At 37.6% G+C, this 60,884-nt stretch overlaps 2 protein-coding genes and 1 long non-coding RNA gene across 3 annotated transcripts; 2 read left to right on the forward strand and 1 right to left on the reverse strand.

Annotated features, from left to right (window-relative positions):
- Nucleotides 1-3,030: 3,030 nt before the first annotated feature.
- On the reverse strand, nucleotides 3,031-23,068 carry LOC140138467 (uncharacterized). The gene is made up of 3 exons (XR_011857009.1): nucleotides 22,860-23,068; nucleotides 5,624-5,764; nucleotides 3,031-3,139 (listed from the first exon to the last, which is right to left on the reverse strand). It is a non-coding gene; the product is annotated as an uncharacterized lncRNA (long non-coding RNA).
- A 19,778-nt stretch (nucleotides 23,069-42,846) lies between these two features.
- Nucleotides 42,847-53,513, forward strand: LOC140137289 (solute carrier family 23 member 2-like). Its single transcript, XM_072158933.1, has 7 exons — nucleotides 42,847-42,918; nucleotides 44,426-44,487; nucleotides 47,017-47,198; nucleotides 49,839-49,959; nucleotides 51,597-51,753; nucleotides 52,886-53,139; nucleotides 53,349-53,513. Exons 2-7 carry the CDS (start codon nucleotides 44,446-44,448, stop codon nucleotides 53,511-53,513), a joined length of 921 nt encoding a protein of 306 aa, XP_072015034.1. The 5' UTR covers nucleotides 42,847-42,918; nucleotides 44,426-44,445.
- Nucleotides 53,514-55,090: 1,577 nt separating this feature from the next.
- Nucleotides 55,091-58,211, forward strand: LOC140137953 (solute carrier family 23 member 1-like). Its single transcript, XM_072159764.1, has 3 exons — nucleotides 55,091-55,211; nucleotides 56,382-56,477; nucleotides 57,734-58,211. The coding sequence occupies exons 1-3, from the start codon at nucleotides 55,157-55,159 to the stop codon at nucleotides 57,964-57,966; spliced, it is 384 nt and encodes a 127-aa protein (XP_072015865.1). The 5' UTR covers nucleotides 55,091-55,156; the 3' UTR covers nucleotides 57,967-58,211.
- Nucleotides 58,212-60,884: the final 2,673 nt, after the last annotated feature.

Here is a 60,884-nt window from a genome sequence, read left to right on the forward strand (position 1 = left end):
TTTATTTCGTGTTTAGAAAATATATATCATAAGCTTTAAAATGGTATATCATTAGACTTCAAACGATATCCATTGAATGAATGAATGAATGAATGAATGAATGAATGAATGAATGAATGAATGAATGAATGAATGAATGAATGAATGAATGAATGAATGAATGAATGAATGAACGAATGAATGAATGAATGAATGAATGAATGAATCTTTATTTCCATAATAGAAAACAACAAAATACAAAGAAATTCAACATCGAAAAATTAAAATAAAACAAGACAATTATGGAGGAGATGATCGAAAGGCCAATAAGTCCAGCATTGACCATCCTCTTACAGAACTAAATTAATACAACAACAAACAAACAGAGTATATAAAGCCTATCACACAAGAACAAAAACGGGGCCCCAAGAACTAGTTATAAATGAGATTAGCTGTGTTTTAAACACAGGCGGGGTTATGGTTTGTTGAACTCTGCTCCTTCAACAAAATGATATTTTTTAGGTTCTACATGTGTCTCTTTTTCCACATTTCTGGTAATAAATATCAAACAGTCATAATTGGGCGGCCATTTCAAATCATCAACAAGTCAACGAGGCTGACAAATGTTCTCTCATTGTTAATTGTTGGTTATACATACCTAGACAAAATGCAATGCTGTGTAACCCACAACTTGATCAGGATTTAGCCAAAGCAAACAAAGGCCAGGGCTATTGAAGGATTCTATAGAAATAGGTAGAAGCGTATTATCCTCTTCAGCAATAGGATTATTGATTGCGCTATCAAATGAGATACATGTCGTACCATATTGAGGTACCTATGAATACGACCTTCACGCACATTTTACCCTGTAACTCAGAATAAAATTTGCCGACTTTACGGCTCATTCGTAGTGTACGGCCAGTCGGCCACATTTGAGGATAGCTGGATCAACCTCCTCTTTCTTACATCTTCTCTGTTATATACAAGGTACATAACGACTAATAAAGCCTGCTATCATGGCGTCAGGTCAATGGTTCATTATATCTTAAAATTCTTTATTATTTGAGACAAATTCCTGTACCCATTTTACACTTGCACAGGGGATCCGTGTTTTTTGTTTTTGCTGTTTTTTTTTTCTTTTTCTTTATTTTCATTTCGTTTACATTAAAGAGTTAAGGTTGGTCCGGAGCACGGGGTCCACTGGGGTGATACTAATTTAATGTTATTTTTTAAATGAATGCGTGTTCCCGGTTGGCTCTTTTTTTTTCAAAATATGACCTGTGCTAGACTCCAGCACATGTTAATAGACAGTTGCGGATAAAGCCATGATCACCGACGTGCAAAACGATAAAGCAATGCAACCGGTTTCTATTTTTCTTGCTCTAGCGATTTCACAGAAAAGGTATTTATAGTACAATGCAGCGTCGGACTCTAGCTGAAGGCGTAGCATAAGTCTTACGGACTCCAAGAATGGCTCTCCACACACAAATGAACAAACACAAAGGAGGGTGGTCTCCTCCGTGGCCAGTTTGATTTCGATGGAGCGGAACCAAATTGGTCTTTTTGCCATGCAAATTATTTAGTGTCAGGTGCTTGATTATAGTCTGGTGATCATCTATAGTATGATCAGATTATTTATTTTCGAAAATTAAAAGAACCACTTAGCGGGAATTTTTGTAAGTTACAAAGCTGAAGTTGTGAAAGGTTGAAAGACTACAATATTATGGCATTAACAAGAATATGTATTTATTTTATATATCTACAAACATGGATTGAAAACTAGGCCATTAGAATAATCCACACCATCTAAAAAGATGTATATTGGTTTCTTCTCCTCCTAGCATAACATATTGTCACTATGCTGATGATGCCATATAATACTCCTAGTCCAACAAACGCGGCAGTGAAGTCTCCGGTAACTTGTTTTAGACCTCCTATTGATAAAAGTAAAAGAAAGGAACAAAACAAAATGTTCGATATAATATTCAATATAAGTCAATTCTTTCACGTCAATTTTAGATTTTAAATAATTTGAGGGTTGTGTCTTTGCTTCGGTATACTTTCCTAATCAAAATTACCGCAAATCCTGGACGGAATAGGGAAACAGACCCCTTACACCACCCCAACATATTTGTTAGCAAAATTAGCCCTTTTTGTTCTTTTTTTTGCTACTGCAGAAATATACAGCATTAATATTTACCAAATATCAAGAATGTTATTTAACGCGAAAAGTGAGAGAGGTGACTCATAATCCAGTTTTCTAGCATTGTCACGGTGCGTTGTTATAAACACTAAAAACTAACATCTCGGATATTCGTTTTCATGAGTATACGGAAAGCATATGAGGCCCAGTTCTCAAACTCACCTGTAACCGGTCCTGCTAATACATTTCCTATACCCACGAATTGACATGTCCAGGCAATTGCTGACAATGCAAATTGGTTTTCAACAACCATTGCTTTAGCAAGAGTCATTGATAATGGAAACTGGGCACCGACACATATTCCAACGACGACCGCAAATATCGCGAGAAGCCAAAATGTTTTTGCGACTAAATCTAAAATGAAACACGCCGCCAATGAAACCATTAACACAATAAAGAGATGAATATCAGAAATCACTTTCAGATCAACTAGAATTCCACTTCCAAGTCGGCCTAATAAAAGCCCTATGCCCCCAATAGTAGAAAGATATACGGCTTTATTTAGAGAAAGACCTTTTGTCATTGCGTGAGGTACAAGGAAAATCACCCATGTTGTATAAATCATGCCAAACAGCAAGAATATGACTTGAAATATGGCAAACGCTGGATATCTTGCGAACAGCTCCAACTTTAATTTACTTCTCAACAACGTTAGACAATTTCGAAACCAATTTTCGTGTTTTACATGCAACGTTTCGGCTGTTTGTTCGTCACACACCCATGAAGGTTTTCTAAAAATAGCGCTGGCAGGAACTGCGTTGAGGGAAAAAGCCGCTATAAGTGCAAAAGTACTGCGCCATCCATATTCCCGAATTAGCCATTCAGATAATGGTGGTAATATCGTCATTCCTATCGCACCTCCGGTCAAAGATATACCATTTACGGTAGCAAACAATTGTGGGAAATACCAGTTGAGAGGCTCAATACTTTGGACTTGTGTAAAAGCTTGTCCTACACCTGCAATACATTAAAAATAGCTTGGTGAATGTCATATCAATCAAAATCATAGTAATTGAAATGGCCGCTTTGCCACACATTTTGCCTATCATTTGGTTTAATTTACATAACGAAAGAAAATGCACATTGAACAGAAATTAGTGACATTGTGTTTTAAAGTGTAGGAGATTTTGGGGACACATTGACTTGTTTCAAATCTGTTGCAGAACATATGGTATGAATACACCAGTAGAAATTCTAGTTGTCAACTTTCAAAATCTGCATTCAAAAGTTTTAAGTATATGTCCACCCAATGATGAGAAGCCCATACTGTATGAATTATGTGAGAAACGTTCAGCTTTCACGGGGTCCGCCATTTTGTCAAGTGATGTCATTTTCAAGTAAAGTGTATATAGCCACAACCGTAATCACTAACTCTGCCCGGGTAACTCTATTCAGGCTCCTCTCCAGCAGCAGTGTCATTTTTTTGACATTTGACCTGTAAGATTAGCCCTGTGTAATACACAGCTACGTTTGCAAGGGCCTGATACTAACTTTTGGTTTAATTTACCCAGATTTGATACGCGTTTCAGTTCGTCAGGCCATAAAATGTAAACAAAATGAAAAAATACTGAATATTTTTAAAGCTTATTTCATCTTCGCCGATAACTGTCTTCCCCCCGGTTAATTTGTACTAATTTGGTTTATTCACTCGATAAAACGGTTTTATCTTTCATATTTGTGATTTTTAAGATTGTGTTATTTCAATTACAAACGAAATGGTATATAATAATGATGTTTTTTCCCCGACTTTTACATTGGGTAGTTCAAAACATACGCTATTTTTTTCATCCAAAAAGGATTCGATCTACTTCATTTTTGAAGCAGCGCCCGCAGGCGATGCTTCCCTATTTAATTTCACCGAAATGGCTTGCATACGATAGGTGATATGCCTCAACTTTTGTTGATACACCTTTCAAAATACATACGATAATCGAGCTCAAATGTTAAGCGCATGCACATTCTGTATTTACTATTTTAGGTTACCGTACCTTTTCAGCGATTTTGGTATATGATTATGGGTGGGTTTTAAGTTCATTGCACCAATATTTAAATGATAAATCCTTGGAGCTGCTTAACCCTTTAAAAGGTTTTTTTTATTTACAATATACATGTGCACTGGTTTAGTATGATAACAGGAGAGTGTCATATAATTTCCTGTTAAAATATAAAGAAATTAGATCGGTGCAAACAGGGATATGTCATGAACTAATTATTAGTATGCATAATTGGCCATACACGCCCTGGCTGTGATGCATATTTACACGTACAGGGTGTCCCAGAAAAAAATACCGAGTGAATAAAATTGAAAGTGAGTCGAGAAGTAGATATCAAAATCAAAAATTTTAAAATGTAGCGCATAGCCTATTTTATTGTGCATCACGTACGAAAATTTGGTTTGATTCGGTAAACTGGTTGCGAAGAAATTAACGAATATATAATGCGCGCATTAATGCAGTTCATTCAAGTTTGATCACATGCGCTTTTTTCATACTCGCTCACCGCTTCTAAAGTTCGTGTATCTCATCAAATTTAGTCCACATTATCTATTTTATAATCAGACGGTGTTATATTATTCATGCTTTTACTGAAGATGAATAACAGTTTGTCCAAGAAAACTTCGATATCTGTAATTGGAAGCTTTCCAACTTTAATTCTTTAGGTTGTGCAAATATGTTATATTTCAACTTTCCAAAGAACATTTAAGCCAAGAATGACAATGATCAAGTGCTTACAGTTTACGTGTGATTTTGTGATACTATGCAACATTAATGTTGAAGTTTTAAAAGATTTAAACTTTGTATTACAATTTCTACGAAATATTGTGTGTAAAAATTCTTTAAACCAGCTGGAATTCTTTAATGTAATAATTCTTTATGCAACATTTATATCAACATTAACGAAAAAGATATTTACAAGTACCGAGTATCATCTTACATGTAAGCTTTCATTTTCAATATTGTGCAGGTTTTCAAATTTGAACAAAACCTAATTAAATGTTTTGCAAGAAATAGATTGTTTAAAAGAACGAAAAGGATTTCACAGAACAAAACATGAAGCCCGTTGACAGTTAACCACTATAGTGCGCATTGCGTTGAATGATCTTTCTTTTAAAGTTGGAATGAAGTCAATTGACTCATGTGTTATATAATCGCTCATTTCTTCGCAATCAGTCAACCTATTCCAGTCAAATTGACGTATAGGATACAGAATAAGATGGGCTATAAGCTGAAGGTTAGGTTTTTGGATTCTGGTGTCTATTTCTCGACTTACGTTCAAATTCATTTGCCCGGTAACTTTTTTCTGGGACACCCTGTACACACACAACAGCGTTGGAGCGTGTTCACGACTGGCATACATGTCAGAATGTATACGTCCGAATTCCTTTATAAAAAAATACGTAAATACACCTAAATAAAAATTGCATTAGATATCTTTACCAACCTGCCATTGTCATTCCTAATGCCAGGCCCGATACGTTTGGAGTAACACAACAAATGCCGAGTCCTACAGCTGACAATAGTCCACCTACTGCTACCATTTGTCTGACATTCAAAGTCCCTTCCAAAATCATTGTAAATGGACCTGCACGTAAATAATTAAATGCGTAATCTGGCCATGAAAACATAGTACATCTTATGTTTAGTCCCTGTTTGTACTAAAGCATTATTCATTCATTCATTCATTCATTCATATTTTATTTCCATAAAAATCAAAGACATTACAAAAAAATATATAAATATAAACACAGTACATATGGAGGAAAAGGGTGGAAGACCAAAAAGGTCTGAAAGTTAGCCTTTCCCTGAAATCAAATGAAATTAACAAAATAAATCAACATTACATAACCAGGGGGGTGCTCATGGAAAAGATTAACTATATTTAGAGATCAGTTTTGTTTTGTATTGATTACGGAAACGTTTAACAGATTTTGAAGCTTTCAGATTTTTATCTAAAGTATTCCAAAGAATGGGACCTCTTGTACGTATGGCATGATCAGAAAAGACTTTCATTATATATTACATAAAGCCCCAAATACATTTTGGTCACGTGGTTTCCTATTATCCTGCCTAAGCTCTTGAGTGACGTCATTATCGATATCTTTGTCTGTACCCTTTGTAAACTTAACATTTGTAGCAAGCCGTTTCGGTTTTTAATTAAGTTTGTTATGTAATCGGAAATCAGGTTTGAATTTACCATGATCAATATTATACAAAAGACGCTTTTAAATTTCGTAATGCAATATGAGAAGTCGCCCAAAAGGCTAGAGCAAATATTATACACATTTTACCGTCCAAAAAGGATTGTCAAGATGCAAGTCTTACAAAATGGCATTTCCTGAAAGACGTAAAAGTTTGTCGAAATTGGCCTACTTGGGCCAGGTTGGCGTAGACCGGGGATGGAGGTAGTTAACTCTCTCCTATTATGGGTCGTTGTCGAGTTCCTACGGGAAGATCATTTAAAACAAAACAAAACAAAACAAAGCACAAGTCAATCTATCTTTGACAGCGTGATTTAGTTTTGGAAAAGCCAAGGCTAAGTTTCACTGAGAAAAAAAGGCCATCGAAATATTTCCACCGATATAACAAAATAATAGCCTGAGATTTGACACTTGAATGATATACACTATTATACACTTTACTATTTATATATATAAGTTCACCCGTAACTGTGAGCGTAACAGTAACAGGGGCTGTGGAAGAATTCCTCCTGCGTAATCTCTGCGTGGCGTAAAAGCCGACTAAAAGAGGACCATGAAATCTTAGGGGCCAGTTGATGTTGGATGGCACCAACAGGATCGGCAGGATCAATAACAGGCTCAACCCTGATACATGGTTAGCCCTGCATCGAGCAGCAGCGATGTAGTACGAGTTCTTGGCGCTCCTAAATATATTCAAGGATATCGGCAGTACTCGATTTAGTGATGGGCGTTTTGGCAACCCCAAACACGGCTGTCAATGCTGCAGTGAAGAAGGCAACGGGATACCACTTCACTTATTGTTTCCCAAGAATAATCATGGAAGGTCACAATTTGATGTTAGAGACTAACGGCGTGAAGGGGGCTGTGGAACCCAATGTGGACGGCTCCTCGCCCGGTAGGGTGTCCCATGGAGAGCAGGTGGGCCCAGACCGTCAGCTAGCTACTGTTCAAAACAATAAGGTCATCTTGCGAAAAAGTAAGATCATCAGAGTTGGAACTTGGAATGTGCGAACTCTTAACCAGAGTGGGAAGCTGGAAAATGTTAAGCAAGAGATGACGCGACTTAAAATCAACATACTAGGAATAAATGAAACCAGGTGGACAAATAATGGAGACTTCAAAATCGATGACTTCAAGATGATTTATGCAGGTGGTGACAAGCATGAGAAAGGAGTTGGGCTAATGCTAGATGCAGATATGGCTAAATGTGTGCTGGGCTATTGGACTGTAAGTGAGAGAGTTTTGCTGGTCAAACTACAAGGACAACCTTTCAATATCTCTGTTATTGTAGTATATGCTCCCACAGCAGAGAGCACAGAAGAGGAGATTGATGCTTTTTATGATAAACTGGAGGAAGCAAAGTCCCAGTGCAAATCAGATGAAATACAACTGATCATGGGAGATTTGAATGCAAAGGTGGGCAAGGACAAGATGGCAAAACAGTAGGCGAGTTTGGACTTGGAGAAAGAAATGAGCGTGGTGATAGATGGGTGCAGTGGTGTGAAGCAAACAACATGGTAATCACAAACACTTGGTTTAAGGAGCACCCCAGAAGAATATATACATGGAAGAGCCCTGGGGATCGCACAAGGAACCAGATAGATTACATAACCATTAATGACAGATTTAGAAGAGCAGTGAAACATGCGAAGACACATCCAGGGGCAGACTGCGGAAGTGATCATATTCCAGTAGTATGCACACTTCGTTGTAAGCTGAGAAAGTTGAAGAGAGCGAAGATCACGAAGAAGGTAGATTTTGAACAGCTGAAGAAACCAGAGATCCGAATGGAGTATTCCATCAAAGTGGAGAACAGGTTTGAGCAACTTAAAGACGAAGGAGAAGAGATGACATGGGAATCAATGAGGGATATCTTGGTTGAAACAGCAAAGGAATGCCTGCCAAAGAAGAAGAGAGAAAGTAAAAGCAAGTGGATGACAGAAGAAATTCTATCAATGATGAGAGACAGGCAAAAGATCGTGGACAGGGATTCGAAAGAATATAGAGAGTTGGACAGGCAAATAAAGAAACGTTGCAAGGAGGCCAAAGAGACCTGGCTGAATAGTGAATGTGCCAAAATTGAGAGTCAATTTGGAGAGAATCGGAATGTGTACCAGAGGATAAATGAGATCACACGCAGGAAATGCGGCTGTTCAAGCTCTGGGTGCATCAAGGCAAAGAATGGTAATATGCTGGTAGGGAAAGATGATGTAATGAAAAGATGGATTGAATATGTTGGGGAGTTATTTCACGATGTAAGGGACGGTTTGCCAAGCTTTCCCGATTCTATTGAGGGTCCAAAGATATTGCAGTCAGAGGTTCGATCAGCTATAAAAATGATGAGCAGAAATAAGGCTGCTGGGCCAGATGGAATAGTTGTTGAAATGATTGAAGCATTAGAGGATTATGGAATTGAGAAACTGGCAGGAGTCATCAACAGAATGTATGATATTAATTTCGTGCAATTGTAGGCACCTGTGTGCATTTTTGCAGAGTTTGTATTCATTTTGCATATCAATACCATCAATACCATAAACTTAATGACATTAATGATCATAGCGTGTACTTTCATGGAACTGTAGGTAGTTAAAAATAATGACAAGTCAATTAAATGAATTAGTGAAATACATTAGTGAACCAGACATGTACATGTATCAATTTTCAACTTTAAGTGCATATCATTAGATTGATAAGCTTTACTTCGATGACTGTTAAATGTCAAAAATATTGTATTATATCGCAAATTTCAAAAATTCAAAATTACATGTATTTGATATCAGTGAAAGCCATATTATAACATTTGCTGAGGAGAACCCCTACATTTTTTTTCAAATTCTGGTTTTTACACGATTGTTTTGTCAAAATCCGAGATTTTGAATAAAACGCAGGAACCTCGTTTTATTATTACGATGGAAATATTAGTCGAACACGTATGCGATGTTCATAACACATAGTACGTATACAGCGTTGTACCATATTACAACTGCTGGAGTAACATGAATTGGCGCTAGTAGTAAATTCCAATTTTCTTTGCTTTACCTCACTTGTTCGGCTCAAATTAAAAGGGGCATATCTGAGAGTAAAAGCTTACATTATTTTTATGGAAAATAAATACTAATCTATTTTGCAGAAATGTTATAATATGGCTTTAAGGCTATTCCTCGTATTCAGAATGCAATTTGGTATGTCTGAGCAGGGAAGTGCAAACCCTGGTCTGAGTGATGTACTCTCAGCTCTTAGCCCTCAACGTCAAAATGAATCAGTAAAATGCGTGATTTAACGCGTGATTGTTAAAGTTTACAGAACTCGAGGGGAGAATCCCCTCTGCCAGCAACCCCTTCCCCTTATGCTTGTCTGCGCTAGCTGATCTTTTAGATTTTACGTTTGCTAACGTGCAGTGACTTTTTTCTTCTGTGAGAGGTTCTGGTTAAAACTATGGGCCCGAGGAGAGATCAATAGAACTATTTTCCTGAGGGGCGCCGCCTCGACGGAAAATAGTATTAATTGATCTCAACGAGGGACCATAGCAGGGATGCAAATTGTGCGGGAGCGGGGAGCACCGCTCCTAGGAAATGACAGTCAAAATTGAGGAAATAATGCCTTTAGAAGAAAAAAGAAAGGGAGGAAAAAGAGGAGGGAGAAAAAAGAGGAGAGGAAGAGGAAAGAAGAAGAGGAGGAGGAGGTAGAAGAGGAAAACAATCTCAGCAAACAGATAATAAGTAATAGGTGAAGCAGTGAAGCTACTGAATGGAAGAGAGGAAGACACTTGTGCAAAATATTGAGGAATTCAAATGATTGTTCAAGAAATAAGAGCCTTTTAAAGTATTAAAAGAGGAAGGTGTTGGTGTCAGAATATGGATATGAGTAACAATGCATATTTGAGGAAATCGGTGGCAGGTGGTAATAAGGCACATACCGGTATCTGAGGAAATTTATAAAGTGAGGCAATGAGGATTGTATGGAAAAAAAAAAGTCATAAAGGAATTCAATGTATCAATATTAAAAAATCAGAAGTGCCAGTGAGAAGATGACAACCTGGAAAATTTTGAGGGAATTTTAGAGAACATAAAGCACTGAACAAGATATAAAGGATTGTGAGATGGACTCGTCAACATTAAGAGGTAAACATATCTGGTCACGCTGGATACAGCGGTCAGCAAGTGGCTGCTACTGACCAGCACGATTTGAGGAAATTAAAGGGAAACAAATTGAGAGGGCCAAATCAAAATTTAGCCCGCGATAGGGGGGGGGGGGTCATGAAAAAATCACCGACATATTCATGACCCACACCTTCCGAAGAAAATAACATCCCCTAATACTTGAATTTATATAAACAAAATCAATCACGTTATCGTGGTTATTGTATACAAATAATGAAGTTGTTGCATTTCACGTAGAAAGTGTAGAAACCGGAATTTTGTTGCAATAACTCAGGTCAACAAATTTTATTACCCCCACCCCTTCCGCCTACACAGACTGAATATAAATCATTCATAGCTCCAACTAAGGCGCAAAGCGTGCAAAAACTTAAATGCGACGAAGGTGTGCGGAGCGCGTTTAAATTTTGATTGTAACCCTTACCTAAATCATTAGCCTTCCACTAGCCTTCACAAAGCGGTCATCAATAGCGGTAATCTAGCGGTCGAATGCCATGTGACCGCTATAGTTATTATAGCGGTCAGATATATTATTCTGTAGTGAAAAATTAGCTTTCCTATTCGACTACCCTTCGACTACCCTTCGTATGAGGCGAATGATGCAAATGAGCCACGCTAACTAATGGTCGACCACTAGTGGACCAGTAAGCCGAATGCTATACTAATGGTCGACCAGTAAGCCGAATACTAGTAGTGACCAGTAGTATTAGCGGTCGACCACTAGTGGACCAGTAAGCCAAATGCTATACTAGTGGTCGACCAGTAAACCATAGTACTGACCAGTGGTCGACCATTAACAGGACCATCCAGTATAGCAGAATGCTATACTACATGTAGCATAGGATACATGTAAGCTGAATGGGGGTTGGGGAATTCTTTAGGGTTTGGAATTCTTTAGATAAAAATCTGAAAGCTTCAAAATCTGTTAAACATTTCCGTAATCAATTCAAAACAAAACTGATCTCTAATTATTATTTATCTTTTTCTTTATTTCCCCCCCCCCCTCCCCTTCCCTTGTCTTTTGGTTATGTTATGTAATGTTGATTTATTTTGTTAATTTCATTTGATTTCAGGAAAGGCTAACTTTCAGACCTTTTTGGTCTTCCAGCCTTTTCCTCCATATGTACCGTGTTTTATATATTTTTTTGTAATGTCTTTGATTTTTATGGAAATAAAATATGAATGAATGAATGGGGTGTGTGTGATGTGGGGGGATATGTGTGTGCATAAGGGGGCGCTTGAGGTATACTGACGGTCAAGGACTTTTTCCCACCAACTGAGGACTTCCAAAAGCTGTGGACATCACTAGTGCTACTGATACACCTCTTCTGGCATAACAATAGGGGGCACCATGGGGGCAGTAATTGATGACCCCGGTGTCCGAAGAATCTCCCCAGAATGTCCTTAGTCACAGTTTATGTTTTCATGCTAAACAAACAGCTTGTAAACAGTAAACACAGATGAATGGGGATATACCTTGTCCTAAAATGCATCAAACGGGGACATTTGAGCACCGGGATGTTCCCAGTTGTAGAGTTGTAGTGATAAAAACCCGGATAAAAATGACCAGTGTTAATTAAGATGTCCCCAGTTGTCTGGGGGGTGTAGGATATACCCGATTGTAGGTTTTAGACAAGTGTCCCCAATTTACATACACAAATGTCCCTAATTGGTGCACAAATGTTCATTATTGGTGACAGCTAGAATTGTATCTATGTGTGTCCCCTTTGACAGTTTCAGGCACATGTTCCCAATTTACACATGTTACAAGACAGGGTGGTGGGGGCGTATGTGTAATTTACCGACAAACATAAGGACATGCACATGATATTTCACATTTAAACAATTGCAATGGGAGACCGTCTTCAGTTTCAGAGGTCTGCAAACAAGCACAATTGCATGTATACGATGTACGAGTATCATGCATTTGCGAGATACCTCTATCGTGCATGAAATATACTGTCCGCAGTTGCTAGGTAAAATTGCATTTCATACATGTAAAAGTGTCCTCAGTTTGTCAATTGAATGCAGTTTCAGTCAGCGTTTGCATAGTCCTAAACTGCATGTGTCCACGTTTGGAATAACACTCGGGTGTGTGTGTGTATTGATCAGGGTTTCCTTAATGCCAAATGAGGACACACACCAGATGTTTCTAAAACAAGGATCTATATACATGCCATGAGGGATTGTATGACTGAAGGGGCACATCCCCCAAATGCCACCCTTCTGCATCGTGCAAGCATGACTGGCAGCGCTGATGCACCCTGTACTTTCTAATTTCTAATCTTTTGACAATACATTCCAAACAATTCAAAAAATGTTCCCAGCCGGAGGCCTGTGTGATATATACATGCATGTATATAATAATAGTACATTCCTCCATGAAAATTTTCAGCAAGTAGCCCAAAAATTAACTGCATATACGGGATACAGTATGTAATAATTATTAATATATGCCTCAATATAATCTCCTCCTTGCACTAGACCATTCCCTATTTCAAGAAACTGCCAGCATGAAAACTTATACATACCAAATTTACATCAAATATATTTTAAGCTTACCTACATACTAGATTATCCATGCATGTAGCATTTTTGTTTGCACATAATTACTATATGGATCACATAATTGTTAATATTGTCAAGCTACATCCCAATAATTTGTACAATTAATGCCTGTAATACAGCTAAAAACATCCAAACACAAGAGTCCCATATCATCTCTGCATTCACACCAATTCAAAATGACAGTTATAAATATATTCCCATCATGCTCCAGTCCTTGACCCTGGGGTCGACCATTAAGGAATGTTAGTTGAAGGGTAATATACTTAGAAAATTTTCCTTCTTGTTGAGAATACTAAGCCACTTGGTCTGAATAGTAGTTAAACACTATGAATAGTAAGAGGAAGGGTAGTTAGCGGTCCTTACTATTCAAGAAAATCTTACACTAATGGTCGTACTACTATTCGAGGGTCTTGAATAGTAACGACCACTATCAATACAGTAGATGAATAGTTATCGAAGGGTATCTTAGCCTTCCCGTTTGGTAAGGGAAGTGTAAAGAAGGTAAAGGGGCCAAGTTTAAAAAATCATTCCTGTGTGGCTTTTCACCCTTTTTTAAACTTGGTCCCATTCAGTAAAGTGGTACCGTAATAACATGAAGAATGAGTCCTAATTTCTACATGCAACAATTAGGTTTAAGACTGTTCGAAAGCGGTGCAATATGACGTAGGCTATGTATTATCAAAAACATTTGAAGGTTTATGTTTCATTATATTGCGTGTTCATAAAGAGTAGTAGAGTATTATATATACTTAGCAAATTGACTGTCTGTCAACCTGTTACATATTATAGGCCCTACATCTGTACATAAGGCGCAGGATCGCACAAGACGATGAAGAATTTAACAAAGTGAGTATTTGCTACTTTTGCTTAAATCAAAATACATTATAACGTCTTTACGGAAAAACTTCAATCAAGCACGAACATTAATTAATTTACTCTACAAAATGAAGACTGACAACTAAGAAAACAAACAAGTAGCCTAAAGATGACTTCGTATGGGTCTTTAGAAACTTTCATAAATGGGACCAAGTTAAAAAAGGGTGAAAAGCCACACAGGAAGATTTTTTAACTTGGCCCCTTTTTACGTTTTGAAACGTGTTTTGGTAGATATTAATTCTTTTTGTTTTTTTGAGGTAAAAAGATATTGCGCGGTAAGTGGTTCTTTGTAGCCATGCGAGGCGAAGTAGTTGGATATCCATATTTCGCGGTTAATGGTTCTTTGTAGCCCTGCGGAGCAAACTAGTTGGATATCCATATTTCGCGATGAGTGGTTTTTGAAGCTTCGAGGGCAAACTAGTTGGATATCCATATTTCGCGGTTAGCAGTTCTTTGAGCCCTGCGGGCAAACTAGTTGGATATCCATATTTCGCGATGAGTGGTTTTTACAGCTTCAAAGGGCAAACTAGTTGGATATCCATATTTTGCGGTTAGCAGTTTTTTGTAGCCCTGCGGGGGCCTATCTTCGATATCCTCATTTCGCGGTTAGTGGTTTTTAAACGACCCTGCTGCATGGGGTAAAAGAATTATTTAAAAAAATAATAGCTGAACCCTATAGTTCAGCCAGGGACTGCAAACGACATATTGATGACTATATATATAGAGTGTATTCAATAAACCCAAGCGGAACGAGAGCTGCTAAGTAACCGCTATCCGAACCATAAACACATGCATTATCAGACAACGAGTGTTCCATTTCCTCATAGCTTCTCACGTTGTACACACGTCAGTCGAATTTGGCGGTGTTGGTTTGTTAGCCCTCCAAGTTATAACATCGTTCACTTTGTGTTGAACATTTTATGTGGGCCGCACCAACGCACTGAATGGTCTATTGTTCTATTGTGTCCGATTTGAGCGCTGACATATTGGAAAATGTTGCCAATCAATATTCATGAGAGTGTACATTCAACGTCCAATTTTCGAAATTGGGTGACTTGTGCTTGGCAGGTGTAAAATACATCTGACTGGGCGTTTTAAATACGTAACGCATAAAGGCATTGGCATCATCGAATGGCTGCCTATAGTGCTGTTAGTGTTAGGCCTATGTGTGTGTGTGGGCGGGGGGGGGGCTGTGTTTAGTTTCTATAATAATTATTATAAGGCCTACATTTATTTGTCATTCATTTCTTTTCCTTTCTCTGTACTTGCTATAGTATCACTCCCTCTTCTTATCTCCCTTCCTTCTCCATCCCTCTTACGTTTTGTCCCTCTCATTTTCCTTACCTTTCTATTTATTTACGTCTATTTATTTATTTCTCTTTATTTCGTCCTCTTTCTCTCTTCCTCCAGTCCCCTCTCATTTTTCATATCCCCTCCTTCAACCTCATCCCCGCCCAAGACCTCTCACAGAAGAGCTGCCCCCTTCAGTACGCCACTGATTATGACATTCTCCTTCTTAAAATAAAATAAAATAAAATCTCAATTTGTAAAACAACTTTTATATAGGCCTATACCGGTATACTTATTATATGTTACATGTATACGTAGCTCCCGGGACGTAGCTATTTAATACCGTTATAGACATGGCAGCCATGATGTGTAATCATTCAGCAGGCGCATTCAATTTATTTAAATGAAGCACCTAATGTCAGTGGGGTGACAACGAACTATGCATTAGCGGCTAATGTGTGCCTTTTGTGCTTACGGCTACTCAATCACACCCTTGGGTTTATGTATAACAATAGGTACTTTTCATTCCATTAAGCGCTTTCACGCGACTTGCATTTGATCACTTATTGACAGTAGCCTCCTAGGTAAAGCGTTAATACACTGTCGGGTCAGCTTACCGATTTAATGGTGGAAGCCCTTTGTCCCAAACAAAAGGTACCTTTCGATGAATAGCTTGTCACATTTCAAATCGGCACACGGTTTCAATGCGTTACGTAATCTATTTCCTCTCCATCTTATAATAGCTCCATGGGCCGCACTGTTAATAACATAAAGATCATTCTGATCAGTGTGATGATATCATTTCAAGAGGTCACTTCCCGATTAACATGATTAAGCTAAACAGCCTATGTGGAAGAATTTTATGCATGAGCATTGATCAACCACATCAATTATGTAGTAATGAATACCCTCTATTGTTATCGGATCAATTTTACGACCTTCGATTACATGGGAGTAGCAACGAGGACACGGTGTTTGATTTCACTCACATAGTAGATCAATATTGACCTTCATCCAGCAAGGATCAGCCAAGCACTACAGTGGCCAAGCACGAAAGGTTTCTTGTTATCTCTTCAAGTATTTTTACCTTAGGTCTATAATCATAATCAGTCCCAGAACAACGCCAAATATGGATTAAAAGACCTTTGACCTTGGATGTACAACAGCATGTTATGATCTAATGGGAAACTGTGCACATCAACAAACACCATTTCTATCAAAAAGGCAACGTCTGATATAATTTGAAACCACGTAAATTACTAGAGTTGGTTCTTCTCTTGGATTTGGACCAAGCTTTAGAATATCGAATGTTGCGTTTTGAAATAAAACAAACCAGAAATTTATCACCCATTGTAAAGATATGGCACATGTACCGAATACATGTACAGACATTGGCTGACCTTGTGGATTTCCTGGCCCAGCCATGCTAACCACATAAGGAGATTATACGATTAACCTAGTGCAGCTATTGTCATAGCAGGGTATTATTATCTAATACTCCTGATCCATATTTGGCGTTCTCTTGGACTGATAATGCAGGCCTAAACCCCGGCCTAAATAAAGTGTACTGTTCGAGTAGGAGAATTTGTTTGATATTATTCTTGATTTTGAATAATATTATAGTACCTGTTTGTTTCCATATATCGGTTATTAAAATTACAATTCACCACATACACATTCCAGTTTGCGAGAGGTTTATAATGAATAAATGAATAGGTGTTATTATTTCGAATTATAATTATTTAGGGAGAGTGTTTTAGGATTTTGTTAGAAAAGGGATGATTGTTGATCATGTTTATTTTATTGTTGTATGTATTTTCCTGTCATTTCCTGCAAACCTAATAAAGATATTTTGATAATTGCAAATAGTCTGTATCATAAATCGTAGAGGTTGAAAGAGTCAACAAGCGTCAGAAATTATAATTTGCCACGGAACTTCGGTCATATTTTCACTTTCAAAGTTTGTAGTTTTCATAATTGCAATTTCTGAATATTATATAAAAAGCGGGAATAAGTCTATAAATGTAAGAGTATCGGATCATTTTGAATGTTAATAAATACGAAACGCCGGCGGTAGACACCAGCGATATCAGGGATTGCCGCGATTCTTGCAGTAGCTTTTATGAATGGAATACAATAGTGGATACAATAGCGGATACAACAGCAGAACAATAGAGCTCTCTTACGGGCAAATAAACCTCGTCGCGTTTTGCTAAATTTCACTTCTTCTTTTTCATGAACTAACCGTTATTTCATTAAGTAACCGTTATTTTTAAAACTTGGCAAAACCTCGACGCGAGGTTTTTAATACTAATCATGGCGTGTCCGTCCGTCTCTCTGTCCGCGCGCTATCGCGTTCGCGTCAGCGCGGTTCGCGTTCGCGCAGTGCACAATCGCGTGCTCGTAGTATCAACGCGGAGTGCCGACGGGCGCAGTGCGTGCATCGGAAAGCATTAGGCCTGTAACAGGTGCACCTCATCGGATCAATAGGCCTACTTTCAACAAATATTTCAATACCGAAAGCGTGCATTGGCCTATTTCAGCAGAACATGACGATTCCCGATGTCGTCCAGAATGGTTAACATTGTGATAAAAATAATCTGTTAATAAAATAATCAGGTAAGGCCTATAACCCGTAATAGTAGGCCTTATTGGGTTGACATTTCTCCCGATTGATTTCATTACTTTAGTAACGGCCTACACCCAATCTAGATACTAATTTCGGGGTATTTTCTGGGTCCTCTAACGTAGTAGCAGGACGCTCAGAGCTTGGAAGAGGCGAACGATGGGTTTCCAGATTATGGTACCGAAGTAAGCGTCACAGCTACAAAACAGTTGTGTCAAGTTGGATCTTGATCATTGAGAGAAGGCGAGGCCTATAGTAGTTTAATAAGGTCAGGGCAGCTATATGGGTGACGGGTGTTGGGCAATTAGAAATAGGCCTATTATACGAGAACTGCACAACCCGAGAACCGCGAAATCTAGTTGAATATAAGTATGGCAACAACAAAGAACAATACCAAAAAAAGACACAAGCAAATTAATGACCAGTCTACAGTTAGCAGCCTGGACAACCGATTCTTTAGAAATGCTTAGTCGCGCTAAAAGTCGATCGATACATGTTAAAATCAGCACAATTCAGAGATACACCTTTTTGCTATGAAATTAATTTTCTCGGTCTAATATAAAGCAATTTTTTTTTCTTCAGTAATGTCAGTTAAAAACTTGGTGCTTGGATATAAATTTTTTTTTAAATCCTGGTGTTAAAATTAAGCATCAAATTGTGTCTTTTAGTGTGATATTTTTGATTTTTATAGGCCTTGAGTTCGCCTGCGAGCTTTTTACGGAATTGTTTTTTTAGTGTCTCAAACTAATATAGTTTGTTAAAGAAAGATATTTCCCACCTCTGTAACGCACATCGTGTGGGTCTATATATTATCGTTTTGTCAGAATTTGCGTTTTTATTTTACCCTTTTTCCCTTCATGCTCAGAAAATGTCAAACTTAGTACTTTTATCTCGTGAGCAACCAGCAGAAATAGTCGATATTTTCATTGTTGTCATCCAGGGCAATTTTCCATTGAAAAGCATATTGCCCGACCAGCGATTTAGTAGCCCTGGTAAATGAGGTGAATTTTAAAATTTGCTCCCGTGATAGCCTGCAATTTCAATTTATATGGATTCCATGATTATGAAAACCATTTTGTCTGTCTGTTTGTTTGTTTACCTAGGTTAGTCCGTATTTTCTCTTAAAAGAGATGCACGCTTGAGGTCCACGGGAAAATCCACGGTCCAAACCTAGAAAAATTAGCGTGTTATTAGACGGAATTGGTTTATTAGCGTCTCAAACTAATATAGTTTGCTAAAGAAAGATATTTCCTACCTCTGTAACGCACATCGTGTGGGTCTATATATTAGGGCCTATAATCTTCTGTCCCTCCTATCTCCAGGTGAATTTTGTATGACCTACCCCCCCCCATCGCGGGTTGCCATTTTCATGACATCCTTCAGACTTGTGTTCGGGTTTGTTTTTAATTTGACATGTAGGCGTATACCTAAATGTATAGCTATGCTATATATTATTATGTAATATCATGTGCATGTAGGCCTATGGGGTGGGGTGGGTGCAGAGGTGTGTGAGGTGGGTAGTGGGGGTGTATGTAGGGAAACTTTGGGGTGGTACTCAACACACTTTAACCATGACTTCCAATGCAAGGCTTATTGTTGCCACAAATGGGTTTTTTTTCCTTAAGGTTATTTATAGGTTTTAGAAACTTCCATGTTTAACCTGGTATTGTTTTGGCTGCTTCATTAGGGCCTATGACTTTCGGTGGGTTTCCAAAAGCAGTTTCAAACAAACACAAACAAAAGGCACCATACCCAGTCACCTTCGTGACAATTGAAACACTACGTCAAGTATTAACATCCAAGTTATTCTGTTTTTAGGTAAGCAATTTTAAATAATTGCTTGAACAGGTTTTTGTTAAAAAACAAAAACCTGACAGAGGGTGAAGAGGGGAAGAGAGATGGAGAATCCATACTATATGCAATACCATATACGATTATATTCAATAAGCCTGGCAAAATTGTCTATTTTGGGCCCCGCCCCTCCCCCAAGTGCAGGGAAATTTGGTGGATTTGGGCCACCGCCCCATACAGGCTTCCCCCCCCCCCCCTTGGAAAAAATCCCAGCTACGCGGCTGTGATCAGTAGGAGCGCTATTAGGTCTGGGAATTTCGTTGCTATATTGATGTTCTGGCAACACTGTACCCATGCCGGTATTCCTATTAAACCCAGGGATATCGATCCACAATGCTAGTATTAGCTTTATATTTCACGCGTTGATTTTGAAATTTTTCAGGCGGGAATAAAAAATGATGAAATCAAAACGGAAATTCTGACAAAACTATGATATATCGCTCACGGTGATGTGCGTTAGAAAGTTGGGGAAAATCCTTCATTAGCGAACTATATTACTTTGAAAAGCTAAAAGGTTGATCCAAAAAAAGGCTCGCGGGCAGAGTTTAAGCCTATCAAAATCGAAAATCTTACACGAAATGACTGAATTTCACGCCTAAGTTTAACACTAGGATTTGAAAAAAAAATACAGTATCAAGCACTACAATTTGACCTGACATTTACTGAAAAAATGAAAATGATTGCTTTTTATTTGGCCGAGAAAATAAATTTTACATTGAAAAGTTGTAACTCAAAATTTAGCTCATTTCAACACCAAATTCGATCGTTTGTATTGCCTCATTAAATGACTGAGTGAGTCTTGCAGAACAAAAGAATCGGTTGTCCAGGCTGCTAACTGTCTACTCATTCAGAAAGGATAATAAACCAAGTCATGATTAATTAAATCTGGTCAACAAGAAAAACTCACTTTTGGTTAGATGGAATCACCTTTGACCTTCAGCTGGGTGGGTGATTTAGGGTCATCTGAGGTCAATCGACGAGGAAGTTGCTTGATGACCCGATCCCAACCATGTGACAGATTAACTTTAACGCCCGCGACTGTTTTGGCCGCAACGTTGGTGATTCCATCTAACCAAAAGGGAGTTTTTCTGGTTGACCAGTTTTAATTAATCATGATTTAAACAAATCCCAGATGACAGAAAGTATACATAGTATTACAATAAACCAAGGTATTGAAAATGTTTGAAAGGTTAAATAGGGCCATGACAGGAGCGTATACAAAGTGGCAGCCAGGAGTCCTTCTTCCCGCCACCTTTTTCATTCAGTCTGGGGAAAGTGCAACCCGTCGTTTGAAATGCACCTACAAACTGATTCAAAAAGAAGTAAACTCAAATTTTGAGGGATGTCATAGAAGAGAACAGAATTTCAACGTTTGGATAAAAAAAGAATTGTTATATTTGCTCATAGCAAACCCGAGTTACACCCATTTGAATAAAAACACTTACTGCACACGACTAATTGATTTCCATCTATTTCTATTTCGCCGAATCAATTTTAACAGGATTAACAGGATTTATTGTTGAAATGGCAATGGGTGCTTTTATGCATGCTGTCTTAGTTCATAATCCTAGTACATAATTTTAGGCCTAATAATATCTGAATGATTTACAATACCAAAATTATCCGAATTAGCCTTGATAATTATCTAGAATATCCAAATATCTGAAATATTCAAACAAATTATCCTAATACTCCCATACACCCATGTGGTAAATTTGTGACTATTTTTGCATTTTTCTCAAAAAATAATTACACACTGGTAACAAAAGTTGTGTATATTATTGGGGCAATGAATCCAATTACTACACTGAAATTTCAGTGACTCAAGACAAGCGGTTCAGTATATATATATGATAGGAAATGAGGTACATCCTGGCGGTACCTTAGTTCTGATCATAAATAACAAACCGCTTGTCTTGGGTCACTGAAATTCCTGTGTAGTAATCGGATTCCTTGCCCCTATAATATACATAACTTTTGTTACCACTGTTATTAGTTTCTGAGAAAATGCAAAAATAGACACAAATTTATCGAGGGTGTAGTACCCCTTAAACCTAATTAGAATTACATGCGCGAAAAATGTTCGGCGGAACATGTAATCGAAAAATCGAAAATGGATCTTCAGCGTTTTATTTTTGAGCTTTTGAATTCAGGCCTATAGCAACTGACTAAGATAAGCGTAGGTCCATCCTTTATGCTCATATAGTAATAAATAATTTACCCCATCACCTTACCCATGGGTAGGACCGCCCATCAAATATTATGCCTACCATGGGGTGAGGCCGATCATAGATTTCTCCAGTAAAATCCATGATTATATTTTGCTCCTGTAAAGTTATTGCAAATTATATCGACTTCTTACTTACGACACGGTGAAATGCTTTTGAGATGATAGTCTTTCCAAAACATTTCATCGTGTCGTTTGACGAGTGCCTTTTTAGGCATGAAACTCAAAGTAACAACTACCTATTCTGGAAGGTACGAGTATGTTCTTTGAATTTTTACTCCCTTTAGGGATTGAGCACATTATTCAAAAGATAGTCTAAGTATCAGTAAAATGTTGTAAAAAAGTTTAAAAAAGGTTTTGCGTAGTACTGTATATTCAAATTAAAGTAAGTAAAAACAGTACCAGTCTGTTGTATAAAACACACAATGGTTTAATATAAACACACAACGCTTCGGACCAATGGTCCTTTATCAAGTGATGCCAAAAAAATGAAACAAAACAAAACAAAACAATATATCGCGTGCGTGGTTAAGCAGACCAAATAAAGCGGACACAAAAACGCAAAAGTTAATTGAACACGCGGGAGATAAGTTTGCTTTTGGTTAAACCACTAACATGCTATCTTAGCACATCTACGACACTAACAGAGATGCCCAAATCTGCAATTTGGATGATAATTCTCCAGATAAGTAAATCACTGAATACCCCTTTAAGCGGCGAGACTCATACTATATTCATGGGTAGATATAGACATGTAGAATGGCATACATGCACAGCGCAGCACCTACGCGAAGTGCTCTTTGTCTGACTGGCTTTTGGTCATGTGAATTTACACTAACATGTTATTAAAATTTAGGACTTTTTTGACGCCTACTTTTACATACCTAATATATTTCCCACTCCAGCAAACAAGCTACAACTGAGCCCAACGATTGTAGATGTAGAATTGAGGTCAGTGATGAAAGAGTTGTAGAAAACACCTAAAGATTTATAGACTCCCGCGTTCAGGAAGGTTAAGACGAAGCGAGAAAATACAACGAGAAACCCTCGTGCATTAACTGGCGAAGTTTCCATGTGTCAAGTCAATAGTCTCTGTGAGTACTTTGGGATCATAAATAACGACGAGGTGTATTAATGTGAAGCAAGACGAGTAATGCTGTGTAACTAATTTATAATTAATTAACCAGATCTGCAAATATAAACAGAGACAAACAATACAAGATCAAAAGCAAACTACACACACAATTTGCTTTTTTACCAATTTTTGTTGTTAATGGTTTGTTCGAATGGAATACCTGACTGCCTTGAAACTCACGTGACATGTGCAGTTAATCATGGTGATTGATATACTAAATATCAATAAAAATTCCTTTAAAAAGGAATAGGGCGAGCAAATGAGCAAGTGTCAAGATAAAGGTGTAGTTATTTTATTGTTTGAACTGTTTCTATAATTCGCATCGATCATAATGAGTGTGTTTTTACGTGCATCAAATGACAAGGACTATGATCTTGCAATGAGACTGTATAGTGTATTGACAGTGTAGATTTGTCCGAATCATTTTGACTATTTGATTCTGACCATGTGATTAAAACAGGCTTTCAGATTGGTGAGCTATTGTGTACCAATTGATAATGTCGGGCAGTCGGGCACGTAGTAAAAATACACTGGACAGCCAATTTACTGGAAATAGGTGGGGCCAAATAAATCTTAATTGATTCTTGAACACGATTTAAGCAGGAACCTTCAGGCAGAATTTGAATACATATTATCCTGTAACGTTCACTTAGCCTAGCAGTCAATGAACGTTCATTGTTAGCATAATAAGTAGCTTTGGGTATCCTACTATGATGTTTATGAAAAAAAGTGTTTACAAACTAATAACATATACATCTACTTGACTTGCTAATACACTGGAAGTTTAATAGAAATGAAGGATAAAGAACAATTACAGAACATTTATTGTTCATTAAAGTAGCTATGGGTATACAATGTTTACAAGAAAGGAGCGTTAATGTTTTGTACATGAAGTTAACGCCTTTGATACAATCGAAAATTTGACTAGAGATTTACAATTTGATGACATCCACAAGAATTTAGTATTGAAGAATTTAAACAAATTACATAACTTTCATTTGTTGACATACTAGCAATTGTTAACAATGTTGAAAATCATGTTCATAAGCGTAACATCCTCTATACATCTATTTCTTAATGTTCATAAACGTATAAGGCCAAATAAAAAATAAACATGTTTCAAGTCCCTTCCCGCTTCCTTTTTTGAGGTTTCTTCAATTTTATTTTTATTTTTCAAAAAATATGTCTAGGGATGCGCTCTATAGCCTTGCTTATACAGGGTGTAACAACAAAATTTATACAATTTGCATTTCTCAGGAAAAAGCTAAAAGAGTTATGGAACAAATGTTATATGCAATACAATCAGTAATATCTTGGCTAAAAGAAGACGTTTAGTTGGTTTCTTTACTAGCTTGGGTTCAACAGTTATGTCCGATTAATTAAATAATTAAATCGTCCAGAAAACGTGTTGGGCCACTTTTGCCATGTTTGTGCATATGCTTTATCGTGCATTAAACATCAAAGAACTGACACAAAAGAATTATAAGTGGGGTTTCTCCATAAAATTAACATGAACTTAATAATCAAACCCCGGACGTGAAACATGTTTTTTATTTTACTTGGCCTAACATATTATAAATATTTGAACAGTAATATATTGTGATAAGGTATCTACCTCTTATATCGTATCATTAACATATCATATACGCTATAAATTCAGATAAAACAGCAAGCACATACAAGCAAGTATTTTGCCAGTATCGATAAAACTATAATGAGGCTATTAAGGGATCTAAAATGAGCGTTTATTGCGTTTCGACAGTATTTTGTGTGGGACATGAGAGCACCTCAGACCTATCGAATTGCATTCTGAATACGAAGCATGTCTTTCTGATATCAAATATTTTTCATTTTTTGAAAATCACAATATAATACAAATTTTATGACAAATTATAAAAATTTGATATTTTTCAAACTTTTGATATATAACAGTCCTCGAAGTAATAATTAACAACATTTTTAAAGCGCAAAATACAAAGGTTCCTAAGCGCTAGCTGCAACTTACACTACAACTTACACTACTACAAAATGACATGAACATGATAAGCAATAAATACAGAGTCAATTAATTGAACAAGAAAGTTTTGAGCTTGGTCTTGAATTGATCAATGGAGACAGCAGAACGGATGGTGAAAGGGATATTGTTCCAGAGGAAGGGTGCCGCCACTGCAAAGGCCCGATCACCATAGGAAGATGTTTTGACAAGCGGTCCGGGTTTTAAAGCGAGCTGGTGAGCGGAACGGAGAGATCTGTTAGTGGATAATGATATGAGGTTGCAGATGTATTTGGGTGCATGTCCATTCAGGGCTTTGTATGTTAGCAGAAGGATCTTGAAATGGATTCTTTTCTCAACAGTCAACCAATGAAGTTCGTCTAAAATAGGAGAGATATGTTCATAGCGCTTAGTACCTGTAATGAGACGGGCAGCAGAATTTTGAATTCTCTGAAGTGATGACAGGAGGTTGTCGGGTAAACCATACAAAAGAGAGTTGTTGCAGTCCAAATGAGATGTAACAAAAGCGTGGACGAGTCGAGCATAAGTGTGTCATTTCCGCCTTATCTGGGGTTAATGTCCCTTATATGGTAAATTATATAAATCTAATGACATATTCTTAAAGTGTATGTAGCAGGGAGGAAAAGCCGACGGTCAATTGAAAATTTTGACCTTTCATATTGAAGATTTTTTTTCCCAAAAAGACCTAATTTTTTTGGTGTTTTGGGGAAAAAATCCATATCTTCAATACGAAAGGTCAAAATTTTCAATTGATCGTCGGCTTTTCATCCCACCTACACACACTTTAAGTATAAATCATCAGATTTGTAAAGTTTACTTCAAGTACTGTTAAATATCAAAAATATCAATTTTTAATGATTTGCCATAAAATGTGTATTAAATTGCGAATTTCAAAAATCAAAATTATTTGATATCAGAATGACATTCTTCGTATTCAGAATGCAATTCGATATGTCTGATGTGCTCTAATGTCCCACAATAAATACTGTCCAAACGTTCATACCCCAGCCCTTAATGTAGCCAAACTGTACGTAAAATCTGGCAATACCGCTAAATCTTAAAGAAATGAAAAAAATCTGTTGCAATTTTCGGATTTGAATACAAGTAATTCTAGTTCATCCAAGTCGTATAACAATTATTTCTTTTAATACAAACTCAATCCTTATTAAAACGACTTTATAGCACTGTTTGAATATCAAAATGAAGTAATAATTACAAATTTAAATGTACACTATCGCCTCTGTAGTTTCCCGATTACATAGAGAGCACGATTATTTTCTGCAACGCTGTGAGGAATAAGTAGGCCAAAACTCATCGCAAATAGCGCGAGAAACGCAAAAAAAAAAAAAAAGGATGGCTCCCATCATGAAGTTCCATGCATGTTGAAGTCCATAGTCCCATGTGACCCAAAAAAATGATGAAATAACACAATGAGTCCATGTGTCAGTATGGTCATAATATATAACTTCTAAAACTTCAATCCATGTATTTTACTTTGGATGAAAGAAGTATAATTAGCCCACGGGACACCTCAATTTGTTCCTGAGATCCAAGATGGCAGCCAAATCCCAAATCCCATAAAGGCTATTCTGAACATGTATCAGTTTTATTGCAAAAGACGCGATACCCATCTGTACTATTTGCACTATTTATTTCTACAGTCCATGCTGCAAGCATATTGATATTGATTAAATTATAAGATCAAAAATAAAACAATTAATTTTCAGAAATAAATCTGTAATGTTTTCAACATTGATGTGGGCAACCTTTTTAATCAAAATTAGCCATTCTTGAGAAAGAAAGAAAGAAAGAAAGAAAGAAAGAAAGAAAGAAAGAAAGAAAGAAATAAGGGCCAATTGGAAGAACAGAGAATACCTTAAAACATCCACTGAATGAGTAACCCAGGTAAAAGAAGAAATAAAACAAACAAACAAACAAGAAAGAAAAAAAAAGAAAGAAAGAAAGAAAGAAAGAAAGAAAGAAAGAAAATAAACTTACCTTAATTCGCTGTCGTAGTGCACGTTACAATATGACCGTTGCTAGGCCAACTGGATCACGCTTTCTTTGTTACGAACCACTGATCGAAATGATCACAACACAAAGCCTATGGCATATCAAAATTCGGAACAGGTGTATGAGCCCAGGCTTGGAGCAGTAACCAATGGTTACTAACGTGCACTACGACAGCGAATAAGTTTTACCGGTAGTTTCATATGTTAAACAAAATCACAGAACGTCATTGTTAGTAAATGCCGTCCATCCATACAGTGAATGCTGCATAATAACCCAGTAGCTGAGTTGGCGCAGGAGGGTGAAAGTGCATAGGAACAATGCCGGAAACTACGTCACGCTATTGTTCGACCTAGGATACATCATTCGCCATTTTGTAAATATTACCGCATGATCGTTGCTTTGAAATTTCCACCGGATAGTCTGTGGATAGCGTAAGAGCATGCTTTGACCATGCGCAAAAAAACATGAAGATGTTTAAAATTGATTCATAGATGTTTCAAAAATTACCGTCATATTGCATAGATTCACCAAAGAGGTTTGTTAAGTACTATACTTATATTTAGTAATTGAAAATCGGGAGAATTTTAAGAAATCAATGTTTTTACCTGTCGGCAACTCGTGAAACACATTAGTGATGTGCCTGGGTGACCTAAATCTACTAACCTTTAACGTTTCTTCTATGAACTCTAACCCTCCTGCAATATGGCGCCTATTGTCTAGACCTAGGCTACATCTTCCGGTTTGGTTATGTAACCTAGGATGCAGGGGCGTAGCCAGCTTTTTTGGTCGGGGGGGGGACAAAATAAAAATTTTGGGGCACAGACGAAAAAAAATACAGTTGCATCATACAATACATAGAGACAAAAGGCTTTATTGGGACGATGTGCGCGCGTAACGTGAAAAAAATTGGTATTTTAAACTATTTCGCCCATTATCAGGATGGAAAGGGGTTAATCTTTGCAATATGCGCGCGTAGCGCGGAAAAATTGTGTATTTTCGGGCTAAATTTCGGTACAAAAGGGCCCCTTGCCCCTTTTCTTTTCCTTTGCCCTCCTGATTTTCCCTTTTATTTTTTGTCACTAGGGGCACTTTTTTCTTTCATTTTTTGTCAGGGGGCACACTGTCCCCCCCCCCGCTGGCTACGCTACTGATAGGATGCTTATCCTTTTGTCTTTATCCCTGGTTGGCGTGTCAGATTCGTTTCACTGCTGTACTACGGTGTACTATGACCGACAATCGTTCCAACGTTAATCATTTTTGGCACACAAAAGAAGATATGATCCGCTTTCATCACATGCTATTTCCTGTGTTCGGGTAGTGTTAAGGGATCGGATAGCAACGTTTGCACGGTATTTTTTGTGGGACCTGAGAGCACATAAAGCATATCAAATTGCATTCTGCACACGACGAATGTGCTTCTGATATCAAATAATTTAATTGATTAATTAATTAATTAATTGATTTTTGAAATTAGCGATATTATACAAATTTTATGCAAAATATTAACAATGGATATTTTCACATTTAACAGTCCTCGAAGTAAACACTCACAATAGACAATAGAACCCTACTGGTAGCGCTGTGTTGTAGCTATAGGAGATGAACTAGTTAGCGTCATATATGTAAAAGTATAAAAGCTATGATTTTAGTACTTTCTCTGTTTCAATTACTTATTCTTTTCAAAATATCTGAATTTTCAATCCGGTACAAGCTTTAATAACGGGAGACCATACATTTGTATGAGAAAGAAATATACCATCTATATCCAAACTCCCATGTTATTCCAATACACATTTTGCTTCACCGGGCCGCCCTGGCATAGTCCTTCAAGGAGGACCACGCTCCATTTAGTACGATAGTCCACGCCGTCAGGCGTGGGTCCTTCTACATTCGACAAATCCTTCCCGGAAAGTCGGGGGAAATGTCAAACTGATTAACCACGCCTACTGACAGCTACTAATGATATTAAGCCAATCCGATTGACTGAATATCATCAATAGCTGTCAGTAGGTGTGGCTTGCCTACCTGCTACCAGAACACTAGATTCTAGCTTGGTATTGACACAAGTATTGCGTAACAAAATTGATTATTAATCCTCTTTAGTTGCATATGTGTTAATGCTATTATAATACTCGGTTTTCTTCTTATCCTCAGTTCACTGACCTGTAGGTTGCACACAATCAGTTCCTTTTGTCATCAATACATTTAATATTGTCCTGGTTAACCACGATTCGTTATTATTTTTGTAGAGGTTGTGCTTGAAATTATTGATTGGCTACAAACAAAGGATTTGAACCGATGTTCTTCACCGTAATCATTGGGCAGTCATGAGTGCAGTACATTCAATCAAATGTTAAAATTGTCATCAACCTATTTGATCGTAGTGCATTTGTTATGTGTGTGAGACGAACTGTCTCGGTAGATTGCAATCATGCTTTTGTTTAATGGATTTGAGTAGTCCGCCATATTTACGGTATACGTCATATGCACAACCTCTATTAATTGTGATTCGTTTAACATATTTAAGAAAAATATAGAATTGGAGGACACACGCTTCTTAAAAACTTTGGGTTTCACTCATTTATTTACTTTAGGGGGTATAATACCATGATTTTCATCCCAATGACATAGTTCAATAACCTCAATTAAATATTCAATAGTGAAAATTTGACCTCAAGTTGCAGAGTATGAGTTTTTGTACCCATATTTTCAAAGGTCATTCAATGAATATACAAATGTATTGGGGTTAAAGAATTGTGTCCTTATTAGATGAGAATGTTGTGGATCCTAGTGTAAGACCATGAAGACCTACCAATTGAGAGACTGATTATAAATTGAGTGGTTGCTTGACTCGATTACTTGATTGATATTTTAACACCAAGATACAGTACATTAATTACGACACTACGATCATGTAATTTGTTAATAATCATAATTGATCGATTGATCAAACGAATGATTATTAATTGATATGATGAGTAGTTTAATGATTGACTGACTATTAATTCATATCAATCTAATAAGTTATTGTGATTCTATTATATTATTATATTATATTGATTGATAGGATGACCATATCAATTAATTGATTAATCAATTCATTAAATGATTCTGATTGTTTTCTTGATTGTTTGTTGAATACTTTATTGATTGGTTGAATGAACCAACGATTGAGTGATTAATCTAAGAATCCTTGAACTTGAAGAACAGTTTGCATCCATTTTTCCGAAAATTGGAGTAACTTTTAATTTTTCACCCCTAGCATGCAAATTGACCTTGGACCTGTCGAGCCTCAAAACTTGGTAACTATGTGTCCTACATGCAAATATTTTACACTGTGATCCTTAGACCCAGACAAACAATTTGACATGTTTTTTGTGAATTTGGAGCATGTTTAATTTTTGCCCCCTATATGACTATGAGTATGTAGGGTGTTTGAGGGTCTTTTTTGAGGGTCACGGAGTTCCAACTTGCCGCTTGATGCTTATTTCCAAAATGATGCACATTTCCAAAATAGAGCCAGACAAATACATAACACTGATTTTACAAAATAAATCAATATGATATCACGATTTAGGCCAACACTGGTCTATCGAAACCCAGCTACTTCAAAAGTGTGAAGTGTTTTGATCCATGCAACTGTGCATGCAATCTCAAAATCAATCGATTGAGATGACCAGTCCCAGTTACATAACAGATGCGGTTAAATGATGGGCGGGGTTACCAACCATATTTGGAGTTATTACGTTGTCATTAACTGAGTTGGTTCAGGTCACTGCTTATGGTAATTCGAGTGCGCTGCTGGGGGTAGCCAACGAATTTATAAGGACCAACGCCTGACGGCGTTGATTGTAGTGCTAAATATTGCGTTGGTCCTGTATGGACTACCCTGGCATGGTCGTATTTACAATCATTAGCATAGTCTTTATAATAACGGTGGACCGTCTTGATGAGTAAATGACAGCAAACCAGTGAAAAATATCCCAAAACTCAGTCAGTGGAGCTCCGCCCGTACATGTCAATAGCGTCATTATCGATTGGATTAGTCGACCGTTGCGGACAATTCGATCGCTCATTGGAGCCTATATTAGCACGTGGTTATAAATTTACGTTGGACAATCGATTACTATAATGGTTTAGTACTGCATATTTCGGTTTAATCTTCACTAAGCGGGTTTATGGCTGGAAAGGTCCCGGTGAATTTGCCGTGGACATAAGTGCACTATGATATAAAATAATTTCTAGATCAATTATTGCATCGTGTTGGATTGTTTATATATCAAATTTACAGAAAATCACTGTGTGTCAAAAATATTCATGTTGGGCAAATAGGCGGTCATAGTACACCGTACTACTATGATATCATTGTGGGCGTGCTTACTACCTATCACTCCATCACACTACCATCATCCTATCACACAATAAAACAATGTAGATGTCAGATTTATTGGCAGGGTATTTGACTTCGTGAACATCGTGAAGGCGTCGGGGTGTGTGTATATACCCTCAACCGGGAGTTCCATAGCGGTCAGTCGACCTCTCAGTCGATCATAGGTAAAAACGGTTCTTATTGGTGTACGAGATGTGATTGTGTTTGAATGGGGCCTATAAGCTCCTATATAATAATCGTATTAAATTTATTATATTGTTCATTTTCTAGCTATTTTGAATTCAACTAGATAACGGTTAACGAGTAATTCTATGGCTGCGCAGGTAGACAATTCGATACAAATTGTTGATACTAATGAGGAGGTTCAATGTGAAAATGGTGATGGGAGGCAAAATATGAGAAAAAAGAAGATCGTAATTTTTGATGTTGATGAACGGCCACATTGGTACCTTGCTATTGTCCTTGGTTTTCAGGTAGGTATTTAAGTAAGGAATACAGCATTTCCTATATCATATCTGCTTCATTCGGCTCATACACGATAAATGTTATTGAGCAATAGCTACCATTGAGCAAAATATTGAAGAGATCTATCTATTTTGATTTTATTGACGGTTGGACAATAATATTGTCCTGTGTATTGTTACACGTGTATACACGGGAGAATCTAAATCCTGTTGGCAGTGTTGGAGGACTCGGGACTCGGACTCGTACTCGAGTCCGGACTCGAGTCCTTTTTTCGCAGGCGGGCCGAGGAGGGATAAGCATTTTTTTTGCAATTTCACCCCTCCCCAGGCTCATGATAATTAGTGCACAGCCCCAAAACAATACTAGGCATGCTATGTGGGACTAGCAAATAATGTATTTACAAGAAAATAATATAGAACTAAAATTCTGGTTAAGTATATGCTATACGTTGATAAAGTATTGGTGAAAACCCCGGGGTTTGAATTTGGTACATACATACTGCAGTTACTGTCCGTTTTCCTGTACACAATACACAGTGCTTTCACCATTGACGCGCGACCTTTACAAATAGTGTATGTTAGAAGTATATTGCATTTGCCTAGTTAACATCACTGTGTGAAAAATAACCGGCCAATATTTAAAGTATTCTCCAAACTTCTAGCAAATATGTTTCTCTAACATGACCTAAAATTACAGCTAGGTTAGATGTTCAGAAATAGTCGCACTTTCGTAGAATATGAGTGAGGGCAAGGCATAGCTAGCTCATAGCTAGCCAACTCCCCGTGTTAATTGAATGGAGATTTGACCGAAAATATGGAGCTATATTGGTAACGGACCGCTTAGTTTTGAAGGATGCCACAAAAAACGGTACAAGCTACATTTAAAGTATTATATGAAATTCTAGAAAATATAGTTTTGTAACATGTCCTAAATTTTTAGCTAATTTAGGTGTTTGGAAATAGTCGCACTTTTGTGTTTTAGGAAGGATATGTAAACGACAGATAACACAAAAAATATGAAGAAATTATTTCCAAACCGTGTTAAGTCAATAATCATTATGTTGCTCATTTTCAAGAATGCTGGTTAACAAAAAGCAGGCCATTGTCTCATTTCGTGAACAATGTCCACATACCATTGTTTCCTTGCGTTTCCTTTATAATCGGTTACCCAACTGAAGCTGTATTATAGCAGCTCATTGCGATACCGCACATATAAAACAGACACATGTGCACAGCCAGAGGAGATCCGATTTAATCAGTTGAGCTGTTTCAATGAGTGTTATCTTGGTTTAATAGCTTTTAATGGGGTTTAAGTCCTGCAAAGGTCGAGGTGAATTCTACTGTAGACATGACTGCATCATGAAGGACTCGGACTCGGACTCGAACATTGAGGACTCGGACTCGGACTCGGACATCAGAAATTGGCAGGGACTCGGACTCGGACTTGGACTCGGACACCAACGACTCGGACTCGGACTCGGATGACGAGGACTCGACTACAACACTGCCTGTTGGCCGATTTCAATTCCGTTTTTATGCTTTAATAAAGCTCATTCATGTAGAAACATTAAATAACGTGTTTCTGCTGCGATTATTTTTGAGATGATATGCCTATTTATAGTACGATCAGCACGAAAAGTTCAAAGCGGTTTTTAATGTATTTTCTAAAATTAAAAGAACCACTGCGGGAATCTGTGCACGTTTTACACAGCTGAAGTAGTGAAAGGGTTGAAACACTACCATATTATGGCATAAACACGAATAAGTTTGTTTGGTCTTTATTCCTATAGGGCCACCCCTTAAGTACAAGTACATTGGAGTTGAAGAACCGTGTCCTGCAGGTAGAGCATGTTTAAGAACTTACTCATTGAAAGGTCACAACCAGAAATAGGCCAGACGGTTAATTTATTTTACAATCTCAGGGCTGTTTAAAAGATTTTGTGCTAAAATTATTTGTATCGTTCTATTTCAGCATTTTTGACGTTTTTGGTTCTGGTTTCACTCTACCGCTATTACTTGCTGGTCCGCTATGCATGGATCAAGATCAACTGGCTGTTAGTCAACTGATGTCGACTGCATTTTTTATAGAAGGTATTATTACCTTGCTGCAAGTTACGTTTGGTGTTAGGGCGTACGTAGATCATACTGCAGTTACGTCCCTGTCCGTTTTCCTATACACAATACACAGTGCTCTCACAATTGACGCGTGACCTTACAAATAGTGTATGTTAGAAGTATATTGCATTTGCCTAGTTAACATCACTGTGTGAAAAATAACCGGCCAATATTTAAAGTATTCTCCAAACTTCTAGCAAATGTATTTCTCTAACATGACCTAAAATTACAGCTAGGTTAGATGTTCAGAAATAGTCGCACTTTCGTAGAATATGAGTGAGGGCAAGGCATAGCTAGCTCATAGCTAGCCAACTCCCCGTGTTAATTGGATGGAGATTTGACCGAAAATATGGAGCTATATTGGTAACGGACCGCTCTGTTCTGAAGGATGCCAAAAAAAAAACCGGTACAAGCTACATTTAAAGTATTCTCTGAAATTCTAGAAAATATAGTTTTGTAACATGTCCTAAATTTTTAGCTAATTTAGGTGTTTGGAAATAGTCGCACTTTGGTGTTTTAGTGTATGTTATAGGTAATAGGACATTGCCTATTTAACGTCACTGTGTGAAAAACAACCGGCCAATATTTAAAGTATTCTCTGAAATTCTAGAAAATATAGTTTTGTAACATGTCCTAAATTTTTTTTTTTTTTTTAGGTGTTTGGAAATAGTCGCACTTTGGTGTTTTAGGAAGGATATGTAAACGACAAATAACACCAAAAAATATGAAGAAATTATTTTCAAACCGTGTCAAGTCTGCAACCATACATGGTTCTCATTTTCAAGAATGCTGGTTAACAATAAGCAGACCATTGTCTCATTTCGTAAACAAAGCCCACACATTATTGTATACCTTGCGTTTGCTTTATAATCGTTCACCCAACTGAAACTATAATACCAGCTCATTGCTCATTACACTAGACTACCCCGTAGTCCACTTGCCCATTTTGCATACTCTGGATATTGTATTTAAGCTGAAAACTCTGATTTAATTAATGTGTGCACAATTGATAGATTTTCACATCTGATCAGTCACCCTACTCCCTCTGTTTGTTAGCTTCCCAAGTGGACTACTGACATTGCCTTGCGGTTAAGATTTTTAACACTAACCTAACTCAAATTGGCCATGATGTAATGCATCTTTAAATGGATCTGCCTTGTGATTGGTCGCCCATACCTCGCTATGGTTTAAATCGTCTGGGCCCGCGCCATTACCATTATCTGCACCGTAAACAACTGTCTGTGGTATTTGCGGCGCTTTTGTGTTGACGCGAAAGTTAATCTCTCATCAAACATCTAGCGCGTCCATGCTTAGTACTTGTGGTTAATGGACTGATAAACAAGTATGCTTGACAGTGTGTTTTAGAGAGCAAAGTCCAGGGGTAAAATTCTGCTTACAATTCAAAGTTCATAGTCGAATTTTCGGGCTTCGCTATCAATAAACTGGTAGATTCCAAAATCAGAATTGTTCAGTATTAAAGTGAGCCGTTATAATTATGCAAGATAATGTTGCATTCAATTACTTTTATTCAATTACTTTTATTGTCTTAAACTTTTATTGTCTTTAGGGACTTAAACTAGCTGCCTGCAGTGCACACCTCTGTTTCAGCTCCTGATAAATCTATTTGATATCTCCATTTATCACCAACTGTATGGGGTATTTCTGGAACAACCTATTAATTGGAGCTCATGGAACTTTTTGATATGCTTTCTGGTGTGTATTATTATTTGTTTCTTCATTAACTTTGATATCAACTTTTCATCATCAAAACTGATTTTGTGTTATGGTATATTCTACATGCACTCCACACTGTGCTATACCACTAGTCTACTTATTGATTGGGATGGATATATCTGTGTGAGCCCTGATCAATATCCACTTGACTAGTTTCATATAATAGGAGTTCACTGACTTTAGTACTTTGAAGTATCACATCAAGTGTCAACAATGATTTCTTCTTGCCTGCTGTTGGTACTGACTGTATACAGTAGTACAAGTACTACTAGCGATGGCATATATCCATTGCCTTCGGTGTTTAATAACTCTGCTGAACATGTATCAACCCATCATCGTCACTTTTCAAGACCTGTTGTCTATTACCCAAATTCAACATCTACTAGACAGATCCTGGTCAGTGGTGATATCCAACCCAACCCTGGCCCATCAAGTAAGCCAGCTACCTGCGCAAATTGTGAAAGATCGATTCGTCGGGACCATCGCAGATCCACATGCTCTTCCTGCCAAGAACCTTTGCATCTGAAGTGTTCCATGCTACCTCTTCACCTAATTCGTCAACAGAATCTTCCGGTTCCTAGTAGTATGTGTTCTCCATGTACTACAAAACTGTTACCTTATGCTGATGACTCTATGACATCAAATAATGCATCCATAAATACTACTGACTCTAGCTCAAGTGCAACCATTAGTTCTTTCAGTGATCAATATGATCAATCTTTGCTTCTGCTGAATGCAGGAAGTATTGTTAACAAAATTGATGAACTAAATTGCTTGATAAACACTATGAACTCTAAACCTGCCATTATAGGCATTACTGAATCTTGGCTCAGTGCAAATATTACTGACTCTGAACTCTGTATAAGTAATGAATATTGTATGCTTAGAAATGACCGTGCTACCCGTGGTGGTGGCGTATGTATGTTTATCCACAACTCCCTTAAGCCCAGGATTTGTAATAATTTTTCCACTCCTGATTGTGAAAGTGTTTGGGTTGAATGCAAGTTTGCCAAATGTAATCTGATGTTATGCTTGTACTATCGCCCCCCATATCGGAACACTAACACACTTCCTCAACTTAGTTCCAGTATTGCTCAAGCTCTCCGCTCTATCCCCATGGACTCTAAATTAATTGTCTTTGGGGACTTTAACGTTAACCTGTTTGACTCATCCCATTATCTGTTTGATGAGTTATCTGATCTCCAGCACAGCTATGGTTTGAAACAGCATATATCCCAGCCAACATTCTTTGGTCCAACCTCTGAATCTCTTCTTGACCATATTTATACTAATGATGCTAACTTGATCAGCAATATTACTCACTTGTCTCCCCTTGGTGCTTGTCATCATACTGTCATTCAGTGTTCTATTAACCTTCAGCCTACCCCAACCAAGGCTGTTAGTCGACCAATCTGGCAATACAGCAAAGCAGATTGGGAGGCAGCCAATAGGGAGCTGCTTAATTTCCAATTCAATGAATATGATGATGTAGACCAAGCTTGGACAAGTTTCCATGGAGCCTTTATGCAGACCATGTGTATTTATATTCCTCAAAAGTCTGTTAAATGTAAGACCAATGACTCTCCGTGGCTGAATTCAGAGCTTCGTAAACTCATTAGAAAGAAGCACAGATTGTTCAATCAGTGGAAAAAGTCCAAGAAGACTAATGATTATAAGAAGTATAAAGAGGTTAGAAACAAACTTTCTAATCAGCTTAAGTATGCCAAACAAGATTATTTTTCCAACCTGCTTGATAACAACTCTCCTGGCAAACGCTTCTGGGGTTATGTTAAATCCAAGTCCTCTCAGTCTTCCATTCCGGACAGTATCCACTACAAAGATGTCACTGCCAACACCCCATGTGACATTGCCAATGTCTTTAGTTGCTTCTTCTCTGAATGTTTCAACCAAGATGAAGTGTCTGATTCTTTTATTTCTAACTATGATACAGTTTCCTCTATTTCTCATTTCAGCTGCTACACTGGTGAAATCCATAAGCTTATCCGCAAACTGAAAAACAACTCTGCCGCCGGTGTAGATGGGATCACCAGTGTGATGCTGAAGAACACAGCCTTTTCTGTCTCTCCTCTCCTTGCTCAACTGTTCAATCTATCCCTTCATACTGGCTGCGTCCCAAGCGCGTGGAAGCTTTCCCGTGTGATTCCGATCTTTAAATCGGGTGACCGCCAGTCTGCCTCCAACTACCGTCCTATATCGCTTCAGCCGATCATCAGTAAACTCATGGAAAGAGTCATTCACCAGCACATCCTCCAACATCTCAATCAGAACAACATTCTCACTCCCCGGCAATTTGGTTTTCTCCCCAAGTCCTCAACCTCTGATGCCTTAACAACAGCCCTTCATGACTGGTATAATGCTCTGGAGAAGCGGCACGATGTTGCTGTGGCCCTCTTTGATCTTACAAAGGCTTTCGACAGAGTACCCCATGGTCCTTTGCTGCTAAAACTCAGATCTGTTGGCATCACTGGTCCACTCATGTCCTGGTTACGTTCGTATCTTTCCAACAGAACGCAGGTAATAGCGGTTCATGGCGTTACTTCTGATCCGGCCCCTGTCATCTCTGGAGTACCTCAAGGCTCTGTCCTGGGCCCTCTTCTTTTTCTTATCTATGCTAACGATCTTTGCCTTTCTAATTTCTCCCAGGACAGTGCCTTGGTGCTCTATGCAGATGACACCACACTTTATAAGCCTCTTACTTGCAATTCTGATTTAACGGGCTTCCAAGAGGACATTAATGCTATCCATAACTGGTTCCGTTCCAACCATCTCTCAGCCAATGACAGCAAAACCAAGACCATGATAATATCAACAAAAAAGGAACCCTACCCACAGATGCAACTCTATATGAATCAACAGCCCATTGAAAGAGTTAGTTCTGTTAAATTTCTAGGCATATGGATCAGTAACAATCTCTCCTGGAAAGTCCATGTTGATAGCATTTGCAAGAAAGCTCGTAGAACTATAGGCTTCCTTCACAGATCTTTCCACAATGCCCCACTCCATATCCGCCGTTCTCTATATCTGGCTCTTGTTCGTCCAACCCTTGAATATTCAGATTCAGATTCAGATTCAGATTAAATTTATTTCAAATTCGTGGCCCGTAGGCCAAATTACATGAAATATTACATTTGCATTGTTTACATTAAAAGACATAAAAAACACATATAAAATATACATAAAAACACCAAAAATTACTCAAAGAAATTAATTGCACTTGTTGAGGCAAAATCTCACACTCACACTCATACAGCTCACACACACCCCTATATCTCCACACACACTTTACATACACCCACACCCAAACTATCAGCCCTCCATATACACACACCCCCACACACCACAGATGCTCAAAAGAATTTAATTTTATAAAGCAGTAATTAATAAATAACATAACAAAATATTGCACATATTTAAACTGGACCAGCCAAATTATAAGAAACAAATTGAATACATCAAGATAAAAATGCTGTCATAAAATCATTAAAACACACCAGCTGAATATGAACATAATGAGATGCACTAATTAAGTAGATGAGTGAGATAGGGTATTGAGCTGTTCCCATATCTTTTTGTTTTGGTTCTGGGGACCTGATACTTATTGCACTGTCTAAGGGTCATATTGTGGGTCCTCATATTGTGTGGAAACCATTCTGAGTACCTATCAGATTCGACACATTTTTGAGCAAACTGTGTACAGAGATGTAGTCTTCTATCATTCAAGGTTTGGAGTTCCAACTGGTCAAGGGAATCTGTGTAGGATGAGTAATTAGCACCAAGGATAATGCGGCAAGCCCTCTTTTGGATGCGCTCTAATTGATGTGCCTGGTCGTTGGTAATACTACCATGCCAGACAGGGGCTGCATATTCACATGTTGGGCGAACATAACCAATATAAACAGAGACTAGGTCACCAGTTGGAACACCAAAGCGTTTGAGACGTGAGAGCATGTACAACCTTCGACTGCTTTTTGATACCATATTGTTAACCTGAGACTGCCAGCCAAGATTGGACTGGACAGTCAGTCCCAGGAGCTTAGTCTCAGACACCATCTCAAGCTCAATCCCAGCAATGTGAAGACTAGGAGGGACAGGTGGTTCCCTCATGAAACAAACCTGTATCACCTTGCACTTACTCGGATTGAGCTTGAGATGATGGTCTTTTGCCCAAGCATCCAAGTCCTGAACATCGGGTCCAATCTGGCTGACTTGTTTAGCAGGACGAACCTCTCCAAGGGTGAGATCATCGACATACTTAAAGCTTTTAGTCAGAGACTCCTCAGAAGCATTGTTGATCACACCAAGAAATGTGATGGGGCCCAGCTTAGTGCCCTGTGGGACACCACATGAGAGAGTTTCCCATTCTGACAGGGCAGAGTGGTACTGCACCCGTTGACGACGAGCTGTGAGGAAGTTTATAATCCACGGCAGTAACTCGCTTCTGACACCAAGCTCGTAGAGTCTCTGGATAGCTAAAGTATGGTCGATGCAATCAAATGCCTTGGAGAAGTCCGTCACAACTAGGGTTCCTACAGTTCCTCCTTTGTCTGTACCTTTGAAGAAAACATCAAGAATTTCAATTAGACAATGAGAAGTAGACGACCCTTTGATACTACCATATTGGTTGCGGTCAATTGCACTAGAAATATCATCAAGCACCCAATTTGCAACAAAGTGTTATCTTGGTTTAATAGCTTTTAATGAGGTTTAAGTCCTGTAAAGGTCGTGTGAATTCTACTGTAGACATGACTGCATCATGTGCTGTGCTACATGTACTCAAGTGAGATACCAATCTTGTCTCGATGCACAAGAATTGTCTAATATTATTAACCTTAAACTTGTACCTAATTGTTACTCAACGGTAAATGGTAAACATAGGGCCTATTAGAAAAGGCGATTGATATAAAAGGCGATTGATATTACGTTCGATTTATCACGCGTACATAATCCCTATTAAATCAAACATTATGCTTCCGTATTCGGGAAACGGGCCTGTGAGTTATATTATTATTATCATTTCATTATGGTAGGATTATGTGCAAATTTTCCCTACTTTCTCTACTGGTCCTTCAATGATTACGCAAGGTATTAAAGAAATCATACCTCGTATTCTTGATGTGGATGAAATATACTATTCAGTGTAATTAACAAACCTAATTGATCTATGATCTTGAAACAGGTTCATCCGGTTCAATTTGACAACTACCTGTTCTGCTTGCAGGCAGTTTCCTCACTGAGGGAACCACTGAGTTTCTCAAAGCTGGGTGTAATTGTGATGGTCCAACAGCTAACTGGCGGGAAGTTATTTCACTCCCGGTTGTGATAGTTGCAATCTCAAGCAATGGATCATAAACTAGTTATTGATCTATATTCACCGCATTTAAGGGATCTAAAATGAGCGTTTATTGCGTTTCGACAGTATTTTTGTGGGACATGAGAGCACCTCAGACCTATCGAATTGCATTCTGAATACGAAGCATGTCTTTCTGATATCAAATAATTTTCATTTTTGAAAATCACAATATAATACAAATTTTATGACAAATTATAAAAATTTGATATTTTTCAAATTTTGATATATAACAGTCCTCGAAGTAAATTGTATAAATGAAATGATATATTCTAAAGTGTATGTAGCTGAGAGGAAAAGCCGACGATCAATTGAAAATGTTGACCTTTGAAGATATTGAATATTGAAGATATTGATTTTTTCCTCCAAAGACCTAATTTTTTTTGGTGTTCTTGGAAAAAAAATACATATCTTCAATACGAAAGGTCAAAATTTTCAATTGATCGTCTGCTTTTCATCCCAACTACATACACTTTAATATAAATAATCAGATTTATAAAGTTTACTTCAAGTACTGTTAAATATCAAAAATATCAATTTTAATGATTTGCCATAAAATGTGTATTAAATTGCGAATTTCAAAAAATCAAAATTATTTGATATCAGAATGACATTCTTCGTATTCAGAATGCAATTCGATATGTCTGATGTGCTCTAATGTCCCAAAATAAATACTGTCCAAACGGTCATACCCCAGCCCTTAAAGGTCCGTAACCCGATCGACAGCATCATTCCCCCGATTTTTTTCATTGTTGATGAGGTTTTGGTATCACATAATAGATACTATTTTTCTCATTACTATCCTGAAATTTGACGCTCCAAGTCGATGTATTTCCGGAGAAATCATGAAACACAGCGGTTTTTACAGGTATAAAATTGTTCGCATTTTACACGACACGGGAGTTTTGGGTAGTCATAGAATGAAATCGGAATAGATTCGGAAGACTTCACCCCAGTACCAATTCGTCCGCAAAAATACATCAAATAGGCCCCTAATGTCAAACTATAGATGGCGCTATAATGATATAAAACAAAAACAAAAATAAAGAAATACATAAGAGGCGAAATAAATAAGGAAACATGACCTATATTGTCAAGCATGATATGAGGAATATGAAAAAATTATGAGAGCACCTCCCCCATTAAAAAATTAGTTAAAAAATAAAACAAAGAAAAATCATAAATATGTGAAAATGTGCATCATATAGCTAAAAATAAAGAAATAATTAAGCGAAGTAAATACAGCATGGGCTATCTTGTCAAGAATGATAATGAGCGCAGTGATATGTAATGTTTTTAAGATTAATCAGTATGAATAGAGGGTATAAAAGTGTACAGGGGCGAGCCGGTTTTCAGTACCAAGGCGAACACTTCCTGTTTCCACCGGGACATGCGCTCGGCCGTTGTTTCGAGATGCCTGACCAGAATGCAATGCACGCGTACCAGTGTATTGGCTTGCTAATATGCTAATTATTCACATTTATGCTGAAATTGTTCCCGTTTTCTCACATAGATTGATAAAGGGGACAATATTTGACATTGCATGTAAGTTTGAAGAGAATCCATATCCTAAACCGATAGGGTTACCCCCCTTTAATGTTGCCTTTTTTGTTTGTAGATTGCCCGTTGTTCAGGGAGGAAGTATCGCATTTCTTGTACCAACATTTACTCTTCTGAATACACGTGACGAATGCCAAGTCTCTATAACACGTGGGTAAATTTCCTTACACTTAATAATGATTATTGTTCAATCAAATAAAAACGCCCTGTCTGCATGCAGAAATAAACACAATCCAACTAGTGTAGATTTACGTCAGTCCCGATTTCCAGTTCAAGTCCATTGAAGCCTAAGTTATTAAATGAGTATACTCAATTTATCCCCGATGTTCCTGCTTCTTGTCCAGATCTTGCAACTTTAATTGACCTTTAATTACTTTATAACTCACAAGAAGTCAATACCAAAGCAAGCATCTTTGTCTAATCATAACGACATTCTTTTGAGCATGTTGAGTTCCAGAGCGGTTTGGGCAACAAACCAGATAGTTCAAACATGATCTATATTAGAATATTAGTAATTAATTAAATAGCATTCTAATACATTTTGTATATAAAGTCTGAACTATGCAAGGCATTAACAGCTGCTATCAGTGCGATAGCGCTGATGGGTTGGTGCCAAGATTGTTGGAATCCTCCCGCCTGAAGCTCAGCCAATTCTGGTTGGAGAAAATTGTACCAGGTAGATCATTCCATAGGTAAGCTGAGGATGGAAGGAATGATCTCTGGTGGCTGACCAGGTTAGATCTTGTAATTTTGACTGCTTGGTGGGATCTGACAAAGCGCCGCAGACGCATAGAACATACTATTCTGAGACGCAAATGATCAGTACCGTTCTTCATTGTATAGCTTCAAGTTTAGAACGAGAGGTGGGTTAAATAAATCCATGCGGAGCTGGTATATTCTATCCTGGATCGGATCATAGTCTTGTATATCGTAGCTCACTGAGAAGGAACGAGGTAGGGGCCGCAACAAGAAGAAGACTGGCTATTCTTGCCATCTTGTTCACTACAAGATTCCATGACAAGTTTTTGTTGTTTACAGTAAGACCAAACAGTGCAACACTATCTGCATCTTCCAAAGTACGGTTCTGAAAAAATGGAGGTATGACTAGTTGGAGTATCTCTACGGTTGGAAATAGTGGTGGACTTGCACTTCGCGGCTCCAAACAGAACATTCCAGGTGCGGTTTGCCCATGTCTGTCAGGTATACTACACAGCCAGGGACAGGTATAAGGATCTAACTATTTGATGAGATAGCCAGCCGTCTTCTCTCCTCTTGTTTTTCATAAGATTAAGGTCTGCTGGACTAAGTGTGGTTTGTTAAAGCAAAACGTGTTACGAGAAAAGGTTAAGGACGATGCTTTGATCAGTGATAATATTATTGCTTATTCTCGCTTATTGTTATTCTTGAAAGCAACACATGCACACTTATCCACCAACACCACCACATTGAAACACAAACACAGACCAAACCCACCCCCCCCCCCCCAACACACCCCGTCAGCCCACACACGAAACACGCACACCCCACCTACACATCTATGCAAGTAAACAAAACTGGTAAGTTAATACTTTTCAAGTATAGTCCTGTCTGTACAGGAAAACAAGACATCCAGCATTGTAGAGTAAAACAGTACTGTTGTTTCAAATTTTAATTGCAGAAAATTCAACAAAAGCAGATATGGATAATTATACAGATGTGTGGCAGATAAGGATGCGCAAGGTACAATTTTAATAATAAACTACTCGTGTAATAGTATTATTATAGCGTGTCTTGTCTCAAGTTAAGAGTAACGCCATGCTGGATTTCGCAGTGGCAGATTCGAATCACACGAACTAACCTAATCCACCGGGAGTATACACTTGCGTAGAAGGAGATTTGTCTGTAAGCTTGCGACGCAATCACGAAACTGCCATGTGAAATCCAACATGGCGTTACTCTCGCCTTGTGACGACACACAATATATTATTAGTAACAAGTATCAATTTCATCATGATTATCATCTTCATCGTCATCTTCTTCATCATCATCAACAACAACGTCGTCGCAGACTTGTAGTACCCGTACCCATACTCGTACCTGTACTCGAATCCTAATTTCCGTACTCGTACCCATGGCTTCGGACCCGGAACCGTACCCGTACTCATGACCTGGGACCCGTACCCATTACCCGTAATCATGGCATGGGACCCGTACTCTTACCCGTAATCTAGGTCCGGTACCCGTACCCATGGGTACGGATACCGGATGCAGGAAAGTGAGAATAGAATGCTCTCACTTCCCAGATGCATGTTAACTCCAATATCTTTGTTTAACTCCACTCATGAATGCCACTGTGAGTCCTCTGATCTTATTCAAAACAAATAGGTTACATCATGGATGGGGTTGGGTGGGGACATGGACTGTAGAAATCCGTCCATATTTCTAAAATCCATGGTGGGAAGTAACACATGGATACTGATAGAAAACTATTGCAAGTGTCCTTATTTTATTTAGCCTGGTCTAAATAAATCTATACTGGAAGACAGAGACTAGTTTGCGTCTGACGTCACGGTCAATCAAATTCCCTACGATCCTTGATTGGTTAATAGCGCGTAAAAGGAAGGTCGATTTATCTGGTGCCGATCGGAGAAAAGGAATAGCTGAACATGGCGAAAAATTACGTGCTCTTTTTACAGGGCAAAAAGCAATTTTTCTAGGCATTGTTGACATGGTGCCTTCGCAAAAGAAAGTTTCCTACTATAAAGACCTAACTTTTGAGACGGTTTTTATGTTTAAAGGTGCAAAATTAACAATAAGGCACCCGGTTTTACCGTCGCGATCAGCAACTCATATCATCACGACATTTGTAATCAAACCGTGTTCGAGTTTGATTGACAGATGACGTCAGACGCAAACTAGTCTTTTTATCTCTGTCTTCCAGTATGGGCCTGGCTAAACAAAATGAACATGAATGCTGCACACATATAGATCTACATTGTAGCAGCCTGTGGACACTGCCACCCATATGCTGCATGTCTCATTCTCACAAGGCATCAATACAGAGAAATAAATCAGCAAACTGGGAAAACATTTCAAGATTTTTTTTATTGTGGTGAACTTCAAATTATGTTAAAATATCATAATTATAGCTTTTATTAATCATTTTGATATTCCCCATCCAAATACACTCCACTACTTGTATGCTGCACACATGTAGAACTACATGATAATGTGACTGATGTGAGAGTTCCCGCCAGCCATATGTCATGTATGTACTTCTTGTGCCTAGACTTGGGCTTGTGCATCTGAGTCGAATGAATAGAGGTCCTTACACAGAAATTTGTGATTTATAGGAGATTTATATGAGTTTTAAAATATAAATAAACCATGGCTATACGACGTAATTATCCATATGTGCATAATTAATGATAATGATTATATGATTAAGCTAATAGATAATCTGGTGGATGTGTAGATTTACATGAATGATACCACTTACTTAGAAAATTGACAATTAATTTAAGTCCCTTTGATGTTTTGAGATAAATAATTTTCCCACATTGTATGTGGATTGATTGGACTGAAATCAGACTGGGGTCGACTTTGAGCCCGAGTCCTTTTTTGAACGAGCCGAGCTGAGCCTTCTGATATTCGATTCCGAGCCGAGTCCGAGTCCAGCAAAAAGTGGATTGAGTCCGGATTTTATAAATCCGAGTCCAGACTCGAAAGCTACAGCTACATCACTGCTAAATATATGTTGAAATTAGTATTGCACAGTCTGGGTGTCCATACATAGACATAGTTTTGTCACTTGCATCCAAAAATATGCCACCTTTAGGCTAGATTCACTATGACCACCAATATTTAATCTCTTTTTGTTTAATTAATTTGTTTATACCCATGTCCATAATAGGACCCATACAAGTACTTGAATTCCCAATTTCCATCCGGTACCCATGGCCCGTACCCGTACACATACTGGGACCAGTACCCGTACTCGAGTCCCAATTTCTGTACCCGCACTCGTACCCATGGCTTCGGACCCGGACCCGTACCCGAACCCGTACTCGTACCCATGGCTTCCGACCCGTACCCGTACTCGTACCCATGGCTTCCGACCCGTACCCGTACTCATGCCATATGTTGACTTCGGACCCGTACCCGTACCCGTACTCATGGACTGGGACCCGTACCCGTACCCATGATCATCATCATCATCATCATCATCATCATCATCATCTCCATCACCATTATCTTGTATCGCTACAGGTTCAAGGTGCAATTATAGGGGCGTCTTTTCTACAGATTTTGATTGGCTTTACTGGTATTATTGGCTTCCTGTTAAAGTTCATCGGTCCAGTGACCGTTGCACCGGTAGTAGCTTTGGTTGGTCTTGGTGTGGTGGCTCCTGCAGCTGCAATGGCTGGACAACATTGGGGTATTGCGTCATTGTAAGTGCCAAATGTCCCTCCAAAAATCTTAGTTCTTTTTAATATGTAGCCGGTAGAGGTGAAACGTATCCTCAAATCCATCAAAGGGCTTTGTTTCATTTTTTTCTTATTAAACCCGGATGGATCATTCCTGTTAGACAATGTTCTCCCATTAGGGTATATAGACAGCAAGACGTTACCATGGCTACCCTGGTCGAAAGTGGCTGCGGTTCTTTATCCACTGGATCTGCCCCATAATTCAAATACAGTAATCATTGTATTAAGAGAGTGGATATTTTTTAAATATATTTTTCTAAACCTGTTCTTCAGATATGTTTCGTTGTGTTCTAAGAAAGTAACTTCATTTTTTTGTGTGTGTTATATAGGTTTCTGAACACTAGTTTCAGGGGCTGTTTTAACGTACCTCCTGGAACGTTCGTGCAGTGAGAATAGAAATCCGTGCAGTGAGAATAAAAAATCCGTGCTTAAAATAGTTCTATACTAGTTTCAGCCCGAAAATGACTAAGAAATTAAAAAGGTTCCTCCACAAAGTAAGTCTGATCTAGTCAGGAAATCCTATATTGTATAGTTTGTAGCGATCAGTCAAACATTAAGTTGGCAGGGGAAATTTGGGATGGCGCCCCCATCCCAGAATGGCCAAACAAAATCCCCGTTTTTAACCCAAAAAGTCCCGTTTGCGAGCACATTCCTTTCGACATTTGAAAAACCCGCCCATATATTTGTATGTTTCTTTTATAGAGAATGAACATTTTTAATGTAAGGGTATATAATAGGAAAATAACAACATATAAAAGAAATGTTTCCTCTACTTATACAAGACCACGGACAATAAAACTTTGGGTGCTCCATTTTACTTCAGTGCCAATGAGGTTAAGAAAATGGCAGTTGTTCCAAATAGTATAATAGTAAAGTGTGCTGACATTCAAAGTTTAGATGTCTCGCGGACAAGCATTAAAATTGGGTATCGCTGTAAAACAGAACGGCAAGTGCTAATTACACCGTTTTTGCTAATGAATACATCATGTGTTTTAAATCCTAAAAGTTCAATCTGGTTATAAAATAAAGATGGACTCACCCTGTAAATTGCTTGTAGAAAATAAGCACACTGTTTATGTACTGAACATGTAGTGTTTTAAGTTGAGCACTATATACATTTAGTTCATGAAGAGTGTGTTTAATCTTTTGTAATGAATTTGTATGCAACTTTTTTATGCAATTTGCCGACAACTTATGCACCTTTGCATCACTTAAGTTGCAGAAATCTTATCACATTCACATTGTGAGAAATTTTCGCTACTGTGCGACAAGTTAAAAGATGATAGGGACACGTGTGCATTTCATTCAACATTTAATAAAGAGGTTCTGTGTACTTTTATGGAGTTTTCAAAATTGACAATTCAATTAAATGGAATGACATTTTAAATGAAACCTATTACCTTTCTTAGTAAATCAAAAGGATTTTTATATTATTATTATATTTTACAGAATTAATTTGTGCAATTGTAGGCACCTGTGCGCATTTTATTCATTTTCGCAGCGATTGTATGAATTCGTTTTTGCATATCAATACCATCAATACCATAAACTTAATAACGTTTATGATCCCAGTGTGTACTTTCATGGAGCTGTAGGTAATTATAAATGAAATGAATTAGTGAAATACATTAGTGAACCAGACATGAATCAATTTTCAACTTTAAGTGCATATCATTAAACTTAACTTCGGGGGATTGTTAATGTCAAAAATGTCAGTTTTAATATAATTTGTCATCGCAAATTTCAAAAATTCAAAATTATTTCATATCAGTTAAGGCTATTTCTCGTATTCAGAATGCAATTTGGTATGTCTGAGTGATGTGCTCTCTGCTCTCAGCCCTCAGCCCTTAACGTCAAAAATGAGTCAGTCAAATGCGTGATTGTAACGCGTGATTGGTAAAAGTTTACAGAACTCGAGGGGAGACAACCCTCTGCCAGCAACCCCTTCCCCTCAAGCTTGTCTCCGCTAGCTGATCTTTCAGATTTTACGTTTGCTAACGTGCAGTGACTTTTTTCTTCTAAAATAGCCCCTGACTTGTTTAGGCCCTTCTTCTAATGGAGTGATAACTCAGAACCATGAAAAGTGTAAACCCAGGCGTGACTGTAAACATTGTTGTTAGGTTGCGAATGAGGCTGTATAAACTCAACCACAGATTCTGCGGATTCTACAGCATTTGGTTACAGGAGGGAGATTATACACTTTTTTAACAATCCCAATATAAAACAGTTAATCCTGCTTTTAATTAAACAGGACTAACATGCCTCTCAAATTTAATTGTGTTTCAGTGCTTCCCGAATGTTATAATTGCAAAGACTAGTTTCAAAATGATACTTTTTCTTTTTCATGGTTGGGAAAATCAGTCGCGTTTCATAAACAGTGTGATACAGTACAAACATGTCCATTAAACTGTAAATTCAATGAACTATGACTTTGCTAAAGAGCTCTTACAAATTGATATGGATCGCGGCCTGTGGGAATCTCAACCTCTCTTATGTCAGTTCCAAACAGGGTGGGCTAACGAAGCCGACAATACATTTGTTTCCCCATGCCATTTCCTTTTATACAACAATATCAATGGTTTCATTAATCCTTTGTCTTTACAGATCGATCGTTTTGATCTTATTATTTTCTCAATTTTTGGGTAAAGTTGAAATACCTCTCCTCGGATGGAAACGGGGAAAATGCGGCATTGCAGGAAAGACTCCGATATTCAGGATGTTTCCGGTAACTATTGCAAGCGAGTCAATACAATATTCAGTTTTGCACGCATATCCACATCCACAAGCACCACATCTCACTGCATGTACCAGACGTACACAAACACCCCCCCCCATTCTCTCACTCTCTCTCATTTGACAGGATTAGTTTTTCGTACGTAGACGCGGTATATAAACGCGTTACGTCATAATGTAAATGAAAGTGTACGCCATGCGTGAGTGTACGCATGCGTGACCAAATTTTGTTCGAACATCCCTAGACAAGTTTTTCCTGTGAGCAAAATGACCCCCTAAGGAAATTTTTAGCGCGTTTCCCCCACCCCCATTGAGCTTTTGTCTAATTTTGACCCAAAACAAGTTTTGTGTGATTTTGACCCGCTAAACAAGATTTTGTCTAAATTTGACCCACTTAACAATTGAATACATGAATACAAAAGCCACCTAAGTCCATGCGAAGTTATTTTGAGAGAAAAACCCGTGTATCATTTTAATTCCTTCAGTTAGATTTACCTGGTCAATATGGTAAGTTTTACGTGCAAATGAGTGGATTAACCTGTATTAGGTATGACGATTAGCATTTCAGGGACTTCGTGGGGTTCATTTTAAATTTTGGACTTCGGTGGTTTTTTGAATCATATACAAAGACAACAATGTTAGAATGAGATTACCACTAGTAATATACTACAAAATAAAGCACACAGGTATGTATAATGTTGATAAGCATTCTGCCATGTAATATAAACCACACACTTTCCTTTATTAAACCCATTTTTTGTTCAAAAGTCATTCTCTAGCAATGAATGTGTTACAAGTGGACTTTTATACATACTGGATTTCAATCAATGTGTTACAAGACTCAAATCATGGAATTGGGTGATTCTTTCATACATGCTATTTTCACATGCCCAATAGACACAGAGAATGAATTTGAGTTGTTCTTTCATGCATATGACAGGCCTATGTATAGCAACAATTTCCCATGCTTAACTCAATTTGGCCAAAGTATGGACTTAGGTGGCTTTTGTATTCATATATTCAATTGATGGATTTGGACAACTTGAACAATTTTTTGTAGGCCTACTAACTTGTCATTGAACACTAAAAGTCTACCCATCCCGGATATACCCCCCTCCCCCGTATCACTTTATACTACATATATATAATGACACGATGGAATTCAGAGTGTACCAAGAGGCCTTCAGATTCGTAGATTGTTACTGAATCTGATTGGATTCTCGTAAAGTAGTTTTGAGAGAATATAAAATACCAATATACAGCGTAATTTATCCAGAGGCAACGTTAAGCAGTATTCACATCGTATTTGGTTCATAATTCGGCATTTTAAAGTTGATAATCGTGTCCCGGTATTGTGTGCCCTTTTCATGATTTCTACAGCAAATATAATTTCCTAAACTAATGCTTACATCATTATATTTGAGTGGCCCCCGGGCCAGTACGGTACGTCAGTCTAACTGACAATTCTTACAAAAATAAGGCTTAAAGTTAAAGTTGTTGCTACACATCAACGGTTCGAACACATCAGTATAAGCCGTTATTTTACGACTCAGGAGCTTTTAAAACATGTCCCTAATGTATAAGCTTCCGCATTGAAGCATCTCAAAATGCATTTCATCTTTTTACCAGATTGTGTTGGGTGCACTACTCACGTGGTTAATTGCCATAATTTTCACAACAAGTGGAGTTTTTCCGGAAAGGCCATCTACTTACGGTTACGCAGCACGAACAGACCTTAAGTCCTATGCTATAGAAGAAGCCTCATGGTTTTACATACCTTATCCAGGTAAGCTAAATTAGGGTTACTGCTTAAGGGATCTGGAATGAGCGTTTCGACAGTATTTTTTGGGACATGAGAGCACATCAGACATATCGAATTGCATTCTGAATACGAAGAATGTCTTTCTGATATCAAATAATTTTCATTTTGAAATTCCCGATATAATACAAATTTTATGACAAATTATTAAAATTTGATATTTTACACATTTTTGATATATAACAATCCTCGAAGTAAATTTTAGAAATCTAATGACATATTCTTAAAGTGTATGTAGCTGGGAGAAAAAGCCGACGATCAATTGACAATTTTGACCTTTCATATTGAAGATATGGATTTTTTTCCAAAATTTTCAATTGATCGTCGGCTTTTTCCCAGCTACATACACTTTAAGTATAAATCATCAGATTTATAAAGTTTACTTCGAGTACTGTTAAATATCAAAAATATCAATTTTTAATGATTTGCCATAAATGTGTATTACATTGCGAATTTCAAAAAATCAAAATTATTTGCTTTCAGAAGGACATTCTTCGTATTCAGAATACAATTCGATATATCTGATGTGCTCTTATTTCCCACAATAAATACTGTCCAAACGTTCATACCCCGTCCCTTAAACAGTAATGTTACGCCCGATTTGTTACCAATTTTCTCGTATTTCTCTCGTGTTTTAGACTTAATCTCTTGTTTCCGTTTACAGAGAGTCAAACATGTCGCCGCTTCGTATTTGAGAACAATGACTGTCAATCAATTTGGTCTTCTGTCAATCAAACAGACATTTTACTCCTGCTTTTCAAATTTTTCAGTCCTGATGAAGTCAAAGACACATCTGACGAAAGCCCGACCACTCACACAGAGGCCGGCAGCACCGGTACTGTGATAACCGACAGTGTTACTCGTAGAACATTATTATGGTCGAAAAAGCCTATAGACTTATTTATAATAATTATAGAAATCAACTTTCTGAATATTCCAATAATATCATACAATATTTGATTAAATGAACGGCTTCGTATAACAGAAAAATGCTGCTAATACATTTATTATAATAGTCGTGCACTCTGCTCACGATGTCTTATGTTTTAAAATTGTTTAAGACACTATGTCTAATTTTACACTTTTTTGTAATCAATAGGACAATGGGGATTACCCATTATAACTCTTGCTGGAGTGCTTGGTATGTTTTCAGCCGTAATTGCCTCTGTCATTGAGTCAATAGGAGATTATTATGCCACCGCAAGAGTGGCGGGTGCACCCCCTCCACCGCCTCACGCTGTAAATCGTGGAATAGGAATGGAGGGCCTTGGTTGTATACTGGCTGGATTATGGGGTACAGCTAATGGAACAACTACGTTTTCCCAAAATGCTGGTCTAGTTGGTCTAACTAGGGTGAGATTAACACACACCTTATATTATACAGTTATATAGGTTGCCATAAAACAAACTTTACAAAACTTCACGTTTCGGGTCTTACATTGCGGACGTATTTTTGAATAAGTATTTCGTGTGGTAAATCAGTCTGTCAGGACACGGTTTTAAAAGTATAAAGTTTATAAATGTAGTGTAGATTAATCAACATTTCTTTTTATCTTTTGTAGGTTGGAAGCCGAGTTGTCGTACAAATTTGTGCATTAATCATGATAGTCGTGGGCATGCTCGGGAAGGTCACTGCACTTTTTTCCAGTATTCCAGTTCCGATTGTTGGAGGAATACTTTGTATCTTATTTGGTAAGAAAACACCAAATATCTATGTCAGTACCTAAATTTAATTGTAAGTAATGTGTTTGTGAATTTGCAGACAACAAAATCAGCCGTTTGTAAACTGTACAAAATTGTGATTCTTGTAATATAAACAGGCCCGTACGCAGGGAGGGGGGTTTGTGCGGCGGATGCAACCGCACCTCCCCAAATTTGCAAAAGTATACAAAAAGTCCCAAAATTTAGAAATTTGCGAGCGTAGCTAGCCAAAAAATCTGCTTTTTACGGTTTTTTGGTCAAAAAGGTCCAAATTTGGAGGAAAAGTTTTCACAAAATCGCCCCCCCCTTGGAAAAAAAAAGTCCACTTTTTCAAAATCAGCACCCCCCCAAAAAATAGAAAAAGTTTTCCTGATTCATAATAAAGAATATATTTGAAATTTCGTTCGTGTTTTCGTACTTTTCTCACGGCGTCTCAATCTAGACTGCTGCCCTCAGTCGTCAACCGTCTGGATTTGGTCGACTGAGAAAACTACGTGGAAAAAAGTGACGGATTTTGCAACAGGATTCCTGTGGCATAGAGCATGCGCAGTTGTATCCAAATTGACCTTTAACCGAGTTTGTTGTTTTTAGAAGTTCAAAGCGCGATCTTGTCACAGCGGCGCGGTACAGCGACGCGGTACACGGGCGCCGCTAGTCAGTCGCGCTACGGCGCCCGGGTACGGCGCACAATCAAAGTCGCATTGAATAGTTTTCATAAGTCCGTCATGATATGGACTGCAAGATAATCAGTCGTCACTACGAACTTGGCATACACAGTACATGCGAAGTGTAGACGGCTGATTGGAATTAGTCTAGTCTCAATCATTCACGGGCGCTGCCAAGTTGAATCCCAATACTTTCTATAACCGTGCACAAAAACAAAACTTTTGGAAATAAAAACCAGCTAAACTCGCCGACAATTCTTTTCTTGTATGTAAGTTGTTTTTGAACGCACCTCTGATTAGGCGTGTGTCACTGATACAAAAGTGTATGTTCAAATAAGTAAATAAATAACTAAATAAATAAATAACTAAATAATTAAATAAATAAATAAATAAATAAATAAATAAATAAATAAATAAATAAATAAATAAATAAATAAATAAATAAATAAATAAGAAAATCATTATTGCATCAGTAAGAGCAGCTGTGCAAAAGATCCGCCGATAAGTTGTAAGCCATATCCCGTACCTCAGATAATCCAAGCAACCTCGGCAACAGAATAACTAGAACCTTCGTAGCCATCCGTACAATATTCAGCGAAGAAATTGCTCTTCCAAAATGTCAACGATTGACAAATCAATGGAATCTAGACCAAATGGTTAAAAATTATGTATATACTTATTTATGAAAGCCATGCCACTCATCTTTATCACTGATAAAAAATTTGGTATGAAAACTTTTAATAAAACTCTCAGTTTTTACGTTATATATAATATATGGATATTTTAATTTCCAAAGAAAAAAATGTCTAGAGTTTTAAACCTGTAAAATGTGACCGGTAAAGAGCTGCCATATTTAAGTTATCCCTTTTTACAGTAACGCTGCTATGTATCAAATTATATTTTCATTGATTTTAGGTACGGTGTTGGCTATAGGACTATCTAATCTCCAATATGTAGATTTGAATTCGCCTCGTAACCTGCTTATTATTGGGTTCTCATTGATTATGGGTATGCTTATCCCATATTGGGCTGGAAATAATCGAGAATTGATTGAAACAGGTAAGCACCGAGTAAAGTCTGACGTTTTTGCGTACATATCTGTAATAAACAATACTACTACTACTACTACTACTACTACTACTACTACTACTACTACTACTACTACTACTACTAGGCCCTACTACTACTACTAATTAATAATAATAATAATAATAATAATAATAATAATAATAATAATAATAATAATAACAATAATAATAATAATAAAAGCAGTCAAGTTAGCTCAATCGATAAAGCGTTTGACTATGGTGCGAGAGGTTGCGGTTCGAACCCTAGTTGTGCCAAGTACACTCTCGTGAAAAAAATGAGTTAGCTTGAAGATTCCCCTGGACAAGGAACTTACTACTAATTGTCTCGAAACTCGGTGAGCTGATCCTGGTTGCGAAGGTTATTTTTGGAATGTCTATCGTATGTGCTCTTGTAGCAGCAAATTCCCTGAATTGTTGTTAAATGGTTTATGGAATGATGTGGGGCCATAGTGGTCAGCGACAACCTGTGAAGTGTGCTGAGGCTAATGTGGATTAACATCTAGGCGTTGTGCCTGTGCGTAGCGCACTATAAATCACTGCGCCTTTTTATTTAAAAACAATAATAATAATAATAATAAAAAAAATAATAAAAATGATAATAAAATAATAATAATAATAAAAATAAAAATAATATCGATCTGAGAGTTGTAACTAACAGCCACGACGCAGTGACGTAACTGCCGGGGCCGCTGGGCATATTTGGACCCTACCAGCGAAGGAGAAAAGGAGAGAGAAAGGAGGGAGAAGGAAAAGAGAGAAGGAGGGCGAAAGCGAGTTAAAATCTAGACAAAGAGGTCCTTAGGCACGTGCTGTTTTTTTGTGAGGAAGTGGGTGAGGAGTATCCCAATTCAGTGGACCCTTTCCCTACGAAGACTAACTTTAATGCTGAAAGTGGACTACAGCCATCACTAAATGAACTTTTGGGCGCTATTTGAACAGTTTATCATGAAAAGTGGTGCCTTTGTGAATTTTAATATTTTACCCTAAAAAGTGCACATTCTTGTCGCGAGCCCCGTCCACCTTTGGTGGATTTGGGCCCCGCCCCATATTGGTACAATTCCCAGCTATGATACCCTTGCCACATCGTCTTATCATTTCGTGCTTACCCACAAAACTTAATCGTCAATGTTTGTACCCATAGGAATCCTTGAATTAGATCAAGTCATTGTTGTTCTGCTAACCACTGGAATGTTTATTGGTGGTGTTTTGGCATTCATCCTGGATAACATAATACCTGGTAAGGCAGGGCTGTTGTAGTTTTAAATTGATGTAGGTTATTAAAGATGTGGATTTGTCGATTCTGAAAATGAAGTATTTCATGGATTATACTTAATTCTTTAATATATTCTCCTGATTGGTAAAGCGCCCAGGTTAGACGCCACAATGAGTTGGGCTAATCCTGGGACTAGTATTGGCTGAGTCAAAAGCTGTTCTTAAGTTAAAATCAAAATAGTGGCTCTTTTCATATTGTCCAAATTTGGTCCAAAGGCATCATCGGTGAAGGAATCAAATAACAGGCTTAATTACAATGTATTGTTTAAGGGGAGCTTGAACTAGTGCTGTTTAAACTGCAATATGGAAACAGATAAAGTTTACACGCAAGAGGAATGGTATGGAATCTATAAAGATGATCCCAAGACTTGATATAAGGGGTGGCATCCCGGGGGGGCACTTCCATGTAAGATATGCATCAGGTGCCTCGGGATAGACCCCCTTTTTCAAACCGGCTTGTACCCAATGACCCCCTTTTTTGTGTTATGGTCCTACCTATTACCCAATGACCCCCTTTAAAAAAATTAATGTACTCAATGACCCCCTTTTTCTATTTCCTGCTATACCCAATGACCCCCCCCCCCCCCTTTTAATTCCCAAATTTAGGTGATATTTGTGTTCTCCTCCAGAAATAATGAGATTTTTCACATTTCCAAGGTGGAAAAGTTGTTTTTACGCAGTTTGGCACTTATTTATGTGTACTTAATGATACTCTTTTGGCAATCCTGTACTAAATGACTCTTTTGGCAATCCTGTACTAAATGACTCCCATTTTACTTTTTCTTACCCCAACGAACATCCTTTTTTCAAAATTTCATACCGAATGACCCCATTTTTATTCAGGTTGTGTACTGAATGACCCCATATTTTTGTATATTGTACATTTGACCTGAATGCCCCCTACTTTTAACATGGCCGAGGCACATCCCTGCCATTTCAGATAGGGAGTGCCTCCCCGGGGGTGGCATTTCCGTCCCATGGCCCAAGACCTTCGTTTGGATATATTATTGGCCCTCACTCAAGAACCGTCAGACCAGACCTATGGAATAATAAAGTATTGGTTTATTTTACTGATTGCCCATAATGTATAATATTAAGAAGTATGCTAAATTGTTCTATGGCTACTATAGCTCCTACTATCCCACTTGTCTTCATGTTAGTGTGAAATATCGTAATCAAAGGAAAACTGCATCTATTCCATTGTGTTTAACATTATTTTAGGAACTATCGAAGAACGAGGCTTAGTTGCATTTTCACGACAATACAAAGAGGACGATGATGAAATAAACTCCTTGGATGTGTATGATCTTCCCTTTGGTATGACGCTTCTCCGACAGTTGAAATGGACTCAGTACATCCCATTTAGTCCGACGTACGCAAGGAAGAGAATAATAGTTGACGAAAAGGATGGGTATAATGTGGGAACTGTAGAGACGAATGAAAACGGGGTTTAACAACCTCGTAATATTGTGACTTACGCTCAAGTACCTTATGTAACATGTCATCGCGCACTTGAATAAATTTGACACTATGAATAAATTTGACACTATCTTTTAAAAATCACCAGTAATTAATCAAACAAATAATTTTTGCCGTCATCTTGTATTTTTGAGGCAAGGTTAACCAAATGCTAGCATACAAATGGTTTAAGGGGGTACTACACCCCTGTGGTAAATTCGTGACTATTTTTGCATTTTTTCAAAAATAATAACACACTGGTAACAAAAGTTATGTATATTACTGGGGCAAGGAATCCAATTACTACACTGAAATTTCAGTGACTCAAGACAAGCGGTTCAGTATATATGATAGGAAATGTGGTACATTCTAGCGGTACCTCTTTTCTTATCATAAATAACGAACCGCTTGTCTTGGGTCACTGAAATTCCAGTGTAGTAATTGGATTCCTTGCCCCTATAATATACCTTTTAAAACTTTTGTTATCACTGTGTTATTAATTTTGAGAAAATGAAAAATAGACACAAATTTATCGAGGGTGTAGTACCCTTAACTCAATCGATAATTCACATTGTCATGATTGTTGCTGTATTACTAGGTGCTATCGATAACGTTTCCGTCTTTAACAGGTTGCTTGAAAGGAAAACTCTTGAACATTTTTCTCATAGCTTCTGGTGGTTGTCTCAATCACGATGGAGCCCTCTCGCAATTCTTGTAAAGGGTCATTTTATAGGGGGTCTTCTTAACTTTATCCTTCTCCTGGAACCCTAACCCTATTTCCAAATCCCAACCCTAAAATCTATTTCTAATCCAAAGTCCTAACCGCTAATGGCATAATCATATAACAGTAGATTAAACGTTAATAAAAAAAATTATACACCTATACATTTCTTTGTCCAACGTGCTTGGGTAGCTGTGTTAGGCCAAAAAAAAATTGTTTGTTTGTCCATAAAGGCTTATGAAATAGTTGGGTCGGTAGGTCGGATTTTTTTTCTTCAGATATTGCACTTGAAACTGACAACTGACCAGACTGGTAAATAAGTCCAAACACACAGCACTTCACTGGTTTTAAAACTCGAGATGGTTCTGCATAGGCCTGGCATTTTCGGGTAATTTTGTACCCGGGTACCCGCCGCATTTTTCGGGCGGGTAACCGGGTACCCGAAATTGCAAAAGTTTTTTATTTTTTCGGTTTTGTAGTGTCCCTGGACCTAGACCTAAACCATAGGATTATTCATGGTTGATCTAAAAAAAAAAAAAATCAAGATATTTTGTATTTTTAATATGTAAATTGATACTTTGTATTCATGTCATACTCTATTAATGATTTCAAAATGCATTCAAATTCAATGCATTTTGAAATCATTAATAGACTATGACATGAATACAAATTATCAATTTTCATATTAAAAATACAAAACATCTTGAATTTTTTTTTTTTTTAGGTCAACCATGAATGATCCTAACATTTAGGTCTAGGTCCAGGGACACTACTAAAACCAAAAAAATAAAAAAAACTCTCAAGCCAGGTTTTTTATACATGACAAAATTAATACTGATTTTTTTATGCTTATGTCCATTCATATGAATGTAAATAAACATAAATACATATTCATTAATCCATTTATCCATTTATATATACGTAATGCTGAGCATTTTGGCCCAAATTTGACCTCACAGATGAATTTATCAAGTCTTTGCCATTCTAAATATGTATACTTTTATATACTTTAGACCAACAATTTAGCAGTAATATGAGGCCCAAACGTTTCCATAATTCCAGGGTTAAGACTAAGGACGAACAACATGAGATATTTGACCTATCAATATATACTAAGTCCAAGGGCCAAATACAATGTACAAAGGTGACCTGGAGAAATATGAAGCTTTCTGTGTAAAGCCCATTATACACGATCTGACTTATGATTGGACACAGCTGTCAAAAGTTAATTTGCCATGTTTACAAAGATTGATCAATGCATATTTTGAAAACATACACAATCTGACTAATTATAGACGACGTCAAGAGTACTGAGAAGTGGGTCATGGGATGCACAAAATTATCATCTTGGTATTGTGACCATTATTATGAAGTGCACCAGTCAACAGTATGCTTCGACTATATTTATAAACACGTTTTTATAAATACGCACGTGACCCCCTCCACGCTGCCATAACAGCTTGCAGACAGTTAGTCTCGAAGTGACCTTCTACATATCGGGTGGTCTTCCTATACATTTGAATACAAAGGTGGAACATATATATTATTATATTGTAAACGTTTCCGTCGTCATACTTTCAAAATGTTGTTTATTATACCAAATTACAAATTCGGAATCGCCCATGTGTAATGCTATTCAATTAACACTTAAATTTGATGCTATTTATATACAGAGTGCACGCTAGCAACCATTGGTTACTGCTCCAAGCCTGGGCTCATACACCTGTTCCAAATTTTGATATGCCATAGACTTTGTGTTGTGATCATTTCGAAGAATAAACGGCAATTGTCTTGCTTGGTTCGAAAATATATCGCAAGGAGGACAAGTTTGGCGTATTTTAATGCTCTTCAATAGGAATTAGCAAACGTAGATTCATTTGATGTACTGGAAAGATGAATGTTTAATTTCAAGAACATCAATCAACATGCGGAAGCCAATTTCATAAACAGATGAACTTTCTGTAACCCTACCACAATACCTATGAGAAACATCCCAAAGTGTTCCATTTGCTTCGCAGACTTAAAAGTCTTTTTTTTTTTTAAGCAGCCATGGTTGTGGGTATGTGGTATACTGAAAAATGGAGATTGTCCCTTGTTTGGTATGAGAAATCATGGTTGTGGACACATATGCTACCTGTTTAAACTTATTAACATGATTAATCCATTAAAATGGAAATGGAGCAAGGTCTATTT

Source organism: Amphiura filiformis, chromosome 17 (genome assembly GCF_039555335.1).
Source record: "Amphiura filiformis chromosome 17, Afil_fr2py, whole genome shotgun sequence".
In the NCBI taxonomy this organism is placed as follows: domain Eukaryota; kingdom Metazoa; phylum Echinodermata; class Ophiuroidea; order Amphilepidida; family Amphiuridae; genus Amphiura; species Amphiura filiformis.

Excerpts from the sequence above, each read along its gene's own strand:
- LOC140137953 (XM_072159764.1), top strand. The coding sequence starts at position 55,157 with ATGGGTATGCTTATCCCATATTGGGCTGGAAATAATCGAGAATTGATT. Across the intron at positions 55,212-56,381 it reads TCGAGAATTGATTGAAACAG|GAATCCTTGAATTAGATCAA; the intron begins GTAAGCACCGAG and ends TTGTACCCATAG. Across the intron at positions 56,478-57,733 it reads CCTGGATAACATAATACCTG|GAACTATCGAAGAACGAGGC; the intron begins GTAAGGCAGGGC and ends ACATTATTTTAG.
- LOC140137289 (XM_072158933.1), top strand. The coding sequence starts at position 44,446 with ATGGATAATTATACAGATGTGTGGCAGATAAGGATGCGCAAG. Across the intron at positions 47,199-49,838 it reads CATTGGGGTATTGCGTCATT|ATCGATCGTTTTGATCTTAT; the intron begins GTAAGTGCCAAA and ends TTGTCTTTACAG. Across the intron at positions 53,140-53,348 it reads GTCTAGTTGGTCTAACTAGG|GTTGGAAGCCGAGTTGTCGT; the intron begins GTGAGATTAACA and ends TATCTTTTGTAG.